This window comes from Prunus avium, chromosome 3 (genome assembly GCF_965620075.1).
Source record: "Prunus avium chromosome 3, drPruAviu1.hap1.1, whole genome shotgun sequence".
Classification (NCBI taxonomy): Eukaryota; Viridiplantae; Streptophyta; class Magnoliopsida; order Rosales; family Rosaceae; genus Prunus; species Prunus avium.
Window position 1 is genome coordinate 11,329,452 of NC_142286.1, and position 61,488 is coordinate 11,390,939.

Here is a 61,488-nt window from a genome sequence, read left to right on the forward strand (position 1 = left end):
ATGGAAAAGTGGGCCAAACTCTCCCCTTCCTAGCGAATGAGAGAAAAAAACTATATAGGAGACAACATGGTAGGCATCAAGCATGAGGCGTGGGGTACATTATAGTCTTCCAAGGACTTATCAATAATTCCACAATATTGTAACCGAAAAAAAAAAAAATCCACAATATAATTAATGTTAATTGATTAATTATAATATCGGGTGAGGCTGAGCTGCCTATGGGCTTACAAATCAAGGATCAGGCCCTGCCCTTTATAGAACGGGCTGAGCAAAGCCCGTCCACAGTATCATATCAGGCCAACTCATAGCCCAAAAAATATGACCGAATTTGGACTAGCCCATCGGGCTTAGGCCATTTTTATAGGCCAATTATTTTGGTAATAAATAGTTCATAATCGACAAAATTTGATTATCTTTACGTTTAATTCAATGTGGTTTAATGATTCGAGTATTCGTTATATATGTCCTAATCTAAGATAGTAGATAGATGAATATAATGTTGTAATTAAAATAATAATGTGATTAAATTATTAAAAAACAAGATGTTTAGTGTTTATGCGTATGTGGGTTAGGCAATGTGCTCGCACTCTTGCACACAAGTTCAAATCCCCATCTCCATAAATTAGAGTAATTTAGAATATTGCATGTGTTATGTTATGTTATACATCTTATGTTTAAACTAACAAAATTAAACATTTAAAATGTATCGGTTCATGTTAGGAATTGCCACACTAGTTTATAATACCAAATTCTAATTGACCCCTGAAAATATGCGAAAATATGTTATGTAAAGCAAATTCTTTTATCTTTTTCTGTTTTTATTTTTATTTTATTTTTACGGGAGGGCATTCCAAGTTCCAACCCTGACTATAAACCTCCGTCACCAGCCCAAGGGGTTCTTAGTAAAGTTCTCTGGAAAAGGTTAGAGGTGTTATTTTTGAAAAGGGAAGAAGCTCCGCGCTGTCAGTTTCGAAAGAGAACAGCGCTTTTAGTTGCAGGCAGGAGAGGTTTAGGGTTAGGGTTTTGGTGAAAATAGAAAGAAAGAAGTAGTTCGCAATGCAGCCCTACGGTATACAGTCGATGCTGAAGGAGGGGCACAAGCACCTCTCCGGCTTGGACGAAGCGGTGGTGAAGAACATCGATGCCTGCAAGCAACTCTCTACCATCACTCGAACTTCTCTGGGTCCCAATGGTATCGTTTCTTACTCTAAAACTCACAGTCTCAGTTGATCAGATTTGAAATCAGTTAATTTCTTAAAATTTGTTTGTATTCATTACTGCTCAGGTATGAATAAGATGGTAATCAATCATTTGGACAAGCTCTTTGTGACAAATGATGCTGCCACCATTGTCAATGAGCTTGAGGTTCAGCATCCTGCTGCCAAGCTGTTGGTTTTGGCAGGCAGGGCTCAACAAGAAGAAATTGGTGACGGTGCTAATCTGACCATTTCTTTTGCTGGGGAGCTCCTGCAAAACGCAGAGGAGCTTATAAGGATGGGCCTGCACCCAAGTGAGATCATTAGTGGATACAATAAAGCTATCACAAAGGTTATTCAATGGTTTGCTGATTGTTTACCCATTTGGGTTTATTGGAATTCTTCCGTTCTGATTTTATTTTTATTTTTGGGATATTTCAGACTATTGAAATCTTAAATGAACTGGTTGAGGAAGGTTCTGAGAAAATGGATGTTCGCAACAAAGAAGAAGTGGTTTCTAGAATGAAAGCTGCTGTTGCCAGCAAGCAATTCGGACAAGAAGATATCTTATCCTCACTCGTCGCAGATGTAATTATAACTTGCATACCCTTATTTGTTATTGCTTATTTTCTATTTCAGCTACCCAGCTATTTGGAAGCAAAGAAAAGGAAAAGAAAAGAAGAATAGCGTATCACTTTTGTAAGCAAATTCTAATAGTTGCTCTTTGATTGGACAATATAGGCATGCATACAAGTATGTCCCAAGAACCCAGCAAACTTTAATGTGGATAATGTACGTGTTGCAAAGATTGTGGGAGGGGGTTTGCATAATTGTACAGTAGTTCGAGGCATGGTGTTGAAAACTGATGCTGTGGGGAGTATAAAGCGAATGGGGAAGGCCAAGGTTAGCAGTCTTTTATGTATATGTGTTTTAACTTTTTCATAACATATGTATGTTATAGCATTAAATGATGTGCTCTGTTTGTTCATGGTCTTCGGCAGATTTAGTCTTTCTCTAATTACTTTTTGGTCAACTTTCTCTAATTACTTTGAGTCTTTTAGCACCATTTTGTGAGTGGTTCAGTATTCTTTACCTTTGGCTTTTGTTATAAAGACACAATTTACTGGTTCCTGTGGGTATTATTTTGAATCTAATATCAAGTTGCTTGTAAATGATGGATGGGAGTGCACTTTATTGAAACTTGCAGCATGGAATATAGGGTGTGAGGAAGAAGATATGCAATGATTATAACAGGAAAATGAGCATGATTATCATGCCTTTTTGTTACCTTTAAATGTCATCAAGGTGGTTTGTGATTGCCAGTGGCGGCAGTTGCCTATGTTGAATTGCTGTTTGCTTGTGTTAGATAGTATGATGTAAGAAAAGTCTATGGAAATGGTAGGTTTGTTGACTTGTTATGATGTAAAACTGATGATAATTAATCAAAGCAAATACCAGTTAGGATAGGATAGGTGTTGGTCTGCTGTGTACCATACAATGCCCTCTTCCCAAGTTGTCACATTTCGATTTCCCAAAGAAAAAAAAGGGTTGTCATACTTCAAACGTTTGGAATCAGAACAAATAATGGCATGAATATTGGATGGTTATGTACCACATAACAGTGATTCTTTTAGTTTCTTATAACTGTGATGATTACGGCTTCTATTTTCATGATCTTACCTTGAAAACACTAATTTTAGGCATTTAGTCTTCAATAATAAGCTATACTCAAAATGTGCAGCAGGCTTCTTGTCATGACATGCAGCTCTTCATATATTGAAGTTCCCTCTGTACCTTTGACTATTTAGATTTTTGCTTTTCTATATGCATGTGACTTGAGCATTACAAAGGCTGACATTGTTTATTTTTTGGGTCCTTTCTTTTGTTGATACCGATTTCCACAAATTTGAAGTACCTGTTCTTTATTTCTAGTAGCGGGAAAATTGTGTCAAAATAAGGCAAAACGGTAAAATGTACCAGTGAAAACTCAGTATATAATAGATTGGTGGACGTTCACTTATCATCACAAGCGTTTCAATAATTTTTCAAGCTTAGTACAGATTTATGGTTTCTTATTATGTAGTAATTTGGTAAAAAAAAATTTCGTATGTACTTAAAGTGGCCCTAAGAGGAATTATGGTGATATAACCAAGATTATTTTTTTTGGTTTCGTTTGTATTTGTTATTTAACTTATATATAGCAGATAAATTTCGTGATTTGTGCTTCATGGATTGTACATATATCTGTTAAAAGTGTTCTTAAAATGTTTCATTTCCCGATTTTTTGAATTATTAAACTAGATTGGGTTTTGTGAGTTAAAATTGTTAATAATATTTTGAATTGCTGATATGAAGAATATTGACTAACTTTATAGTGTTCTCGTGCTGTTTAACTTGCAATGTGCTTCTGTTTAACTTTGTACTTGGTCACTTCTGTTTTTAATTGTGTGATCCAGTTGCAATATTTTATTATAAGAACCCTTTAGCCGTGTTATGTGGTCTAAATATATTTTTGAAAGGTTCAGGTTTCTCAGCTTTAATATTCTGTTATACCTTTTCAGGTTGCTGTGTTTGTTAGTGGTGTTGATACCTCTGCAACGGAGACCAAAGGAACTGTCCTAATTCATTCTGCTGACCAGGTAATTGTTGAAGAGGAAGGTTCTCTCTGTGTTGAAGTTATTATAGAGAGAAGTCTTCTATGTTGTATATATAGCAGGAGACTAAAGCGTTCGCTTCCCTCTCCCTCCCTCTGTGTGTATGTGTGTGTGTTGTGGTTATATGCAACTGATTCCATAAGGTCAAATATTTTTTGGTTACACCATAAGATCATATTTAGTGGCAGTTTCTTGAAAGCTTATTCTGTGTGCAACTAGTTAAATTTTGCCTCATATGCAGAAGTTTCATACGGTTTAATTTATTTCTAATCTATTGGTTCTTGTTATTGCTTTTTAATTTCCCCTTTATCTTCTGTAAAAGGGCTGTACATGAAACATTAAAGATGTCTTCTAATGTGATTTACCATTTTCTGTGATAGTATGGCCATTTTGTATGGTTCTTTCGATATTAGATACGTATGTCTTGTGGACTCAAATTTTGATTTAAAACTCTGTAATTTTAACTTTTATTACTAAATTACTGGAATGTGCTGGTGTTTTACTATTCTTGTCTTCAGGTCCGTAGCACTTGAGCTAGTTGTGAATTGATTGCTGCTTAGTGTTACTTCTGTGTTGATACTTCGGCAAAAGATTGTTCTTGGTGTTTCGTGTTTGTTGGATAACTTGTAGTTTTGGAGCAAGGATCCTTTTTTAGTTCTAAAAGCAAGTGCAGAATAACATTTACTAAGCTCACAATGATTTCTTCAAGAGGGAATCCACTCTTCTTAGTATGGATTCCTAACCAAAGCTTTTAGCTTAACCATGATATCAGTGTACTTACAAATTCGGGTGACTAATTTTTTATGAAATCAATTAAAATCTCCTTGTTTGTGATTGAAATTGTAGTAAACTCTAGACCCATTGGAGATGAGGATTTTTAACAACTGGTAACCTAGTAAATGTTCTACATTCTGTATATAGTACTCATTCTTCAACATTTCATTGATAATTTGGTACTTGAAACATGCGTCCAAGGTGCATGTACCTATAAATATATCATATATACCCTTTACCTTATAGGTTTTTTTAATAGTTCTTTTCCCTGTTACAAGTACAACATGGTTTATTAGCATTCTAGGGTAAAGTGTTGGGTTTTAGGGCTTAGGATTTATAATTTAGCTTCGGGTTTTGGGCCTTGAAGCATGCGTTTTACTTTTTGCCGCATTGTTTGAACTTCACCTCTTGAACTGCGAGATCATCTTTAAGAATCAGACTTGTGTACCTATATAATGATATATCTGTATGTCAACATGTGTGAGTTTGGTTTTTCCTGTTAAACCAGTGTTACGTGGACATTGGTTCTTTCTCATAAACAAAAGATTGACATGGGTCCTAAAACTCTGATAAGCAGCGTAACCTAATGTATGACCGAGCCTGCTTAGTATGTAGGGAATGTTCAGCTTTATATCTTAGATCTGCAGATTACAACTCGGGAACTCTTCTGTTCATGCAGGCAATTGTAAAATCATTCTCCCCTACAGCTTCCTTTGCAATGTTTTTTTAATTATTATCTACATTATTTATTTTTCATTTCAGGAAATTGATTCTTGGTAACTAAGTTTGAATAAAATGGTGCTTGAATTCTCTGGTTTTTGCATAACTATTCTAACCAGTTTTGTTTTAAAATGTTTTGACCTTTTTTCTGGGTATCTGATATCTGTTATTATTAGTCTCGGTATATTAAAGTTGATCTTCCTTTCTTGTTTGGCTTGGATGTTGGAAATTATCTTTGCCTACCTGTTTAATTTATTTGCATAGTTAGGTTTAATGTGGTTGATCTGTTATTAGCTAATAAGTGGTTTCTTGGTCATCCCGTAGCTTGAAAATTATGCAAAAACTGAAGAAGCTAAAGTTGAGGAGCTCATCAAAGCAGTTGCAGATTCAGGTGCCAAAGTAATTGTCAGTGGAGCAGCAGTTGGAGAGATGGCACTGCATTTTTGTGAGCGTTACAAGTAAGTGTCAATGGCTTTTTTTTTGTTAAACTTTTTTCGACCTCTGTGTGTTCATGCTGTGTGTATGCAGTAATGTTGTAATTGTAGCATAAACTGGGACTTATGAGTTTAGGTAGGCACTTTCACTATGTACTACCCATTTAAAGGTATTTAGATCTCGTTTAGAGATCCTTGAACTCTTTTAGTGTTTTAACTTTTTAGTTCTTGATTCTAGGCTCATGGTGCTGAAAATCAGTTCAAAGTTTGAATTGAGACGATTTTGCCGCACAACTGGTGCTGTTGCCATGGTAATTTTACAAGAATTTGATATTTTATGTGTACCTTATCGAGTGCTTCTTAATACACTTTGTATTTGTGTAACAGTTGAAGCTTGGCCAGCCTAACCCAGATGATTTGGGATATGTTGACTCTGTCTCGGTGGAGGAAATTGCTGGTGTTAGGGTATGCTAAGAAATTTTTCCTCAGACTGTATTTTGTCCATAAATTTGCTTATTCATGCCTCATTTGTTTTTCTTATTTCTTGTTAACGTGTCCAATATGTAGGTCACTGTTGTGAAGAATGAAGAAGGTGGCAACTCTGTATCCACTGTGCTTCTACGAGGTAGTACTGACAGTATATTAGATGACCTTGAAAGAGCAGTTGATGATGGAGTGAACACTTACAAGGTAATTTATAAGGCACATTTATAATTTTGTATGTCTTTCTAGGCTGGGTTTGTTTTACCTCTGAAATTGTTGTTAGCATATGGTTCTCTGGAACTTTTAAAATAATTCTTGGATCAGGTGTCATTGATATCTTACTATCTTAATGCATTTCATTTTCAGGCAATGTGCAAGGATAGCCGTATTGTTCCTGGAGCTGCGGCAACTGAAATTGAGTTAGCTAGGAGACTGAAGGAATTCTCTTTTAAAGAAACAGGGTAAATTGTCTCTGCTTTTGAATTTATTCGTTTTAAGTGATTTACACAATATGTATGCAATATGCCTAACTTTGACCACTATTAGATATTTTGCTTGATTCTATGAAAACTTTAAGGTACAGTCACACAGAAATTATCAACAATAACAAAGATATATCCTCAAAGGAGGTAGAAATTGCTATGCAAGATTCTGTGGAGTATAAGGAATACATATCATATAAGGAATTTTATTGAAATTGTGGTATGGGGTAAATTGAAGTGTACAAGATGTATAAAAAATTGAAATGGTATCCGAATAAATTTCCTAGAAAATGCCTTAAAGAAGCAGCATGGGTATTAGAACCCAACTAGAGAGGGACACCTGTTTTACAGTTTTAAATGATCAAACTTAGGTAACACATGAGCAATTTCCTAGCACTAGAAAGAAGAACAAAAGAAAGAAACGGATATATCATGGATGTTCTTGTCCAAAAAAGGTGTGGTTGAGATAGGTAATTGTAACGTACTTTGATTTGAATCATTTAGTGTTCTTTGATATTGATCTGAATTATTGGATTTTATAATATGCATGTAATGTTGTACCTGAAAGCATAAAGTAGAATCTGGGGGCCTACACCAACTATCGGAACGTAAATTTTTAATTTTTTTTGTGTGTCCAGTCATAGGTCTCAATTGGGCATTAGTGAAATAACATACTAAAGAAAGAATGGTTTTGCAGATTGGATCAGTATGCTATAGCAAAATTTGCCGAAAGTTTTGAGATGGTGCCTAAAACTCTCGCTGAGAATGCTGGGCGTAATGCAATGGAGATCATATCCTCCCTCTATGCTGAGCATGCATCAGGAAATACCAGAGTTGGCATCGACTTGGAAGACGGTGTTTGCAGAGATGTGTCAGCTCTAAATGTTTGGGACCTCCACATAACTAAGTAAGCTTTTCTTTGTCTTGTAATGATTTATGTTTTTTTGTGTGTGGAAGTTTTCATTACATTGTATGTTGTTACAACCGTGATGCTTGATCTGATATTGGTAATGAGATTAAGTTTTGTACATTAAATTTCTAGAATTTTTTATTTCTTTTTTGGTAGAGGACTCTTTTAATTCCCATGCCCTTTCTGGAGGTTTTGCTAGCCAATGATTTCCTGCTGCTTCTATTAGTGGTTCATTTGATTGGTGCATGTATCCTTCTGTTGATGTTATATATCAAAGTGCAATTTAATTTAGCTTTGGGGGGGGGGGGGGTATTGTGGTGAAGTTGTAATATGGATAATAGGGCATAATTAGGCAGTTGTTTACATTTGTAATATTTAATCTAGTCCATGATTTGTATTTTTGTTTTTTGGCCCGAAGTCCTTGATTTGTTGTAATTCATGTTTTTGCCAAAATCCTTTACTTCATGGAACCCAGTTATTCAGTGTTTTTTTTTTCCTTCATTATTCTGTTCGTGTATATAGATGTAGCTATGTATCCATTTTGAAAGCTTTATTTACGTTTTGGTTTCAAGAAATGGTTGGTTTCTTGAGGATAATGCAGTGACGATTCTAACCTTTTTAAAATCCTCTATCAATTTAGTGGATGCATTCTCATTATGTGTTTTTGTATGAGTTACATCCATATGAAAGGGTTTGTGGTATTTTTCAATAAGTGAAGATTCAGTTAAGGAGGAATGACTCCTTACTTGTAAGCCAAGCAATGTTCATATCTCAAACTCATACACATCAGATGTTTTATTAATTGTAAATAGTTGTTTTTCATTCATCTATTTGAATTCAATGTTCTTATTGAAATCACTGTAATTTATAAGTAAACTTTGGGTTAAGAATTTGTTTTATATACGATATAGGCATCATATTCTATGCGGGGCTGTTTTTTTCTTTTTTTCGTTTTGGCCTGATCTTTCCTTGGGATGTTTGCTACAGGTTTTTTGCTCTCAAATATGCTGCAGATGCTGCCTGCACTGTTCTACGAGTAGATCAAGTAAGTAACTAATAACTTTTGGGTTTTTACCCAACTTTAATTTCGAACTGAATCATTCAGACCAGAGGGAAAACTGAAATACTAAGTGCATCTGGTTTTAAACTCGTCTTTGAGCTTTTGTTTGGATTAAAATAAGAAACCCATGAAACTCGTACCAATACTTCAAACAATGGAAGCAAATATGAATATTTTTTGAAGTTCCCTTTGGGAAATGCAGAATTGATTAAATATGGAGTCACTGCAGTAGGTATAATTCTTTATTAAGATTGATGTGGGCTTACCTCTATTTACAAAGAATTGAACAGTGAGGGATTTTGAAATTGTGAGACAAGGATTTATGACTTTCAAATGTATTGCTAATATATCTTCTGCTAGAAATACCCACTTCAGCACAACTGATTGGATATAAGTTGGGCCGCTTTTCAATGATTTCATTCTTGACAAAACAAGACTAAAAGAAAGACATAATAGCTGTGTTTGTATTTTTTTTTTTTTGGTCAGAACATGAAAGTTGGTTTGATGATTAGCATCAATTAAGTGTTAAAATTCATTTATCTAATTGCAAGAGTATGTGATGTTGATTATCATTTAAATCATAAATAATTGTGTTGACAAAACTCTGTGTTGCAGATTATAATGGCAAAACCAGCAGGTGGCCCTAGTAAGAGAGATCAGCCTGCAGGGATGGATGAGGACTAACTTTTTCTGTGTCATTTGTATTGCTGAGTTAGGAATCTTTTGTTGTCTACAGATGAAAAGCATGTTTTAGATTTCAATTCTGCAAGGATTGAATTTAGAAAATCACTACTTACAAAGCTTTGGTTGTCAGTTGAAGATCCGAATACAGAATTAAATTGTAACTTTAAGTTGTGTGGACTTGTTCGGGATGCGGAGTGAGAGTTAAATAGAGTGGAAATATTTTTAATGAACTCTTATTCCGTCTCTCTTCGATGGTAGTGTGCCGTCTTAAGAGAGGCCCTTGAGTTCTAGTAACTGACTGCCACTGGTCTTTGAGATTTTGTTGAAGGCTTTTTTATGTGCCTTTGCCAGACAGTAATCTATTTGAATCTTATGAAATTTTCATCTATGATGCAGCTTTTGTGCCTTGGATTCAATCTTGCCACAGCTTTTGTTCAATGATGCATCTCAAATGCTCGTTTCTTCTTTGTATTTGTTTGCTATTTGTCTTCGTTGCCTGCATATATGCATTCAACAACCGGAACATGAACAAGAATACAGTCGGTGGATATGCGGTTATACATACAAACACGTGCGCATTCTGTTACTGTAATCTCTAGAAATTTTTAATTGAAAAACTGATCTGAATCGAATCGACTAGTCTGGGCTACTACATATATTTTACTTTTATTTATTATTTTTTTGTTCTGATACATATATTTTACTTTAAGATCACATTTCCATGCGCCCTCTATCCATTGGCTAAGATATTTTTATTGTGTTTCTGCACATGTAGGGCCAAACCACATATAGGCCTGAAGTGGTTGTGGCCCCTAAAGTCACAGAAAGTCCTTTGAAGTTCTAAATAAAACCTGAAAAAGCTGTAAACCCACAAAATAAATATGGGGGCTCCTGTTTTTTTTGGTCAATGTAATTCTATTCGAATAAATTAAAAAGCATTACAAAAGTGTGGAAAGCCACAAGCCAAAGATAATCTAAACAAAACAAAAAACAAAACAAAAAACAAAAAAACAGATGCCCAAACATGAAACCACACAACAGACAAAGTGAAAGCCCAATTACAATCCCAAAGAACACAGGCCGCAACACCATCGCAAGTCCACAATCACTGAAAAGAAGTAACTGTTAACACATACCACAGATCCAAACAGGATGGGGGAACAAGGCACCCGCACAGAATGTGCTCTCATAATCCAAGGAACTAGTGTATTTAACACTCTAAACGCATCCCCACACCACATACTGATACTGGCACCCAAGGAGATTGACGAAAGCTACACCCGCAAAACCTGAGGAGCAAAAAGGGTGGTGATTGAGAACCAACAAAGAAAGGTAGTCGTAGGCCACATGAGAGAGAACTGTAGAGGAGACAAAAACCTCATATTCGAGACATAGCTCTGAGAAAATGCACCTATGGAGAGTGGGAGGAGCTGCTGACTCACAAGTAGAGAGACGAGGAAAGAGGAGAAGAAATGAAACACGAACAACTAGAAATCCTACCATTTTGTGGGGATTAGAGTGGATAAGTTTTTCTCCATGAGCTATGTTGCATAGGTACGGGTACGCCGATACAATATGATATGATTTGTCGATATGGCAAAACTCTGAAAACTAGGATACAATACGGCGATTAAAATAATATAAATTAATTCATTAATATTGCATCCATCTGTTATAATCATTCATCATGACTTCAAAACATAAAACTAAACACAAAATACAAGTCTCCATAAAAAATAAAAATAAAAAGCAACACAAAAACAAATTAAAACATTGAGAAGCCAGTTCCCAAATCTCTGACTCCATAAGATTTTATAATTTTCAAAATTACCCCTTAAAGTATCGGAAATGTATCGGGACCGTATCCTTAAAGTATCAGAAACGTATCGGAAGTTCTAACTTTCATAAAAGTCAACGATACTTCTATGTTCATATTGGATACGTATCGTACCCGTATCGGATACTAGCATACCCCTCTAGTTAAGAGTATCGGTGCAACATAGTCCATGAGTAATCCACCTTCTACCTTCAATTTGGTCAATGAAGTTTTTATTTCTTCCTTAAACATACTTTAATTATTATAAGTATCCAATCCAAGACTAGTCACCAAATGACACCTAGGGTTTAGCTTACTGGATTCAAAATTCTACTTCATTCTATCAAAATGCTGGTGAAAAAATTGGACGAAATTAAGTCATGATGATCCCTTAATTGCAATAATTAATAAACTACAAACATAAAATTGCGAAAATCAAAATTACAAATATCTTAATAATTGCGTGTTTGTCTGAAAGGCTTTCTTTTTCAGTCCGAAGTAAGAAAAATACCAAAGCAGGTGGCTTTCTGTCTGGTGAATTTGGCTCGACCCTGAAAATAACCCCAACCAACAAACTCTAAAGCCCTCCTCCCTCCTCCTCTCACTCAATACTCTAAACCCTAAACCCACCATCAATGGCCGACCCAAGCTCCGCCGCTGGCGACGGCGATTCCAAGGACAATTCAGTCGCCAAGACTGCCGGATTGGTGGTCTTCTCGGGCATCGCCATCAGCATTCTCAAAACGTTAAACCCTTTTAACAAAAAAGGAAATGAAGAAACTCCTCCACACAGTGAGTCAACTCAGCCCATTCAGCTGACTTCTTCGCAGCCTCAGCCTCAGCCTCAGCCTCTCCCTCCCCAACAACAACCCATTCTCAAGGAACCACACCCTCCTCTGCCCGTACGTCATTTCTCAATTTACTGTTTTTGATCCTGTTTTGTGTGAAATTTTCGATTTGACATTTTGTAGTTCACCATTTCTTTGTTGCCTTTGGGTTTTTGTTTTTGTGATATTCATTGCTTGCATAAATAGATTCTTGAATATTTATTGTTACTTGAGTGAGTGACCTTTCATTTGGGTTTTTTCAATTAGTGGTTAATGGTTATGCTTTGGAAAAACCCATTACTTATAATTGATTTTGTTTGACACATTGGTCATTGAAGGTGCCACTATTTGCTCATTGCTTGTGCACTTGATCATCAATTATAGTTTGGAGAAAGCCATGGCTCTAAACTCTGAAGTTTCTGGCTGTTTATTGAAAGCCCATTGATTTGATTTGTGGGTGTTATTGTAGAAAACCATTACGAGCATGGACCAAAATGTGCCAGACACACCGAAGTCGTCGCATAAGACAATAGAGATTGAGAAAGGAGATACACTTTGGGGGCTCTCTAGAGAATATGGGGTAAACTTTATCTTCTCTTTACTCTTTTGGTATTGCACATGATAATGCTCTAAGTTTACATTTCCCTTAGAGAAAATTTGCATGAGTAGAAGTAATTCTGGTGGTGTTCAATTGTGCAGCCGATAATTGAGAACCAAAAGATAGAAGGACCTACTTACTTTACCACTTTAAACATATGGAATATGTGTGGAAACACCCCTAAGTACTTGCACCCTCAGAAACTCTTTTCTGAACAATAATCGGAAAAACGGAGTTGAACGTTTACTTAGTTACCAAAACAACATAATGCTGGAATTTGATTAATCTCATTCTGAAATACTTGGGTGGAGCAACTTGAAATGTTTGGTAACCACAATGATATGGCTTATTATTATATTTGTTAGTGAAACAGAGGGTGAGAATTTATTTATGTTGGATGACTGCCAAAACCTTTGAAAGTAATAATATGTTGCACTTTCTAGTATGATATTTTATTTGGTAGTCATGTTTTGCTTTTGATTTGATATATGTTTTGTTTTTATGTACATCTTAGGTATCCATTGATGCGATCAAAGAGGCTAATGGTCTTACAGGGGATACAATCTATGCTGGCAAGAAGCTTATCATTCCATGAATACGCTCCGCCTGTGTTGTTTTCGCATAACTCGGTTTCCCTTGCAATTTCGAGTCTCTTCACCTAAAAGCAAAGAGCAGTCATAGCCTTGTAGTTTCGACATTTCTTGTTCTGATTATTGGTTTGGCTGTACTGGAGTGGTAAGCAGTTTTCAGGACGAGACGTTGTGTTGGATATCCAAATTTAACTAAACTGGTTTTTAACAAATTTTATAGGAGCAATGCAGTTGCCCTTGGAGTCTTCCGTGCCTCACTTGAAGGCAAAGAGGCTCTGAAATTTTGATTTCTTGTATGCGTAGGCAAACATTCAGGGAGCCAAATATTGATCGTTTCAAATGCCATCTGTTAATTCTGTTTTCCTTCCTCCGAGAAGATACAGTATACCATCTCTTAATCGCTTTACCTTGCATCAATAACTTTCAATTTAACAATTTTTTCAGCTTCAAAGATTTTGTTTTTAAGGCTCAATGCAGTGTGAAGTACCGAGCACTCGACATTCGAGACAAGTCAGGAACTAATCATATGCCGTAACTACAAAAGCTTAAAGGGTAATTCCAAAAACTTATAATTCAAAAAACAACAAATTAACAGAATTTGGTCCACCAAACATTAACTCAAGCTTTGACAAAACTTAAAATTGAAATATGCAGGTCATTGAGACTGATCAAACTAATTTCACAATCCTAAGGACCTAGGATGCTGAGAGCTGCTGGGACTTGTTAAGGATCACACCCTCATATTTGACCTGGAACCATTTCATGGCATCATCCTTGGTGACCCTGTGCTGGATCCCAACACGAGACTTGCATCTGCGACGACGGCCAACACGGTAACCTGGACGCTCCAAAACAACAAAGAAATCCATCCCATAAATACCAGTAGAAGGATCGTACCTGCAAAAGAATGATGATAAATACATAATTAATAAATTGGGATAGAGTAAGAATGAAATTCAACCAAACTAAGATAGTAACATCCAATTGGCCACATGAGACAGGAAAAGCGACAAAAAAGTAAAAATGTACTGAAAACAATAACAGTAAAAATGTAAAAATGTACTGGGCAATGATTCATATTTTAAAGGAATAAATAAAAGAATGAACAAATAACCAATGAAAGAGCTTACTTGATTCCCAAATCAATGTGCTCTTGGATACCAAATCCAAAACAACCAGTATCACTAAAGTTCCTTCTTAGCAACTCATATTCCTTCACCTTCAATCCACTCTCCAAAAGTTGCATGGCCTTGTCACCCCTGACAGTAACATAGCAGGCAATCTTCTCATTACGCCTGATACCGAAGGATCGAACAGTGTACCTTGCTATATATTGCAAAAGCGAAAATTACATTAGAATACAATATAAAACAGATGAAAGAAAGAATACAACAAATATAACCATATGCATAGATGGTCTAATGTATTTAAGACTCTAAATGGAGTTCATAACCTCAGCAATTACTTTAGCTAAAATCTTTTGCATTAGGGTAAGTTTACTGGAGTTGGTAACTGCAGCAATCACTTCAGCTATACCCAAGGACTTTAACATATCAAAGTAGAAGGCCTAAAAGCACAGAAGTCAGAAACCAACCACACTTGATTCAACTTTCTGCATCTAAGCAAGCAATGTATTGTTGCACAAACTAGCCTTTCACTAGTCTAACATGTTCAATTGTAAAACATCTTAAAAAAGAAAACACAATTAGGTATACTGATCAAACAATCACAGGCAGATGAGCATACACAAACAGTGTCCAACTATTTATAATACAATTAGAAGACCCTCCATCCTACTATTTATAATAAAATTAGAAGACTCTCCATCCTACTATTTATAATAAAATTAGAAGACTCTCCCATCCTACTATTTATAATAAAATTAGAAGACTCTCCATGTATTTCAAGAAAATTTCTCACTCCAAAACCTTAACAAGACAATGCAGTCAGCAGATTGAAACATAAACCCAAGATTTAGAATTTAAAATTACATGTTAGACCAAGCCATTTTTAAAAGATTTTTTTATTTGTGTTCCTTCTTCACCATCAATCAAAACAATGAGAAATCCAAAACCCGGAACTATAGCATCATTTTCTGCACCTAAATACTATTAGGTATAAATCTGTGTCATTTGCACTTGAGGGAAACAACCCCAATTAAAGCAAACTAGTATCCAGTAGTATCACAAAGGTTACAGGATGCAAAAATGAGTTACCAATAAAGAGACAACCAGGTGACAGGAAAATGCAATGTTACCTTTGGAGAAAACGGGTGTTTGCCCACTGAGTTGCTCCAACACCTTCAAATAAGAAACAAACAAATAAACCATCTATAACAGTAAATATGAAGTTCTATTTTCTTATAAGTGTTTGTACAGTAGCATGGTATTTGTGTGAGATGGGTGTTGAAGATAGCAATGGCTACCTTAGCGGCTCTGGTGAGTCGATCTCCACTCTCACCAACAGAGATGTTTAGGACCAGCTTCTGGACCTTGATCTCCCTCATGGGGTTCGCTAACTTCTTCTCTGAAGCCTGCATTTCACAGCAGCCAAAAACAAATCAGAACCAAAAAAAAAAAAAAAAAAGGCAAACCAATAACAAGATCACGATAACATTTAAATACAAAACAAACAGAGAAATCGACTAGCGAGCCAGAGCTAGAGCAAGAGAGAGACCATTTGGGATTTTGAGTTGCAGCCGCAGTAGGGGTCTGGTATGAGAGGGGCAGATAGAGAGAGAAAGAGAGGCAAGAACCCTAAATATGACGAGGGAATATGGAGCTAGGGTTTTGATGCGAGTGTATTTTCTTTTATTGTTCGACTGACAGACAAAATTGCCCCTTTTAACATCCGAAATTACGGTGTCGTTTCTGTGTTCTAGGGTTTCGGCAGCTTCGCCTGGTCCACCCCCTGGGGAAAGTTGTAATTTTGACTTGATCAATGGATTTGGGCCAGGCAAGTACATCCTAGTATTGTATGGGCCTTAAGGTTGTTTATTGGACTTCATTCGCATGGAGAAAAGCTAAGGGCTGACCAATGCGAATTTCTCTAATGCGGACAGCTTAGTTGCCCTTTGAGAAAAAAAGAAAAAAAGAAAAAAGAAATAATTACACTTTAGTCCCTGGAGGTTTAGTGTCAGTATCGAAATGGGCCCCAAAGTTTCAATTCAATCAATTTCATATCCGACATTTCAAAGTATTACCAATTTATACCCACCGTGACATTGACCGTCAAAGTCAGATGTTAAATGTTGACGTGGCAATCGTGGGACCCACCTCATAACCAAACAGCAGTTAGAAAGAGACCAATAGAGGACCCACCCACTACAACAAGATTCGTCGTAAAAACATTGAACACAATGCGTGCAACGTCTAAACTAACACCTCAGCTAAAATTTCATTGAAGCAAATCAACAAACAGTTAGAGAACAGTTTTACATTATGCATTTCCGCTTTGGGAACAAAAGCATGAGCCACATTCTCCAAGCTATCGTTCAGAACTTCAGTGATCGTAGCTGTGATCACCTCCGCCTGCTTCGTCGGCACACCTTTGGCCTCCAAACCCCTAACTAGAGCCAACGTGTCCACGAGAAACGCACGATCCATTCGGTTTGACCAGTCCCGAAATCTACCAGCTAAAGAGCCCATATCCATTGTTGCTCGTTGAAGAAGGCGAATAGAGGTTCCGTCGGAAGCTGGCGAAGAGAAACGCGGAATCGGCACCAGTTTGATGCACGCGTTGCAGAGCGCCATGTATTTGTTTTCGAATTATAGAGAGAAATGCTTTGTTTGGGTAAAGTATTGAAGTGAGAGGGGCGGCGAAAAAACGTGGTTGGATGGGTGGCGTAACCAAATCACCAAAACACACAACACACTCAACCATCAAAACAAAACAAAATGACAGTAACCAAATCCTTTTTGTTTTTTTTCTTTAAAATTTTTTTTTAAAAAAATCCACCATAAATAACCCATTTCCTCCAATATCTTTGCATCTATCCATGGTGGGTCTGCATCTCTCCATCCTAGCTCTTTTTGCATCTATCCACGTCTCCCATTTCCTCCAATACCCTCTAACATTAATGAGTTGGTTCGATACTAGCTGTGGGAGAGGTTGTGGGTTTTTTTGCCCTGTCAATGGTGGAGATTTGGGTTGAGCTTGTTTTTAGTGGGAATTATATGGTTATGGAGACGGAGAAAGAGTGTTGGAGATGGAGAGGATGGAAGCCAATGAAGTTGAGATTGAAAAGAAGGGGCTGGGGTCTGCAACTCTTAGGTTTTTTTTTAAAGTTTTTATTTTATTTTATTTTTTTATTTTATATAAAATTAATTTTTGATATTGGTTAGTGGGTGGGTCCCATATTGGTCTCTTTCTAACTATTGTTTGGTTATGAGGTGGGTCCCACGACTGTCATGTCAGCATTTAACGTCCGACTTTGACGGTCAATGTAACGGCGGGTGTAAATTGGTAATACTTTGAAATGTTGGGTATGAAATTGATTGAATTGAAACCTTGGAGGCCATTTCGATACTGACACTAAACCTCCAAGGACTAAAATGTAGTTAATCCTAAAAATAATTTTTAAATAATATTAAAATCATAAAAAATGAAAAAAAAAAATGGAAAAAAAGATCTCCTCCCTCTTCTCCCACCCAGCCAACCTTTCTCTCCCTCCCGACTCAACCCCACCTCTCAGCCACCCCTCTTCGTCGCCCACCCCCAAACCCAACTCTCTTTCTTTCTCCTTCTACACATTTCTTTGCCGAGGGATCCTCTATCTTAAAAGTGGACCTCCGTAAAATGCACGACCAACTCCTTAGGGCCACCACTTATGATTTTCTCAGTCTATCTGGTGATCTCACCCTTGATCACATAGACTTTGAGCTCGTCGATGCCGGTAAGTACTTAGTTTCTTTCATTTTTTATTTCAAGATTTCAAGATTAGGGTCTTAATTATTCCTTGGAAAATTCTTCTTTTCAATGTTTTTGGCTCAGTTCTTTTTCAAGTTTATGGGTTTTGTTTCAAATATGTTTAAATTTGATGAACTATCTGCCCTTTTGCATTCTAATAGCCACATTGGGCTATGTTCTTTTTAAAGTTTATGAATTATCTGCATCATTTGTCATTGGGCTTTGTTCTTTTTCAAGTTTATGTTCATTTTAACTTCGTCATTTGGTTCCAAAAATTAATCTTGTTTATGGGTTTGCATTATCTGAATTTGAAAATGACCCTATAGGTTGGGAGGTTTTATGTAGTTTGTCCTATATTGTATAGTACAACCCTAATTTCTACCCTTACCAGATAATCTTCATCAATTTCAAGAATTCTCTTCATCTTTCGACTGCAAGTAAGCCATTTTATTTTTCTCTCTAATTCTTCGCAACTGTAATTTGAAGTTCTGTATAATTTCTTTTTCAATATATTAGTTATCTTATTCGTTTATGTGATATAGTAGAAATTTGACGTACATGCATCATACTTGTATCTTCGAAATATTAATGGTGTTGTTTTATAGCTATGAATCGAAAAGATCTTGCGTGGAAGTATGCAAAAGAAATAGAGGGGGGAAAATACTTGAGATGCACATTTTGTGATCAAAGATGCAATGGAGAAATTTCTAGACTTAAGCATCATTTGGGTCAAACTCATCATGGTATGCAACCATATAAGAAAGTTCATGAGCATGTGAAAAAATAGTGTACCGCAACTTCGAAAAAATTTCAGCTTGAATAAAAGAAAGAAAAATGAAATGCTTAGAGAGATTGGGAATGGTCCACGAGGAGGGGCTCATAGTATGGAAACTTCATTAGATAAAGAATATGGAATCCTCGGTAGTAGGAGTGTTGCTGTTGATAAGGCTCTTAGAGCACAACCTAAATCAAAAGGACCAATGGATAGATTTGTCACTTTAGAAGCTCGACAAAGTACATTAAATCCAACATACAAACAAAAAGAAAGAAAGGAAGTTTGTCGAAATATTGGTCGTTTTTTCTTCTCTAGAGCACTCCCATTTAATATTGTAAATGATCCATTTAGGCTACCTATGGTGGAAGGGATTGCCGCATATGGTGGAGGATTTAAGCCTCCATCAATGCATGAGTTGAGGACTTGGATCCTTAAGAAATAAGTTGGATGCATCACGTAGGGAAATATTGTTAAACAACAACACTGAAGCTACATTCGCCTACATGAAAGCGAAAGCGTCAATGGATCTTGAATTTTTTTGTAAGTTCAGTGTAGATGAGGAGAATAGGCTTGCTAACTTATTTTGGAGAGACTCTACTTCACTTTTGGATTATGTTGCCTCTGGAAACATCCTCATATTCGACAGCACATACAAAACCAATATGTATGACAAGCCTCTAGTGTTATTTGTTGATTCAAACAACCACCGAGCGAGTGTTGGTTGTGCCCTATTGCTTGACGAGACCTTTGGAACATAAAAGTAGTTATTAGAGACAGTCGTATCCTCCATGAAAGGCAAGAAACCTACATCAATACTGACGGATGAGGATGAGGCGATGTGCACAAAGCAATTGAGTATGTGTTGCCTATGTGCAATCATAGGTTGTGCTCATGGCACGTGGCAAGGAATGCACAGAATAACTTAAAGGATGAAGAATTGGTACGACCATTTCAAGCATATCTTTGGGAACCAATTACAGTCAATGAGTTTGAAAAGAAATGAAAGTTTTTGAAGGACAGAGTTACTACACATAAACAAAAGGATGGCTGCAAATGATATATGCAAAACGAGATGCATGGGTGAAATCAGGCCTTAGACCCAAGTTTTTCGGTGGTATGTGTACTACTCAATGTGTGGAGTGTATAAACAAGTTTGTAAAAGATTACTTGAGGGAATGCATTAAGTTGTTTGAATGCATACCACCGAAAACAGTCAAAAAAAGTGCTTACAACAACACTGAAAAGTCTTAAGCAACATACTTCCCAAATTTACACACACATGTGCTTTTTATTGGTATGTAACGAGATCAATGTTTCGTCAGCACTCATTCATGAAAAAATAATTCATAATTTCGGAGGACGGTTGTATATTTTAGTGAAATACGGTGAACCGCGAAATAATTGGAGTTGTGTGTACCTTCGTGGGAAAGATGTTCGAATAGAGTGCAACTGTCAGAAATATGAAATCGAAGGCATCTCATGTTGCCATTTGTTTTATGTGATGAAGTGGGAGCATGTTATGAAAATTACCTCGTCACTCATAATGAAGTGATGGACAAAAACTGCATGAATGGACATTGGATATGCATTTATGTCAGAAAGTGGTAGCAAGGAGGTTATATAAACCACGAGATACGAAAGTTTAAGTTGTATTTCCAACAAAGTGTGTTTGTATACATCAAAGAGCACAGATGGGTATAGTATTATTCATAAATTTTTCTTATTAAAATAAATTAATGTTTAAAAGGTTTACGCCTTGCATCAACGCCTCGCATTTCAAAGCATTGATAAGAACATCTGTCTTGAAGCTTTGTTCCCCTAAAACCCACATTAGTGAATCTACACATAAAATGGTGATGCTAATAGTGTAACAATCTTCAAAGAAATCATTTTTTACAAAAACAGAGACTTTATTTTACCAAAATCAACAAATTAGAAACTGATGGCCAGTTGTGGACAAGAAGTCAGAATAAAAAAATTTCGAAATCATAATAAATAAAAGGAATTAATAATAAATCGATAATGTTTGCAATCCATGCATCTATGATTGGGTTAAACTAATTTTCATGTAATAAAGTCATTGCATAATATTTTCATTATCAATGCAATAAAAGAAAGTGTTTCCACAACATATACTATAAAGTTATTCAAATGCAATCAATTCTTCACAGTATTCAGAGCAGAATATGCACATTATTTATCAAGATACAAACAATCAGTAGACAGCTGGTATAATCTCCAAATATACTTTGAGTACTATAACAAAATTAATTTATGCCAACTTCAACACTAGCTGCAACCTCCACCATTAATTAACCAACCTAAGCTTCAGCATAAACTAATAAACCCACCAAACCCACCAAACCACTAACCCACATGTTCAATTTCCAAACCCAAACATTGAAATCAAAGAGTAGATGGGAAATTTTTAGAATTTTACCAGTTTTTCCGACGAATCAACTCGGGGCGGCGAGATAGGTGGCGTGGGAAATGGGTATGTGCTTCTTAAGCAAAACTAAACACATCACCTTTTGTTTTTGTTTTTTTTTTTTGGTCATAAAGATTAAATCAAGATACAGGTGCAGGGGCAACATCTTGGGGTTAGGCAGAGCTGGAGATGGCGAGAGATGAGCTCAGGGGATCTCGAGATGAAGTTTGCGGGTGAAGGTGGCGAGGCGTGGATGGGTCAGGGAAGGTAGGAGGGTTTCGGGTGGGGGAGAGTCTGATAAGTGGTTTGGTGAATGGGATGAGGAGGTGTTGGCTGTGGCTGTAGCTGTGCGTAGAGGTGTCAAACGAGACGGGCAGGCCCAGCACAGCATGAGTCCAGCCTGTTTAAATAAGGCACGGCACGGCACGAGCACAAATATTAGTGGGTCGTGCTTGGCACGGCACGAAAACTTAGGCTGAGCCGGGATCAAAAAATGAGGTTCAATGGACTGGGCCGGCCCGTGATCCAATATGCAGTAGCGAATCCAGGAAATTTCCTTCTAGGGGTCAACCTCTAAAGGTTAAAAAAAAATTATACAAAATATTCCCATAAAAATGAAACGATAATATTATAATTCATAATTAATAGAAAAACCCACAGTACAATTGTCCACGACGAGTTTTCATATTATGAAAACGTAGCATTATAGTTTCATTATCAATACAAGCAAACACATCTTTCTCAATATAAACAAGTAAGCTATCACTTAACCATTGATCTCCCATTCTGTTGCGAAGTGGACCTTTCACAATATTCATAGCAGAAAATGCTCTATCCACAGAAGCAGTTGCAATCGGTAAAATTAAGGCTAATGTGAGAAACAAATAAACATAATTATATGTTCTATGCAACCCTTTTTCCACCATTTTTCTTGCAAGGTTACTAATCCCTTTCAATTGAGAAAAATCGGTCATCGTACGCATATGATTAATATAAATATCAAGTTGATCTTCAAGTGCCAAGCGATCTCGAGGATTAAAATCTTGATGATAAAATTCAACAAAATGAAGTAGCTTTTGTTTGTCAAAAGCTATGAATGAATCATCCGGACTCAAACATGTCAAACAAAGAAGTAACTCAGTATTTACCTCACTAAAGCGATGATTTAATTCCGCAAGTTGCCACTCAATGATTTGAATAAAGATGTCCACACGATAATGATGGAGGTGTGTTATTCTAGGAGCTCTTCGATGTTATCTCCATTGAGCTACATATGCATCATCCATGTTTGGAACCAAGATATCATGTTTGACACAAAAGGAAGATACTTGATCAAGCAAGGCTTCAAATGCATTCTCTCTCATGTGTTGTAGTTGTTCCTTGCAAACTTTGACTAAAGTTATTGCATTCCCAATGTCTTGGTCTTTCCTTTGTAATGCTTGTGACAAGTCATTTGTGGCTCCCAATATAGATCTCATGAAAAATAAATGAAATACGAACTCAAAAGATTGTATTTCTCTCAATGACCTATTTGCTTTACCTAGATTATTAGTGGAGCCATCCTCAATAATCAATTTAAGCACTTTAACCAAAGATTTAAACATGGAGATGATACTAAGTAATGTACCATAATGTGAGTTCCAACGTGTATCACCAGGACGCTTGAGACAAGTTTCTTGATTTAAGCCTCGCCCTGTTGGAAAAGTATCTTTTTCAAAAGCTTCCGTAATATCCTTTTGTAGTTGATCTCTAAGCATGTCACGACACTTACACGATACTCCAACAATATTAACCAAGCTATTGCAATATGTGAAGAAAGTGGAAATATCAACATTTCCCTTTGTCACGGCCACAAGAGCTAATTGAAGTTGATGTGCAAAACAATGAATATAATAGGTGCAAGAATTTTCTCTCAAAATCTGTGTTTTAAGACCATTGAACTCACCCTTCATATTACTAGCTCCATCATATCCTTGTTCTCTTAGCATGGAAATGCTCAATTCCACTCTTGAAAACAATGTGTCAATAGCCTCCTTGAGTGAGTTTGATGTAGTGTCGCTAACATGTTGAATGCCCACAAACCTCTCAATTACATCCCCACTTTTGTAAACATAATGAAACACCACCGCCATCTGTCCTTTTACTAACACATCATGCGATTCATCAACTAATAAAGAGAAGAATGCACCATCCATATCCTTAATGATTTTCTTAATAGTTTCAGTGGCACAAGCATTCACAAGATCTTTTTAAATTGTTGGAGCTATTAACTTGAGATTTCCGGGAGCATTTTCTAACACAACGACTTTAACTTTCTCATCATGATCAGCAAGAAATTGTAAGAGCTCCAAATAATTCCCCTTGATGCTTGAAGTGTCACTCTCATTATGCCCACAAAAAGGAAGACCTTGCCTTAACAAAAATCTCATACAATCAAGAGAAGATGTCAAGCAAATACGATAATCAATACGAGCTTGCTCTAATTGCTTTATCAAAACTGTTCGGATGTGTTTCTTTTGATTCATAAGATCCACACAATATTGTCGAGATTGATTATGAACACTCCCAACAGCTCCAACATGTTGCCTAATTTTATCTTTCTTCTTCTGATTCCTAAAACCCATCTCTGTGAAGGCGTCGCTACACCCTTGACCAATTCTGAAATTGAATTTGAAGAGATAACAATAAAGGCAAAATTCAGTATCTTTACTAAAATTGTACTCCAACCAGTCAAACTCATCAAACCACTTGACATTAAATCGTCGATCATACCCTAAAAGATTAGTCTGTGGAAATGTGTGATCCTTAAGCTGACATGGACCCTTTTGTAGATATGCTCTTTGAACTTCGTCCCGAATGTTAAGATCATAATCCAACATTTGAAGTCGAAGTCCAGGGTCTACAATAAGATTAGCGAAGATATCTTGCAACTCACTTTCTTTCGAACTATCCACATCTCTTGAAATACCCACATCTCTCGAACTCGAACTACCTACATTATCCGAACTAGAAGTAGTTGATGCGAACTTTCTCTTAAAGTAGAGTTCCATAATTGTATTGGTAGAAATAACCAATCAAGCATCAACAATAAAAAAAAAACCCATAACTTATGCAAACTAACCAAAATAAAATCTCAACAACTAATCAAATTTACCAAAATATAATCTAACATAAAAGTAAATCCCTAATTTATTCAAACTAACTAACCAAAACCAAAACCCTTAATTTATTCAAACTAACTAACCAAAACCAAAGCCCCTAATTTATTCAAACTAACCAAGAGATATAATCTAACATAAAAGTAAAACCCTAATTTATTCAAACTAACTAACCAAAACCAAAACCCCTAATTTATTCAAACTAACCAAGATATAATCTAATATAAAAATAAAACCCTAATTTATTCAAACTAACCAAAACCAAAACCCCTAATTTATTCAAACTAACTAACCAAAACCAAATTCCCTAATTTATTCAAACTAACATAAAAGAATAGCGCTAATTTATTCAAACTAACAAACCAAAATAAAACCTCAACAACAAACAACAATAACTAATCAAGAAAAACACAAACATATAGCAATGTTACTAATTAATTAAAGCATAAAGAAATTAGGATAACTTACTTTCAAATTTGAGGGATAAATTGAAATCAAATTGAATTTGGGGGTCACTTATGTAATTTGTTGCTGCGCCGCCGCCACTTTGAAGCCTCCGCGGCCAGATTTGTGGGGGAAGGAAGTGAAGGTTGAGTTGGGGATTTAGGGTTGAGAAGTTGAGAGGTGAGAAATGAGTTAAACCTCATTTGGGGTGGGGGGAATTATCGGGTAAAAGCAGAGCAGCAAGCTGCGTTTTTTTTAAATAAAAAAAAAAACATGTGCCAAAATGACGTCGTTTTGGCCATGTTATAAAAAATAAAAATAAAATTAAAAAAAAAACTTAAGTAGAACGACGTCGTTTTGACGTCGATCGAACAAAAAAAAACAAGAAGGTGCGCGCTGCGCTTCTTCTCCAGCTGCACATAGGTTGCCCCTTTGGGGCATTTCGTCAAACACCTTGCAAGGGTCAAGTGTGGCTGCTCTAATGGAGGATTTCAAAGGTTGCAGGGGTCAATTGACCACCCTTGCACCTATGTGGATCCGCCCCTGCCAATATGGGTCAAGCTTAGCCCAAGCTCGCTTCAAGCACGGCCCGAGCCTAAGCCTACTTCAAGCATGGCCCGAGCCCGGTCCACTTAACATTATTTTTTCCTCAAGCTTTGACATCTAATGTCATTGTTTATATATATATATATATTTAATCATAAACATATATTTGATGTCTTTCATTTTAGGGAAATTACTTGGGTCCTTAATTAATTAAACATATCAACTACATATTAATTAAACAACTTTGGACTCGATATCTAATCAGTACATATGACATATATGCTTATCTTATAATCAAAGTGTAGGGGCTTTTTTGTTCCAGCAGTTACAGATGGGTTCGGGCTATTGTAAAGAGCAAATGAGTGGAGTTGCCCCTATGTCTGAGTTCAAGAATTAGGCCCCAAGAGTGCTTCGAAAGGTTCGTGGAGCCTTAGGAAGTATTTTGGTTTCTTTCACCAACAAAACAAACAGCTGCTTACAGATCAATATTTTGGCTTGGCTTGAGAAGCTTGTGGCATGCGAGCTGAGCATTCATGAGTTTAGCATTAGAGAGAGAAAGTTTGGATTTCCCGTGAGAAACAAAGGTTCAAAGCAAGGGGAGAGAGAGTTTTGGGAAGATTTGTTGAAGGAAGAGAGGAAAAGATGAGGGTGGAAAGTTCGGTGTTTTGAGTAAATTTCCAGCAGCTTGACGAAAGCTTCGTCACGCTCTTAGATGATTTGCCAGGAGAGAAAAAGGTAGAAGATGGGAGAATAGGGCTTGAAATCAAAGGTTCCAGCACTGAGTGAGGATGCTTGCTCGCTCTGGATGTGTTGAGACGATGGGTAGGGGATGCCCCCTTTTATAGGCACCGGAAGCCCCCAATTTTATCAAGTCTTCATCTCCATTTTTCTTCACTTTCTTCCATTCAATCCTCTTTGGTGAAATCTCCCCAACCCAAGCACATAGAAGGGGAGCTTTTTGGGGTTCCAAGACTTTCCTGCTTACATCTGGGTAAGGCACCTCTTGCTTTTCCTTCTTTTTTTCCCACCAGAGCTTGCAGAGGAAAGAATGGGTAAGGATGCTAGTCCAAAAGGTGATTTACTTTCATCAGCACATGGGTTTGCTTGGTTTTTACGATGGCTTGTCTTTGACTTGGTTTTGATTTGGTTGAGGTATTTTCAAGGGCGCTAGATATTTTCCACAATGTTGGATATTTTATAAGGTGCTGGGCTAGGCTATTTTCTAAGGTGTTGGGTCGTTGGTGTTTTATTTCCAACAGCCTGTAAGTTTGCCTTAGTTTCGTCAAGCTGCTAGAAGCAGCCTATCTGCGTGGATTTGCTTTGGTTTTGACAAGGTGTTGGACATTTTGACTGATGTGGGATATTCCCAAGTGTTACAGGCCATTGGATATTTTCCTAAGGTATTGGGTTTTCTCTCTCATGCGTAAATATGTTTGAGCTCAAGAAATGGGCTTGAGTTTTGGTGCTCCCAGACAGCCTAAAACTTCCACTCATTTGACCATCAATGGGCCTTGTGAATACTCATAACCATCCATACCACAACCCACTCAACTAGCCCCAAGCATTTGCATGGCTTGGGCCCACTTAAGCTTGTAACTGGCTTGGTGCAAAAATAAGGATTTTCCGCTTGGTGTTGCGTGTTATTTGACATGCTTGTGCTCAAGCTTTGCCGTATTGTAAAGGGATGTAGTCAGGCCAAAATGGTGCTTGAGGGGATAATAAGCATGGTAGAGCCAGTACATTTTACGGGCTTGTCAGAACCTTTCTACGTGGCGGGTTATGTATTTGCTTGGCGTGGCATGTGGACCATAACTCGTGCAAGCGCACATGACAAACTCTTTCGTACCCAAGTTGGGTTTCCTTCCTAGTTAGGTTTCGTACTGGGCTAGAAATATATTTGGGCCCAGCCTTGGATTTTTTGGACCTCAATACAAAGTAAGACGTTTCTTCACATATAAAATAATAAGTTGTTTAAAGCTGAAAAGTTGAAGTCGACTTTGTGGAGTTGGACACTTTTTGCCCTCCGCCCTTTCATATTGTTTGGATGTTTGATTGATTAATGTTTTCAAATAGTTCATCATTTCTTGTCTCTAATTACATTTTTAATGTTTAAAATTTGAATTATCTAGTGGGAAAAAAAATCAAATTAAATGGGTTGGTTCTTGGGCCCGAGTACAGTACGAGCACGAGCACGGGCACGGGCACGACACGAGCTTGGCCCGGCCCGTTTCAATGTGAACATGGGCTTTGGGCCGAGCAGGGATCAATGATTTTTCTAAATGGGCCAGCACGGTACGGCCTGATAAATTAAATGGGCCGACCCGGCTCGACACTAAAATGTTAAAAGTACAAGTTTAAATGGGATGGGTTGGCCTGGCTCGGCCAGTTTGACACCTCTAGCTGTGCGTACGATTGGGTTTTCAACAATTTTTAATTTTTCTATACTTCTTAATCCTATTTTTGGTTTTTAATCAATTAACTTTATATTAATTTTGTTTAAAAAAATTCTTTGTATTTCTATTCTTTTTCACAGTTGTTTTTATGGATCTCAGCTATTTTATCCTCTGAATTATGACCCTAAATCGAACTTGACCACTAGAGTGTCTAAATTTTTTTTTTTTTTTTAAAGTGTTAAAAAAGGATGCTACTTTTCCAAATCTCCATGATTTGGAGAATGAAGTCATTTAAGGGCATTTAAGTCTAACCTCAAATTTGAGAATTCTAACACTATGAAATGTTTAGCTACATCATATACCCTACATGTCTTTAGATGATTCAAAATGTGGTTATTTTTCAAAATTTCCCCTCGTAACTGGTATCTTGCCCATCATCGTATTAAAGATATATTGAAACTATAACTTATTGTAAGAAATAAAAATTAAAAGAGAAAAGTGCATAAATGCAATAAAAAGAAGAATATTGCTAATGAGATTTTAGTTTTTGTATAAGTCTTAAAGTAAATTTGATAATCTGATCCGAGCTGAATCTAATTCTTCTCATATATGAATTGATAAGTTAAATCCGATAATCTAAAAATATGATCCAAAATCAATAATTCGATTAATAAACTTATCATATATGAAATATGCCAAATTTGACCTAAATTCGATCCATTTCAGAGGTCTACCTCATAGCATATATTATAAACATTTTAATTTTAATCCCATCAACCCGGCCCATTTGAGTCCAACTCGGGTTGAGGTTTGAACTAGGGCTGGGCATCCAAACCAGAAACCCAATAAAATCAGCAAAACCGAATCGACGATTCGGGTTGGTTTGGATTTTTTCAATTTTTGTATGGTTCAGTCCCAATTTGTAATATTCAAAACTATCGGTTTAACCGAATCGGACTAGTACTGTAGCATTTGTACATGTGTTAAGCGTTTATTTGTTATTGGTGTAGATCATATAGACCGCATCACAAAGAATTCCTTCCCTCAGTCACTCTCTCGACTTAGCCCTAATTTCTCCCATAGAATGAAAACTCATCCATTTCCCCTAATGTTCTCCGCTTCTTCCCACATTGTTTCTTCCCTCGCTGGCGCATTTTCCCTCCTCGTCGCCTCTTCTATCGCCGTCACCATCTCTCATATCTCAGTTCTCTCTCAGCATCCCTTACTCTCACCATCTCATCTCATCGAATGAAACCATCTCTTAGCTCTCATCTCTCATTGAAAAGGAAGATATCTACACTGATGACTTATCTGAGGTAATTTTTTCAAACTCTCAGATATGTTTTCTGATTTTAGCATCATTTATATGTTAGATTGCTATCTATATGTTATCTAAGAATGTTACTTGGTTTTGGTTAATTGTTTTTTGCATCAATTATTTGGCTTTGATTTTTTTGGTTTTTTGGTTCAATTCTATTATATATAAGCATGTTATTTAAATGTTTTCTAATTTTGGTTTCAATTTTAAATTGCAGTCAGGTAATGTGTTGCACATTTGGAGAATGATCAATTTCTTTGATGTGCTTGCTTAAAGGTTAGTGTGATGCGCACTTATTGATTCAATTGCTTGCTTCTGCTGTTGTTGTGTTTAGTTGTTGAATCCTTGCTACTGCTGCTGATGTTGTGTTTAGTTGTTGAATCATTGCTACTACTGGCTGTGTTATGTGTTTAGTTATGCATTAGGTGGTGGGAGGTATATTAAGGCCAGTTTATGTTATAGCACTAAAAATGTTGGCTAGTCTAGAAGGTATTTCACAGACTCTTACCATTAACACACCTCTCACCCCAATTGAGACTCCTCATCCTGATGATGCACAAACATTAAAAGGGGAATCACCTAATGTCCCCCTCCCCTCACTTCCTCCTAAGAGATAACTTGTTAGGAAACCATCTAAGGTATGGAAGCAATTTACTAAGGAACCAGATCAAACGGGCAGTGATGTAGGGCCTAGGGCTTCTTGCACATCTACTTTAATGCAACATTTGAAGGTCCAATACAAGGGGGGTTCACCATTGAAAGATGATAACAAACAAAAAGTTCTTTGATTTGAGAACAAAGGAGGCCTAGTTGCACATGGATTTAGAAAGGAGAGAACTAGAATTGCTTTGCAAAGATGATAATAATTGATGTTGCCTTTTAAATTTGTTTAAGGGTTAGGGTTTAAGTACTTTATGAGAGAGGCACAACCTAGATTCGATCCACTGTCTCGTAGGACCATTGCTAGAGATGTATGGTCAATCTTTCAAGAGGAAAAGGCCAAACTAAAGAGTATCTTGAGTGTAAATTCACAAAGAGTGTCTCTTACTACCAACACTTGGACTTCTATTCAAAATGTGAATTATATGGCTCTCACTGCCCATTTCATTGATGATGGTTGGAATTTGCATAAAAGAATCCTAAATTTTTGTCAAATTTCAAACCATAAGGGTGAAGCCATTAGGAGACTAATAGAGAAGTGTTTGGCAGATTGGGGAATAGAAAAGGTGTTTAGTATCACAGTTGACAGTGCAAGTGCTAATGATGGTGCTGTTAGGTATATTAAGAGCCAATTAAATGATTGGAATACACTTTTGTGTGATGGGAAAATGTTACATATGAGGTGTTGTGCTCACATAACCAACTTGATTGTCTTTGATGGGGTGTTTGAATTGCATGACACAATTAAGAGTATTCGCAAAGCATGTAGGTATACAAGATCCTTACCATCCCGGTCAGAAACGTTTAGGCAATGTTTATTTTTGGCCAAGATTGGTAGCAAGAGTTTACTAACTTTGGAATGTAAAACAAGATGGAATTCCACATACTTGATATTAGACGCTGCCTTGAAGTTGCAAAAAGGTTTTGATAGGTTGGCATTGGAGGATGCTAACTGTGAAGCTTACTTTAATGACGTTGACAAGGATGAAATACCAAAACAAAACAAAAGAAGGTTTGGAGGGGAAGCAAGCTCGAAGACAAGGGTGAGACCTCCAACAGTGAAGGATTGGCATTATGCAAGGGACTTTGTTACTTTCTTGAAAAGATTTTACGATGCCACATTAAAGTTTAGTGCTTCTAAGATGGTCACTGCCAATGCACCCTTCCATGCGATGGCTAAAATTGTGAATGGGTTGAATGGAATGATGCAAAGCCGAGACCCTTTTATGAAAAGGGTAGCAACTTCAATGAAAAAGAAGTACGCCAAGTATTGGGGACAAATTAGGGGTATGAACAAGCTAATACTGGTTGTACTTGATCCAAGTTACAAAATTGACTATGTTCAGTTTAACCCTTTTTTTTGGAAATAGATGAATCCAAAGTTGATGAGATAATAGTTGAGGTAAAGAAGGTTTTAATGCATTTGTATGAGGAGTACAAGAAAGAGAACCCATCTATTTGCCACTCTTATGTGGAAGAAATCACGGAGAGTGGGCCGGATCAAAGTGTTGAGAGTGATCCAATGCTTGAGCAATTTATGAGATCAAGAAAAGATAAAGATGTGGTACAAATTGGGAACAAAGTTGATAAATACTTATTGGAGCCTGCTGAGAATCTAAAAAATTTAAAGTTTAATTTATTGGGCTGGTGGAAAGAACACTCTCCAAGGTTTCCAATCATGTCCAAGGTTGCAAAGGACATATTTGTTGTTTCCATTTTGAGTGTGCATTCAGAATCCGCCTTTAGTGCTAGAAAAAAGGTTGTGGATCCTTTTCGGGCTTGTTTGACTCCCAAAACAGTTGAAGCCCTTATATGCACAAATGATTGGTTGAGAAGTGAGGGTTTTGACTTCAACAAGGAGCCCACTGAAGATGAATTGGAGTTGTACCTAACTTAGGAGAAACTGGAAAAAGGTAAGGGTTTGGTATTGTTATTGTTTTTAGTTTTAATTTGTGTATTTTAACATTGTAAACATTAATTTATTTTATGTTTTATGTTCTTGCAGAAGTTGAATCATTTCAATTAAATGGACAACCTCTTAGTGACACTCTCATTCCCATGGATTGATTGAAGAAACAAGATGGCAGCTGCTGCTACACCAATCTTTTTTAATTTATGTTGCTTGGATGCTTTGTAATTTCTAATGTTGTTGCTTTGATTGTTGTTGAAACTTGTGATATACTAATATCTATCTTTCATGTTGTGTTGAATTTGTTAAATTGATGTTTGATGTTTGTCATTTGTGCGATGATGGATTGTAATGTGTTAAATTCATGTGTGATGTTTGTCATTTATGATATTTGAGGATTAATGTGTAATGATGGATATTGAATATATGATGATGATGAAGCTGCTGTACAGTTTTTAACATATGATTTTGGGCTAAAAAATGCTTTGAATATGTACATCTTTATATGCTTTGAATTCATGTACATGTTTATGTGCTTTGAATTGGGCTCATAAATGTATTTTGTGTGAAATTTGGGCAATTTCTAAGAAAGCCCAAAAACCTAAACTAAACCAAACCAAACCAATAAGTTTGGTTAACCAGAGTTACTGGTTTAGACCAGCTATGGTTTGGTTCCGATTTCCATATATAATAGCCACACTGACACCTACGGTTCGGTGTCCGGGTTGGGCCCAAAATCGAACCAACCCAGACCGAGCCCAACACTAGTTTGAACCATGCCTATTCATACTCCTACCAATATGCGCCTCTAATCTCTACTAATGTTTTCCTACCTCTGCTAATCCCACACACTAAATTCAACTTGTCTAGAAAACCTTAGATTCAATTTCTCAAGATCAAGAATCAACTTCAATCATCCATGTGGCCGCTAATTATCTCTGAGGCCAAAATCCTCCACTTCTAGGTCAATAAATGCATGTCCTTCAAGAGCTCTCAAAGAACCAACTTCAATGTGATGGTCATTGTACCCTATGAGACCGTGAGTGTTAACATACCCTACCTTTGCATTGAATTTATTTTTTTGGTTGGGCATCATCACTTGAAGCCCAAAAATAAAACTCAACTCTCTTACACTAATCCATCAATGAATTCAAAGCAAAACAACAAAAAGATAGTGGATGATGGCATTAGAGGCGTGGATATGAGACGGGGAGGGATGAGGAGGTTGACATCGTGATGAAGATAAAAGAGGGTGAGACCATGATGAGGGAGACAAGGAAGGCTAAGAGAGATGAGGATACTACAATTTTGGTGTTAAATTCGTAAGAAAAATGATTTATATTATCAATATATGTGACAACATCATATAATCAATCCGGTTTGGTTTTTAAGTGGTAAAAATTGAGAAACGAACAACTTTAAGCCAAAACTAATTTTCCTGGTTTTTTTTCCATATCGATTTGGTTCGGTTCATTAGTTCAAATGCCCACCCTTAGTAAAGTGCTAAGCCCATGTGAACCTCATTTAAACCGATAAATCGAGCTGAATCAAGTTGAAAAAAAAACCCAAAAAGAAAAATTATGTTGACCAAAAAAGTCAACCGAGGCGCAAAAATTGAACATGATAGTTTGGATCAGTTCCCATCTAGGTTCTTGCCTTGGAAAAATTAGTCTAAATTGAATCAGACGGGTTATGTTAAGTTTACTAATTCATTTATATCCAAATTTATTAGTAAGCCAAATTAATATTCAAATCACATTAGTAACCCCAAGTAATATGAAGATACTTAATTCCAATTAATACACAACTGGCTTAGTCCCAATTTATACCTCACTAAATAACAACTCTAGCACTACTTCTTTTTCTTTTTGGTGAATCATACTCATTCTTCTTGTTATGCCTCATTCTTTCTCTCCTTTTCATATTTTCTCTTTTTCCTATTTCTCCCTTCTTTCTACTTCTCTCTTCTTCCTATTTCTCTCTTCTACACATCTTCCTCTTTTCTCTTCTTCCAAACCGCAAACCGGCCAAACCAAACTGAAACCGTATAAGTTTGATTTGGTTCGGTTACTCAAGCACTTTGTATGAAATCAAATTGAATCAGATTGTGTGCAAGTTTCGATTTTAGTTCCAATTCGAGAGGACAAATTGTCGGTCCAGTTCAATTCCTCTAGACACTTTATATGAAAATTGAACTGAACCAGACCGTATACGTAAGTTTTGATTTTAGTTCCAATTCGAGGAATAAACCGGATCGTGCCCACCCCTACTTATATGTGTCACACCTCTTTCTTTTCTTTCTTACCTCTCTCTCTCTCCTCTTATCTCCTACTTCTTTTTCTTTCTTTTCTATCTCATTCTTCAGATAATTCCCCATAATTTTTTGGCCTGATATCTCTCCATTCTTTTTTTTTCCTTTAGATATATAATGTTTCTATGCCATCTCTCTCTCTCTCTCTCTCTCTCTCTCTCTCTCTCCAATCATTTTTCTTTTTTAAGATTTACGTCAAGTTCTATATCTAGTTTTCCTTTTCATCTCTCTTTGTGCATATTTTCATATCTCCCTATCTTAATTTGGTTCACGTATCATCACGCTTTTATTTAGCCTTTTTCAGATCTAATCTTACTATAGTGTGCAAGAGATGTGTTTGAACTTTCTGTGATTTTTTTAATATGTATTTTGGTTTGAGTTGTAGAGATCTATTACGTACAAACCTTATAATGATGAAGAAGTAGAGTACATCAGAGTAGATAAGTGTTGCTGCAAGAAATAGTGTTGTTGCATTAGGTTTAGACTATCGTTCGTATTCCAACAAAAAAAATTATCAAGGTTTGTGTGCCATTTAGAAAGTTGGCATGGATCTCTATGTCATGAACCTTTGAACAAACTCTATTTAATTAGTAAAAGCGAAGTATTGATTGAGAATATAAGATACATTTATCGTACAGAATACATAGCAGAGAAAATTTGCACAACAATTTAGATCAATTTTAATAAAAAGTAATGAAGTCCCATGTACCAACTTCTAATTGATAAAGCCTTAAACTAGGTTCCACTCTCAACATCTGAAAGTATCCTTTTCTTTTCTTTTGAGTACAAGCGATAGTCTAAACTACGAGGGAAGGGAGTTTCTCACATACACACAACTAAGATTCCATGAGGGTTCGAACCTGAGACCTTTGGTTTGCCATGGGATTCCTTTTCTTTATTTCCAATATTGCAGGTAAATATGGATCATTAGTTGTGTTGACTATCCATAGGTTGAAGTCAATACGATTAACAATACATCAGTGTGATTTTGTGATGAACGAAATCAATGGTAGGAAAAATATTTGGTGTCACATGCGTACCAGGTGATCAAACTAGTAGAAGAAGAAAAAAAAAAGAAAAAAAAGACCAGACCTTGCTCTACAGATGTTTAGAACAAAAAAAAAAAGGAAAAAAGGGAAAGAAAAATATTTACGACAAATTATCATGTTCAATAACTTGTGCACCTCTCCAATCCTCACCAGGCTTGACAACCACAGGTACCAGCATTGAAGCAGGGCCAGTGCATATAAAATACTCCTCCCCATGTTTCTCATAGAAAGAACCAGGGCTGGATAAGTAGATATCCTCAAATCCCATGCGTATCACCCTATAGAAGAGCTCACGCCCCTGAAATTCACAAACCAATAAGTTGGAAAAAACACAAATTCATTATGTGTATATAAATATGTACAAGAAATAATGTCATTGGTAATTTTCCTCGTCGGACAGTGAATCTGAACTATTGATTAGGTGAGGTCGTGATTCCAAGTCACGCAATCCCATAAAAAACTGGCAACTAATTACAATTTTTGATTTTATATCTGGCAAGACTCAATTATTCATTCCTTATGTTTTGCTGAATTTTTTTATTTATTTAACGACACATCAAACTCTTGTTCATGAGATTTGAATAGACGGATCATCACCGGATATATTTTTGTTGATTAGGAGTTAGATTAAGAATATTTAGCAAAGAATGGTTACCTGATCCAGTGTTTCATATTTGGAAGGTGGGGTGTTATAAATTGGCTTCAGTCTCTCTTTAGGAGGGGCAGCATAAACCCTGCTGAGCTTGTTTTTCAAAATGGTGAAAGGCACATCTTGGTGAGTCCAAGAACCTGGCTTTTCTTCAGGCTGAGAACCAAAATCGAACCACCCTGGAGTGTCAGCTTTCATTGCTTCAGCAGGAGACAAAATCTCAAAAGGAGAAGACAGTGGAGGGAGTGCAGTGTAAGCACAGCCCTTGAGACCTTGGATCGCCGCCCCGCTTCGTCTTTTGAACTTGAAATGGCTGAGTATGGCATTGGTCAGAGTCACCGGCTTCCGGCCTTTGTTTCTCACAATAACAGCCGTTGCCATGCTTACCGGATATAAACTGACGACATAGGTTATGTCAAGTGTTCCACTAGCGCTGCTTAATTCAATCTGCAACAAATCTAAGTGCCAAATCAATGGAAAACCAAGGAAACAAAAACTATGTCCTCAAATTTCATCATTTCAATATATTCTAGGCTCTCTAGTTTTGTATCTGTGCATTGTTTTGGTAATTTCATGATCAAAATCTTATGTATTTCTAAAAACTAAGGTTTTGGTCATTTAAACTTTTGATGTCTCTGTATTTTTGTTTGTTTCAAATGGAACCAAAAGAAAGAAAGAACGAAAAAAAAAAATACCTGGAGAGCATCGATGGAATCGGAATCAACATCTTTTACTGTCCATTCAGAAGTGGAAACAAGTGAGCCTTTGGAGCCTGCTTCTGATACATCATTCAAGACCAAACCAATTCCTCCCTTGGCTTTGGTAGAATTAGCATCAGTTCCATTTCCTGGAATTGTGTAAAGAACTTCTTGGAAGCCGTCGTCCTTCCAGTACACCTTTGGCTTGTATGAAGTCACATGAGCATTGGGTATTTGAAGCCTTAATGAACTGCCATTTCTGACTGTGAGTTCAACAATGGGGATGTTATCAGACTCCAAGAACTTGATGCCTTTTCTCCCAAATTTTTCAGTAAGGTTCTCCGGCACAGAAACCGTCGGTGCAGAAACAGACTGTGAAGAAGAAGAAGCTCTTATCATCTTTGAATTGGGAACAGAGAAGGAAAGAAGAGAAGCCATGAGATAGAGAGAATGAAGAAGCTTTTGACAGCTTCCACACACATTAGTCGCTAGTCTGCTAGGCTCATCCTTATTTGCCCAACTGTTTTGTCTGGATATTTACTTTGGACTTATGCGACCACTTTTTCTCCTGCGCCCATCTGTTCAAAGTTCACAAAAATTTCTTTGCCGACTTTAAGCCCGCCAAATATCTGGATTTACTTGGTAAGTATGTAACTTTTGCAGTAGAGCACTTATCCTTTGTACCCTTTCATACCAATGACAAGAATTACCACTTATATCCTTCGTATCCATGACGAGAATTCGACTCTCACCCTCCCTGGCATAAGACCTCCCTTCAAACCCCAAAATTTTTTAGGATTAATGAGGGTAAATATTACAGAATAAGGTAGGAATTACAAGCATACATCTTCACATAAAACCCTCCATACCTCATATGTCAACGGCCATTTGGTCTAATAACAGAGTCTCCACTTTGTTGAAAGTAATCCTGAATTCAAATCTCACGGACACAACAATTGTTATCCATCCTTATATTAGCATGAATTGATGTTGACCTTTCAAATGATAGTTGGAGTTGCACATCGATTCGTATTCAAAAGGGAAGTAATTCTCTCCGTCAATGAATCTTCGTTCAAAAGAAGGCAGCTATCAAATATTGGTTACAAAAATGCAAGTACCATCCACGGTAAATTAATTAGTGAAAACATGCCAAGCATTAACCTTAACCATAATTGAGCACAAACCACATATTACAAAACCATGATGAGTTCTGGCATGCTTGAAAAGAGAAGGACCAAATACAACAGAAAAGAAAATACATTCAAGCTTCTCACTAAACATGGCTCAAGCACCCGATCATCGTTTCAATCCAAACCTACCCAACAAGGGCATACCATGTGTCCATTGTAACAGAAAAGTAGCATTTACAAAGCATGAACTGCAATAAGTTTCTTTTTCTCCTAAACAAAATTGTTACTAAAATGGAACAAAAGATCCCTAACACAAGCAAAGACAGTCAATTGTCATACACACAAAATTAGTCCTCATCCATCCCTGCAGGCTGATCTCTCTTACTAGGGCCACCTGCTGGTTTTGCCATTATAATCTGCAAGATAGTCAAAGCATTGTCAACAACCCTTTTTTTTCATGAAAGTATTAAACATTAAATAGGCTGCAATCAGATAGATTCATCATTTCTCACACATTTTTAGCTAGCCAGAAAACCCCCAGCTTATAGATTTTCTATTTACTATCAAGCCTTCTGCACTGAAGCCATATTCATTATAAAAGTTCAACATTTCCCAAAAGTAACTTTCAATTTTATTTTATTTTTCCAAGTTAGAAACTAACATTTGCTACCGTTCTTAAAAACAAAATAAAAGACAAAAAGACTTCACAAAAAGCATAAAATTAAATAAATAAATAAAAAGAATAGTCAACTAATTCATAAAGCCTCGACCTTTTTTTTAAACTGTATGTAGTTTAGCATTTTTTCTGCTTTGGCCTCAAAGAGCAATTAGGGATTTAAAGATGTAGTTCATACCAAATTTGAGTACTTCAAAATTAGGAAAACCATTGACAAATATGTAGTTACTAGTTACCTGATCCACCCGTAGAACAGTGCAGGCAGCATCTGCAGCATACTTGAGAGCGAAGAACCTGCAACAAACAGCCCAAGAAAGAAGATTGATACCTATATCTCATATGAAACAACTTCCTGGCCAACTTAAACACATTGATTTCAATAAATTAATGAAACAGAACTATCTACAGTTCATAAATATCCAAAATGTTTGAAGTCGAGATGTTTCCAAGTTACTATTTATCAGTTACCCAAACGAATCCTCACTTATTCCTGAATGCTATAATTCATAAAAATCCTAAATGGAAACCATCCATATTATTTGTAAAACAAATAAAAAATAAAAAGGTTGGCATTGTCACTTGGTTATCCTCTAGAAACCAACCATTTACTGAAAAGGAAAGATAAGAAACCTTTCGTAGTGGATATGTGGCTTAACTATTTACACACATGGAATATAATAAAGAAAATAACTGAATGACTGGGTCCCATGGTGAATAAAGGCTTTCAGCACAAAGATGTAGTTGTTTGACCACCAAATCATGAACTAAATTTTATGCATCATATGCAGATAACCTCCTAGCCCAATTAGCCAGCCAATGGACTCCAAAACGCACCACAAACCTCAAAACACCCAGTGCCAGTAAGTCACAGTTTGATACAGAAAATCAACAGAAAGGATACCAATAAGATGAACCATTAATGTACGCAACAAGAACTATTTGGCTATCAAAACCACCAAAAATGGGATTACTAAAAGCTTCCTCTACAAACAAATTCTAGATCCAAAATTAATGTAAAAAAAAGTTCAGAACCAAAAACAGCTGTAACAACATTCAATGTATTGAGAACTTTCACATAAACGCATGAACTGTTACAAAGACAAAGAGCAGCTTACTTAGTTATGTGGAGGTCCCAAATATTAAGAGTTGACACATCTTTGCAACGGCCTTCCACCAAGTCGAGGCCAACTTTGGTATTTCCTGATGCATGTTCAGCATATAGAGAAGATATGATCTCCATTGCATTAAGCCCAGCATTTTCAGCTAGCGTTTGAGGCACCATCTCGAAGCTTTCAGCAAATTTTGCTATTGCGTACTGATCCAATCTGCAAAACCATTGTTTCTTTAGTAGGTTATTGCACTACTGCCCAATCAGAAATCTGTGACTGGGAAAAAGATTACAAAATCAAGTTCCAATAGTTGGTCTAGACATCAATATTCTATTTTATGTTTCAGGGGCAACATCTTGAGAAAATCATAGTTCACGCCATTTACCCTGTTTCTGTAAAAGAGAATTCCTTTACTCTCTTAGCTAACTCAATTTCAGTAGCTGCCGCTCCAGGAACAATGCGGCTATCCTTGCACATTGCCTGAAAATGAAATGCATTACGACAGTAAGATAATAATTCCAACGGTTTGGACATCTGATTAAACAATTTATTCAAAAGTTCCAGAGAACCATATGCTAACAATGATTGCAGAGGTAAAACAAAACCAGCCTAACAAGAACATACAACATTCTGAATGTTCCTTGTAAATTACCTTGTAAGTGTTCACTCCGTCATCAACTGCTCTTTCCAGGTCATCTAATATACTGTCAGTACTCCCTCGTAGAAGTACAGTAGATACAGAATTACCACCTTCTTCATTCTTCACAACAGTGACCTACATGACAAATCATTGGACATGTTAAAACGAAATAAGGGAAAACAAATGGGGCAAGAATAAGCAGATTTATTGAGAAAATACTATGTAAATCACTGTTTTATATCTGCTTATTATCCTTGAATGAAAGTTAATACTTGATTTTAATTCTTTTATATAGTTTATAGATTTTTCAATAAAACTAATGTGTCTCTAAAGGCTTATGCCACGTTCTGCAAGACATGAAATGACTCTCGCCAACACCTTGCCTCTGAAAACACTGATGTCCATGGAAAGATTTTTAACATACCCTAACACCAGCAATTTCCTCAACCGAGACAGAGTCAACATATCCCAGATCATCTGGGTTAGGCTGGCAAAGCTTCAACTGTTGCAAACATAAAAAGTATATTAGGAAGCATTCAATACATTTCTCATAAAATTTCAAATTCTATTAAAATTACCATAGCAACAGCACCCGTTGTACGGCAAAATCGTCTCAATTCAAATTTTGAACTGATTTTCAGCACCATAAGCCTGGAATCAATAACCCAAAAAGTAAAACACTAAAATATCTCATGATCTCTAAGAGACCCAAATAACTTCAAGGGCGTATTGCACATTTAAGTGTGTATCTAAAGTCAAGTGCAACATTAGTAGATATGCATATATGTATGACAAGACAATAGAAAATGGATACTTACTTGTAACGCTCACAGAAATGCAGTGCCATCTCTCCAACTGCTGCTCCACTCACAATTACTTTCGCACCTGAATCAGCAACTGCTTTGATGAGCTCCTCAACTTTAGCTTCTTCAGTCTTTGCATAATTTTCTAGCTAGAAGATGCCAATAAAAGGCTTATTAGAAGCCATGTGAGACATAAAACCTAACTCTGCAAACAAATTATGGAAACAGAAAGGCAAAGGCATTTTCTATATCCAAGACAAGCAAGTTAGGAAGATCAAAATTAATATGCACACAACTTTAATATGCAAAGACTACAGTAACAGGCATCAGATATGATACTACCAACCCAAGAGAAAGAACAGATCAAAACAGTTAAAAATAAAACATAGTAGGATCATTACCAAAAAAACCTGAGAGTTTAAAAACCCATCCAATACGAACAGTTAACACTTCTCAAAGATAACTGCAATCCAGAAGGAATCTTCTTTTTTAAAAAGTACCTGATCAGCAGTATGAATTAGGACAGTTCCTTTGGTCTCAGTTGCAGAGGTATCAACACCACCAGCAAACACAGCAACCTGAAAAGGTGTAAACAAATATACAAAGCTTAGAAACCCAAACCCATGAACCATACATTTACACCACATAAAAAGCTTGAAAGCTTTTATCATAAAGAAAACAGCAACTGGATCGCATAACGAAAGCAAGTATGACCAAGTATAAAGAATTATAAACTACTAGAAAAACATACTGTTAAGCAGAAACCAAAAGATACAAAGTTTGTCAATATTTTCTAAATCAGTAGCTCAAAACACAAACACAACATTAACAATAATTTTGGCTAACCAAACCCAACCTATTTTTATAATTCAACAATCTACAAAAGAAACATTTAACATACTTTTAAAAAATCAAAGTACAACTCAATGCTAAAGAATCATGAATACTCACAAAAATTACTAAAAGGACAACTCAAAGCAATCAGTGAATGAGTAAATCTGTCAGAATTAATAATTGACCATGATCAAACACAACACTTCATTACATATAAGTTAAGCAAAAATCAATATACCTATAAACAAATTTTTCAAAACAGAAGTGTGCTAACCTTGGCCTTCTCCATTCGCTTTATACTCCCCACAGCATCAGTTTTCAAAACCATACCTCGAACTACTGTACAGTTATGCAAACCCCCACCCACAATCTTTGCAACACGTACATTATCCACATTAAAGTTTGCTGGGTTCTTGGGGCATACTTGTATGCATGCCTATATTGTCCAATAAAAAATCTACCATCAGAACTTGCTTAGTAACACATTATTGTTCTTTCTTTTCCTTTTCTTTTTCCTTTCTCCTAAATAGCTGAGCAGCTGACATAGAAATTAAGCAATAACAAATAAGGGTATGCACGTTATACTTACATCGGCAACAAGTGAGGATAAGATATCTTCTTGTCCAAACTGCTTGCTGGCAACAGCTGCCTTCATTCTAGAAACCACTTCTTCTTTGTTACGGACATCCATATTCTCAGAACCTGGCTCTACCAGTTTATCTAGAATTTCGATCGTCTGAAATATTCCAACAAGCGAGTAAATAATCAGAACGGAAGAATTCTAATAACCCAAATGGGTAACCAATCAGAAAATCATTGGCAAACCTTTTTGATGGCTTTATTGTACCCACTGATGATCTCACTTGGGTGCAGGCCCATCCTTATAAGCTCCTCTGCGTTTTGCAGGAGCTCCCCAGCAAAAGAAATGGTCAGATTAGCACCATCACCAATCTCCTCTTGCTGAGCCCTGCCTGCCAAAACCAAAAGCTTGGCAGCAGGATGCTGAACCTCAAGCTCATTGACAATGGTGGCAGCATCATTTGTCACAAAGAGCTTGTCCAAATGATTGATAACCATCTTATTCATACCTGAGCAGTAGTGAGTACAAAAACAAATTTTAAGAAACGAACTGAGTTCAAATCTGATAAACAGAGACTGTGAGTTTTAGAGTAAGAAAGCGATACCATTGGGACCCAGAGAAGTTCGAGTGATAGCAGAGAGTTGCTTGCAGGCATCGATGTTCTTCACCACCGCTTCGTCCAAACCGGAGAGGTGCTTGTGCCCCTCCTTTAGCATTGATTGTATTCCGTAAGGCTGCATTTCAAACCCCTTCTTCTTCTTCTTCTTCTTCTTCTTTTCACTGAAACTTAAACCTAGAAATGGCTACCTAAACCTTGCTCCCTCCAACTGAAGCCTTTTTACTTTCAGCCGGTCTCTTCTCGGTGCTTCTTCGCTTTTTTCCTTTCAGCACTTTCTTTTTTCTTTTCTTAGGGTTTTTTTTTCTTTTTTTACATTACATTACATTCTTTTTTCTTTTTTTTGTCATTGCGAGAAAAGAAAGAGTTTTTATTAAAAATAGCTAAAATTTACCCTCCATTTTCAAAAATGTCAGTTTTTATAAAACATTTCAAATATAGCCAAAAACTCACCTAAATAGACACAAATGCCCTTAAAAATTAAAACCCACATAAACTTAAAAAGTTCCAATATATTTTGAGTCCTAGTTATTGATATAGACTTGGTATCTGACTAAAGATCGAGACTTTGAAGAAAATTGATGCGTGAACTTGTAGATGCCCAACAAAACCTGTTAAAAAAACATCTACGGGTATATGTTTACCAAAACACACCTAAACTGATGAATATTTCAATTTCTTGTTCCTACCAAGCCAAAGAAACGAAGAAACAATTGAAAGAAAGAAGCAACCGCACGAAGAAGCACAAAATATGCATAAAGAAAAAGAAGATCACTCACCAATAGTTCTACTAAGGTGCATGTGATTCCAAACTTTGTGCAGTAGGGTTTTGCATTTTAGGTTTATTTGGGTTTTAATTTTTAATGGCATTTGTGTCTATTTAGGTGAGTTTTGGGGTATATTTGAAAGATTTTATAAAAACTGACATTTTTGGAAGTGGGGGGGTAAATTTTGGCTATTTTTTATAAAAACTCGAAAAGAAACCCTGGGGTTTCAATCCTGGGTGTCAAGAAGGGGGAAGGGGGAGGGACACAACCACTGTGGTAACCCCACTCGATTTTAACACGAGCTGACCCGCTTGCAAATTGGCTTTTATTGTAATGATTATGATAATAGGATCAACTACGTAAAACCCCCTAAATTATGGGGTTGTTACAAATTCATACATGAAGTTTGAAGACCCCACAAATAAGTATCCAAACTTACGAAAACCACACAAATAAGACCCTTTGTTATAAAATCTGTTAAAAGTTGATGTGGTAGATGTGGGTTCTAATTTTTTGCTAATATAGACTAAAAAACTTAATTAAAAAGGGAGCATTTTTTCTCACCACTTTAACTCAATGTGTATCCTCACCATCCTTCTTAAAACTTGACACTTGTCCATCCTTATAATCATAGTTAATTTTTTGTTTTTAAAACTTTTTAAGTATTTAAAAATATATATAAAAAAGTATAATAATAATTAAATAACATTAAACTCTCACTCCTTCTCTCTCCCTCCTTCTCGACCCACCCCACGAGCCACCCCCCTTAGCAACCCTAGCCACCATTCCCTCTTGCAGCAGCCCTAGCCACCTCCTCCAACTAGAACCACCACCCACACCAACAAGACCCATGAAAGGCACCTTCAAGCATATGATGTTTCTTCAACTCTTATGTCCAATCAGCCACTCAAAATACGAACCAATGCCTTCCACCAAAACCCTCTAGCTCTCCTTTCCCGACCACCCCCACCAAATCAAACCAGACAAATTCCATAACCAACATTTAGAATCCACATTTCCAACCCAAAATCAAACACATCCAAGACTAGAAATGTGGGAACACGTATTTCTACAACCAGTAGATGAGCGACATGTGGAAAAAGAATATTCTTTAGGTCAACTGATTACCCTAATTAAATCCTATTTAATTAGGGAAATTATCTTTGATGTAAGATGAGAATATCTCCCTAAATCACGGATGAGATTTCCATCAAATCTCTTTTATTAATTCCAATCTCCTATTTCTAGATAAGAATAATCCTAACCAAATAAGAATTATTCATCGAACCCTAGTACACAAGGGGCCTATAAATACATAGATTATTTTTCAAATTGTATAGTTGAGTTAGTGCACTGCTAGTCTGCTGAATGATATTTATCTTTGTTTACCATGTTTTTCTTATTCATTGTTATATTTGTATTTGTTATAGAGGATTGACTCAAATGAATTTGACAACAGTCATTCAAGTTCTGAAAGTGATTCATCATCTCATTCAAGTTTTGAAAGTGATTCATCATCTGATTTGGATGATTCACTTGGAGAGTTGCTTTTAATTACAAAACTAAATGAATATTACTCGTGTTTACATAAAGAGCCATGTATGACTTCACAACTCTCAGGTCACCAATTTGTGATAGAGTTGTTGAATGGACATCCATGTAGGTTATTTGATTTTGATATAATGGATAAGAACACATTTACGAACTTGTGTTCTACATTGAGGGGCTTGGATTTCTTACAAGATGATAGATCAATTTATGTCGAGGAGTTAGTGTGCGTGTTTTGCATACTATTGGGTATACAACTCGTAATAGGATGATTGTTGAGAAATTTCAACATTCTAAAGAAACCGTGTCTAAACAATTTAACAGAGTTCTCAAAGCAATATGTCGACTTGATACTTAGATAATTCAACCTCCAAATATGGATGTGACCCCTCCTGAAATCATGGGGAATCCTAATTACCACCCGTGGTTTAAGGTAAATGTGATTCACTTAACTACTTTTTTTTTTCTTGTTATATAGTTAAGTATTTGACATGTCATGGTTTAATTGTCACTTGGTAGGATTGTAGGCTTGTTGATTCTCGAACCGCCATAAAGTGGTGGATCAAGCCTTCGTTGCCCATTTTTCTGAGTTAGCGAGAACTAGACCCAAAGCATCCCGAGGGAAAAGCAAGTCCCAGGGAAGTACTCTGTTCTTCTTCCAGCGGCTGTGTGTTTGGTGCTGATGTTTCCGGTAGCTTTACGAAGAGTTGAAGATGACTTGCTGATGTTTCCTGCAACTTGACGAAGAGTTGAAGATGACTTGCTGATGTTGAACTGAGATTATGTGAGCTTGGCATGAGAGCTTGGAGTGTGGAAGCTAAAGAGTCACAAGTTTAGCAAATGAGAATGCTTGTGCTTGAGTTTGGGTGTTGAGAACTTATTGTTTGAAGCTATGGCTGTGATGGGTATTGGGATGTTTATAACAGTCAAATAAATGAGGTTTCAAAGAGCATGGCTAAGGAAAGAAAAGCTTAAGACTTTGAAGGCTATGGTGTTTGTGACTATGATTCTAGAGAGATTTATGAGTTCTATAGGTGGGAGGATGGAAGAAAAAGCTTGAGGCTTGAAGGCTATGGTGTTTACAGCTTGGAAGGGTATGAGGAGGAAGGAAGAGCTTGGAGTTATGCTTGGTGAGGCAATATAGGAAAGATGGAGGATTTCAAGGGTGAGATGTTGTACTTTCTAATCGACACAAATTAATGTGCAAACAACCAATTAAAAATACCCGCAAGTGCACGAATCTATTAAGGTATAGATTATGTAAGTACGGGGTCGATCCCACGAAGAACTTGTCGGCTTCCTATAAGTTCTAATTTGAGTACGTAAAGAACACTAATTTTACACAACACACAAACACAGTACAAATTGGAAACTAAAAATAAATAAAGGAAGGTAAAAGAAAAGAAACAAAACAAGAAACCAAAGAAAAACAGAAACAGCACTTTCTATCACCCTTTTATCACCTATTTATCACCTGTGAACAGTGCATGAACAGTGAAAATGAACAGTCGACCGGTTGTTTTTGGACAGATTCATGTGCGACCGGTCGTTTTTTGGCAGATTCGTTTCTCTGTTTTTCCAGTTTCGACCTCTGTCCAGTGTTTTGCATATAACTTTCCAAATGCTTATCCAAATTTCACGTTCTTTATACGGTTGGATTCAACACAGAAAAACGAAGAATACAATGCGGACCAAAAGTCCAAAACAGTTACGAAAATAAATAGAAATCAATAAAGAAAACACACAACGTTTCAAACACACACACACAACACACTTGGGGGGGGGGGGGGTGGGTTTGGTTTGGTTCAAGTGACCTAATTCTAATGCATGAAAGTAAATGAACTTTGAATTTAAATGAGAATGGCAGAGATGAATTATCAAAAGTGAAAGTACCAAGTAACAAGCACTAGGGTTTCGTAATCCACCCTAAACAATTCTACCAATGTTCATGAATACTCAAGTGATGAACTCTAAACGTGTTGATGAAGATGTTCGCAATCAAGACCATGGGTCGTGGCTCAAGACGCATTGATTCTCTCTAATATGCGTAAAGTGCATGGTTCGTGCTACAATACTTGTGCCCTCCCCATAACCGAACCTATGTATGGTTCCTACTTCGATTCAATTACAAGGAAAACCCATTAAGTTCAAAGAGAATATGAACATCACAAGAATCCTAATAGCATGGTGTTTACATTAGGTATTCAAGAAACCAATTCACATGGATGATTCTTACTTCATCCATTTGTTGCTTAGGAAAATATGAAGATACACACAATCCCAACAACCTCAAGAAGCATGCTTTTAAAGGTGATCAATCAAAGAAGAACATACATCAAGGATAGATTATTTTAGTGAATTGAAATTCATCAACAAAATCTAGAAATTCATACACTCAAGCATCAAAACAATAGAGTAATCATGTTTAAGGCTTCAACCTAAGCCCTAGCTATGGAGTTTAGTTGCTCATACTTATTTCAAATACAAACTCAAAACAAAATTAGAAAGAAGTTACAGATTTTGTGAACATGGGAGCTCAAGGTCTTCAATGGTGGAAATCTCTTCCACTTCTTGCTTTGTTGCCCTTGTCTTCCTCCTTGAGCTCCCTAGCTCCAAGCTTCATCTCCAGCTCCAAAATCTCTGCAAAATTCAATAATGAATCTCATTGCAATGGCTGATGCTCTTTGCTCTCCTCTCTCCTCCTTTCCAGCTTTTACTTTTAATATAAAACTACCACCTTTGTTAAAGCCTTAGCCTTTGTCCCCTTTCCATGATGGGTTCTTTTGTTATTGTCTTCACCAAGATGCTCTTTGTTTCAGAAAATATCTCTCAACCAAAGTAATTTCTTGTTACCAAGTGTTATGGTAACAAGAAGAATCAAGATAACATTATGGAGGTAAAAAAACTGGCCTACTTCGGATTTCCAGAGCTGCTGTAACATATAGGATCAGTTGGATAGGCTAAACTTGTCCAATGGAGCTCAAATTTGGATATGTTGTAGTTAACATCCATTGGAACAAGTTTCATGAAGATCTTCACATCATCCGAGCACTGGAGCATGCTAATCCAAGGCCAAAAAGTTGACCTACGAAAATGAACAAAATCAGAATTTATAACCAATAATGCACTTTTAGCTCATTTTCATTCTAACCAAGGTAAAACCTATGAAAACACAAAATGGAAGTAAAAAGCTATAAAATGTCAAGAACTAACTCAAAATAATGGGTGAATAACATGATAAATCATGTGTAAAAATGAACCGAACATGAGAAAGTAGGAAACATGGTTGGGATGGCCGCTGGAATGCTTGCAGCAGCCGAAGGGAGGAAAGAAAGTGGTTTGATGGTTGTTGGGGTGCTTGAGCAACCAAGAGATGCTGGTCAATGACTGCTGGGATGCTTGCAGCAACTAAAGGATGGAGGTTGATGGTTGGGATGGTTGCTGGAATGCTTGCAGCAGCCGAAGAGAGGAAGGAAGATGAGTTCTCATGGTTACTGAGAGACTTGCAGCAACCAAGAGAGGTTGATTTTGCCTAGCAAATGCCTCCCAATTTATAGAGGGTGAGGGTTTTCCTTTATTTCCAATAGGTAAAGGGAGGTGCTGGAACCAGCCTATTTCCAATGGTTAAAAGGAAGCACTGGGGCATGCTATTTTTAGCAGGTGAAGCTAGGTACTATAGACTGATTATTTCCTATGGGTAAAAGGAAGCGTTGGAAATGGCTTGTTTCCAGCGGGTAATAGGAAATGTTGGAAAAGGCTTGTTTCCAACAGGTAAAGCTAGGCATTTGGAAAATGACTATTTCCTATGGGTAAAAGGAAGTGCTTGAAAAATATCTCAATTGCTCACCCACATTGGAGAACTCTAAGTAATGGGTTTGGACTTTAGTGCTCCCAAGTAGCTAGCTGTTGCGTAGATACAGCTGCACCAAAATGGATTCAGTTGCATCCTCAACTTGTGATACTCGCAAGTGCACGAGCCGTTCGGTAGTATAGCATATGTAAGTGCGAGGTCGATCCCACGAGGATTGGTGATTGAATGATCCAATTCATTTTCCCTACACAAAACAGAAACAAAAAAAGAAAGGAAATAAATAAAACAAGAAAGAAAGAAAATAACTAACTCAAGTAGATAAGTTCCCAAGTTCAATTAGATTAACGGATTGATTCTAGCTAAAGTATGATTAAGCCATGGTGTTTGGTCATAACCTTGTGTTCCTAATTCCCTAATTTGATCATTTGTTGTCTAACCTAAAATTAAGCATTAGGAACCCATTAAGCATAGAAGAACAATTTAAACAACCAAGCATGTATCTAATCCCTATTGTCGAATGTCCATACATACTCTTCCTATTCATAGTTCAATTCGAATTAAAGCATGGTGTATACTCTTAATTCAAACCAAGATAGCTAACATGCAAGCCTAAATGGTGATCAATCATTCAAACTAGCATATTAACTTATAAGCATAATGAATAAGAACATGAACTATAATTGAAACTTGGAAACTAATCAAACTTGAAACTAAAGAAAAGAATTTACATAATGAAAAGTTAAGTGGAACTAAGAAAACTTAAGAAGAATTTCAGCACAAATATTTCATTACAACAATTGAAAACTAGAAAATGAAACTAAGAGAATTTGAGGGAGAGAAGGGAAGGGAGCTCTAGAGAAGTGTTTGAGAGCTCCCCCCCTTGGGGTGTGTTTACAAGCTTGGGAAACCTCACTATATATAGGCCTAAGGAAGCTGAAAATCTGAATTAAGTATGGCTAATGCATACAACACTTGCATTATAAAATCTGAAATGGTTGATGCACTTCACTAATAAATCCCACCAGCAGCCCTAGCTCATCTTCATGTCACCATGACCAAGCTTCCAACCAGAAATAATAGCTCATCCTGAGGTCAGCATGACCAGCAACTTCAAGGGCTTACGAATTGGGCTTCCCTTAAGCAAATTAAGACTTTAAGCACTCAAACTTGAAGTTCAGAATGTCTTCTTTCCAGCCATATGTTATTTGGGCCAATCCAAGGTCGGAGGAGGAAGTTAAGGCCAAAACAAATTGCTAACTCATTTTGCGCGCTGATAAAATCCATCCTGAGCATGGCTCTGTGTTTGCTAGGTAACAGACTCCACAATTATCCAATGGGGCTGAATTTCGGATATGTTATAGTATACACCCATTGGAACAACTTTCATGAAGAATGTGGCCTCATCCGAGCTATGTAGGTTGCTGAAACAAAGCTTGCAATATGACCTAAGAAACTGGGCTGGCAGGGGACTGTAGCCAAAATTGAGTTTGTCTTTAAGCTCTTCATCCATTCATCCAAATTAGGCCCTAACATGCATGGATTGCATCATTTACTATCCAAAGCCATCATTATTACCTAAAGCTCAATGAACTGAAAGATAAACACAAAAAGGATTAAAAGCACAAGTTTAACTCAAAAACATAACCAAATCATAAGCTAGAAGGGTACAAAATGATATACAATTATGAACCGATCAAATACCCCCAAACCTAGATTTTGCTAGTCCTCGAGCAAAACAACACAAAACAAAGTTAAAAACAAAACAAGAAGTTAACTAGACCACTTTCGTAGGTAACTCGATTGCATTGAGCGAATGCAAGAAGCCTTTAAACCTCTAGGCATCCCTAGTAGGAGGAGTTGTGTCTCCTGAGGGTTTAACAGTTACGATACCCACAAACGTTTTTCTAACTCTACAAAACAAAATGGTTAGAAAACTTATTAGATTTGTTAGTTCTTAAGCAAAACCAAAACCAAAAACAAACATAAAAATAAAAACAAAACACAAAACACAAAAAAACAAAAAAACAAAAAAACAAAAAAAAGTCAAAATAAAAACTCAAAACAATCTTTCCGAACATTTTGTGAAGAGAAATGACTCATGCACATGACTTAAACGTTTTGACAATAAAAGCTCAATTTTAGACATTATTCACAAAGCGGCAAAGTTCAAAACATAATATGCTCAAAGTGTAGTAGTGTGATAGCCAAATGCAACAAATTCCCCAATCTTAGTTTCCACACAATTTCAAAAATCATACCAAGCACAAATGCAACTTCAAATCTCACCAAAGTTGTCCTCTCACAAATGAATCACTCAGAAGAGGGCTACAATGCAACACTCAGTTATAGACATGGGATTAGAGTTAAATCATAAGGTACTTAACTCAAAAATAGGAAGATGAAGAACTTGCATTAATATGATCTCAAGAAGGAGGCCAAACACTTAAAAGTAGAAAAATGAATGCAATTCAACCACATGACATTTAAGATCAATTTAGGTCTTTAGCATAGGTTGTAATGGGGCCAAGGGTGTAAGGTGAGTAAGAAATGAAGGGTATGGATAAAACAAAGTCCAAGAAACTCAAAATATAAGAGCATAAAACAATTGTTTACAAGACTTCGAATCATCACGATTAGATTTTTTCTTTTACACGATCAAAACTCCTTATACCTTCATTTACAATGATTTAAACTCCTTTCCAAACACCAATGAAACCCAAAAACAAAATTTCATTCAACTACCATTTAATCATAACTTTTTTCTTTTCTTTTCTTTCACCAATTGTGTGATTTTTTTTTTTTTTTTCTTCTATGTAATATCCCTTCCCAAACTTAGCATGAAAAACACATCCGAATTAGAGCTCATGAGTTCCTTAGAAAGGTAAATATTTATTTTTCGGGCTAAGGCGAGGAAATATAATTGGTAAAATGAAAGAAAAGGTTTACATGTAGGCTCAAAATGGTTAACAATGGAAAATCATGCTTAAGCATGCATAAGGTTAGCTTGAAAGGCACAAACGATCCAAAGAAGGCCTTAATATCATTTCTTTAAATGTCATGAAATCAAATTGCATAAGAATGAATGACTTTTAAGTGTTCAACCAAATCAATGAATAATGAGATCAAACAACAACTTTGATGACAAGAAAATAAGAGTATGTGTATAACACTCATGAAATGAAGCACAAGGCTCAAAAGCTCACATTATATGGTTATATAAGTCTAATTTATGCTTGATACAATTCTTTGGGTCATGCAAATCCTTTAATTGGAAAATTATGAAACAAATGGCAAGTGCAAAGAAGGTTTCGAACATATCATGCTAGAACGATGCCAAATTAATCAATGAATTATTATTTTTTTTTAAAATAAAAATTTACAAGGAAAAAAAAATAATAATAAATAAAATTCAATTTTCATTTAAGTCATGCAAACATTTATCACAATCTCATCAAATGTGTTCGGAAAGTGAATAAAATCAAAATCAAAATCAAAATCAAAATTAAAGCAAGACTTAACAAAATAAAATAAAAATAAAAACAAGCAAATAAAAAAAAATTTTAAATTAAATTAAGGAAAAACCAATTTTACATGCTAAACTCCAATACCCCCAAACCTAGAAATGAACATTGTCCTCAATGTTTAAAAATTAGGAACAAGCAATGTCATAACAAGAAATGAAAGGTACTAAAGTAAATATATAAAAAAAACACAAATAAAATAAAATAATTACAAAAATAAAAATTACAAAACAAACAAACAAATAAACAAAAAAGAAAAAAAATGAAACAGTAAAACACTCGAAACAGAAAGCCCTAAACAGACAAAACAGTAAGCCCTAAACAGACAGTCTTACGCAAACCAAAACCCAAACAATTGAAAGCCCAACCCAAAAGAAAGTTAACCCACCTTGAAACCTAACAACGGTGAAAACCTAACCCACAATGAAATCTGAAGCCCACACGTTTGTTATTATTATTATTTATTTTTTTTTTAAATAAAATGAAACTTGAATTGGGAGCGCAAAGGCGGGATTTCTGAAAAGAAAGTGTTTGGTCCCTGATGCCTTGGTTCCTGGGAAGTCACGGGTGAAAGGGGTGAGGGACGTGTCGCCGCGCAGAAGCAGCTGTCACATCCCCCAAGCCAGAATTATTGGCTTCTTGGGTGAAGCGGGACGACTTTTTCACTAGAAGGTGGTGAAAGGTGAAAATGCAATTAAGGGGGGTTGGGAAACGGGTGCGGCGACATATAGAGATAAGCCGTAAGGGCCGCACAGAACTCAGAACCGCAGCGGCTAGGGTTTAGCAGACTAAGTTTATAAAAGGTAAAAAGAAAGGGTAAAAAAACACAAACTCAGAAACACACAAAAGAGAAAAGAAAGAAAGAAGAAAAGAGAGTGAGAAATCAAATGGCCTCTAACTACCCATTTTCGTTGGATCTCAACCTAGCTCCACCGACTCAGACACGAGGCCAAGCAGCGGCACCAGTATGGATGCCCTACTTTGCTTCCGCACGGGGGCCTGTGACAGTAACTGACTCAATACTCCTGGACAACGATGTTGCCATTGGAGTGGGCAGAAATCTGGTGACTCCTAAAGATATACGTGTTCTGGGGACAAGGGATGACAACCGGGTCGTGAGCGATGCCCTGGCACTGAGCGTGCAGAGTACGGCAACAGTCGCAAGTTTGGGTCATCGCCTACTTGCGAAGTCCCATGAGGTAGAGGTGCTGAAAGGTCAGTTGGCGGCGGAGCGAAGTATGGTTGAGGAGTGTCAGACTGCTATAAAAAGCTTGAAAAGGGAGAGGTCAAGGATAGTGGAGGTGAATCGACACCAGCTAGAAGTATTGCGGGACGAGAATAAAAACCTATCAAAAATGGTAGAGTTGTACTCTCGCGACATGCGAAAACAGCTGGAAGACCTAGACCGACCGGGTAAACGCAAGCAAGCAGATCGTGAGAGTAGTTACGCTCAAGCTAAGATTGCGATCTTTGGGAGCTCAAGTGGTGAGCCCCAAGAGGCTGTGCATGAAGCCCAGGAAGAGGACAGCCAGAGGGCCAAACTCAAAGCTCCAATGGTCGAGACATCGAGCACTGTGAAGAAATGACTTCTACTGCATTATTGATGTTTTTATTTTATTTTATTTTATTTTTTTGGTTGTTTTTGTCTTTATTTTGTTTTGGAAATAAAAGAGTAAATTTGCAGAAGGAAAAAGAAAACGGAAAAGAAAGCACACTTTCCAAACTTAAATCAAACGAAGACGACAAATGGAAATGGAAGCACAGTTCCCTAACTAAAATAAAATAAAGATGATAGCCGAAAGGGAAAGGCAAAAACACAAAGCTCAAGAAAATGAAAGTAACGGGCAAAACAATAAAACACCAGAAAACACGGAAAAAAGAAAAGTAAAGTGAAAGTAAAGGTGCTCCCCCTTGAAGCGATTAGGTCGAGCATGCCCGGGAAATCCGAAATGGTGTTGGCACCTTCATCAGCATATGTCTATTTAAAGCACGCCTCTACAAGCGGATGATACCCAGGATTTCTTCCTGCAAACTCAAGGAAAAACATCAAAAAATCCAGAAACAAAAAAAATGGCATCCTCATGCACTCACCTTGATGATCTCGACCTTGAGCTGTCCCTTGCACCTCCGAATGCCCAGATAAGGGCTCCTCCAAACCGTGTCTTCCCAAACTCCACATATCATCATGGTACGGCCTCAAACTTTGCTGAGGCAATACCGAACTTTTCTGAGGCACTGCCGAACAGAGCAGTGCTGCTAGGAGGCATGATTAGCAGCAAGCTCACTCCGACAGATCATCTGCATGTGGTACAGAAGTCTGACAAGGCAGCGGTAGAGGAGTCCCACAATTTAACTTTGCTCCACGCGGTCTCCGCTACCAATTTGGGCATGCGCCTACTAGCGAGGACAAGGGAGTGTGCCGTGATGAGCGAGGAAATAGCTTCCTTGAAGGCTATGGTGGCGGACTTGCAGAAGCGGCTCTACTGTGCCAATCAGCACGTGGAAGCACTGCAGAGAAAAAATGAGGACCATGTGGAGCTGCTGCAGATTCTACAAGTGCGAGAAAATAGAGGCAAGCCATGATGATGATGGAGATGAAGAAGATGAAGAAGATGATGAAGTTTTTTTTTTGTTTTTTTTGTTTTTGTTTTTAATGCAGCGTTTGAAATAAAATTGTTTTTTAACACTCAGAAATAAACTAACTAACCATACCACGTAAATAAATAAATAAACTAACATAACAACACAAAAACAGAAACAAAACAAAAACAAAGACTCAACAGAAAAGAAAACAAAGAAAATAAAAAAACCTTAATTTAAAAACACACGAATATACAAGCAACTCACGGATGACCAGTTAAGGGCCTCAGAAAACACAGCCAGGGGATCCGGGAAGGTTGGAGGGGTCACAATGGTCCCGCTTAAAACCCAAACTTCTTAGACACCGAAGGTGTCGCCTAAAGAACTCCTAGACACTGTATTAACGGAAGTGCTCACTGGAGTTACCATAAGTCAGCTCATATGAAAAATATATATATATTTTTTTTAAAAATATATTCTCGTAAGAAAAAGAAACAAAAACAAATTAAGATAACATGAAACAACAAACCATAAACGAAAATGAACTAAGTACTCTAAACAAACTCAAACAAACGATATAAATTATTGTACTAAAAGAAACAAACCAAGAAACCAAAGAAAAAAAAACAAACAGCACTTTCTATCACCTATTTATCACCATTTGGACAGATTCGTTTCTATGTTTTTCAGCTTCGACCTCTGTTCAGTTTTTAGCCTATAACTTTCCAACCGTAAGTCCAAATTTTACGTTCTTTATATGGTTGGATTCAGCATAGAAAAACAAAGAACTCAGCGCGGACCAAAAGGCAAAAACAACTACGGAAATAAACAGAATTCAAAGAAGAGAAAGGATTGAAATGCTTCCCCTTGAAGCGATTAGGTCGAGCGTGATGCACTTGGAGGTCGCGACTTCTCCTACTGCTCCACACTTCCTATCTTTATGATTGAGGTTGCCATCTCTCTCCATTTTTATTAAGCTATCATAAATTGCTAAAACAAACACACAAACTTGAAATGGAATTAAAAGGATTAGGAAATAAAAACTAAAATGAAAAGGAAAATCAACACACATCCAATTCCATGCTTCAAAGCAACAAGCACCAATGGGTTGTGTAAGCTGGGACTTAAACCCAGTTCTCTTGCTTGTTGGGCAATTGTCCTTTTCTGTTGGACTACAAACACAACTTGTCCATTAACGTCATTAACTTTAAAACTTGAAATTGTCTAGAAAAACATGAAAATGAAAAATAAAAATAAAACAAGTAGGGAAAAGAAATAGAACCAAACTATGTTGCCAATCCCCGGCAACGGCGCCAAAAACTTGTTGCGTAGATACAGCTGCACCAAAATGGATTCAGTTGCATCCTCAACTTGTGATACTCGCAAGTGCACGAGCCGTTCGGTAGTATAGCATATGTAAGTGCGAGGTCGATCCCACGAGGATTGGTGATTGAATGATCCAATTCATTTTCCCTACACAAAACAGAAACAAAAAAAGAAAGGAAATAAATAAAACAAGAAAGAAAGAAAATAACTAACTCAAGTAGATAAGTTCCCAAGTTCAATTAGATTAACGGATTGATTCTAGCTAAAGTATGATTAAGCCATGGTGTTTGGTCATAACCTTGTGTTCCTAATTCCCTAATTTGATCATTTGTTGTCTAACCTAAAATTAAGCATTAGGAACCCATTAAGCATAGAAGAACAATTTAAACAACCAAGCATGTATCTAATCCCTGTTGTCGAATGTCCATACATACTCTTCCTATTCATAGTTCAATTCGAATTAAAGCATGGTGTATACTCTTAATTCAAACCAAGATAGCTAACATGCAAGCCTAAATGGTGATCAATCATTCAAACTAGCATATTAACTTATAAGCATAATGAATAAGAACATGAACCATAATTGAAACTTGGAAACTAATCAAACTTGAAACTAAAGAAAAGAATTTACATAATGAAAAGTTAAGTGGAACTAAGAAAACTTAAGAAGAATTTCAGCACAAATATTTCATTACAACAATTGAAAACTAGAAAATGAAACTAAGAGAATTTGAGGGAGAGAAGGGAAGGGAGCTCTAGAGAAGTGTTTGAGAGCTCCCCCCCTTGGGGTGTGTTTACAAGCTTGGGAAACCTCACTATATATAGGCCTAAGGAAGCTGAAAATCTGAATTAAGTATGGCTAATGCATACAACACTTGCATTATAAAATCTGAAATGGTTGATGCACTTCACTAATAAATCCCACCAGCAGCCCTAGCTTATCTTCATGTCACCATGACCAAGCTTCCAACCAGAAATAATAGCTCATCCTGAGGTCAGCATGACCAGCAACTTCAAGGGCTTACAAATTGGGCTTCCCTTAAGCAAATTAAGACTTTAAGCACTCAAACTTGAAGTTCAGAATGTCTTCTTTCCAGCCATATGTTATTTGGGCCAATCCAAGGTCGGAGGAGGAAGTTAAGGCCAAAACAAATTGCTAACTCATTTTGCGTGCTGATAAAATCCATCCTGAGCATGGCTCTGTGTTTGCTAGGTAACAGACTCCACAATTATCCAATGGGGCTAAATTTCGGATATGTTATAGTATACACCCATTGGAACAACTTTCATGAAGAATGTGGCCTCATCCGAGCTATGTAGGTTGCTGAAACAAAGCTTGCAATATGACCTAAGAAACTGGGCTGGCAGGGGACTGTAGCCAAAATTGAGTTTGTCTTTAAGCTCTTCATCCATTTATCCAAATTAGGCCCTAACATGCATGGATTGCATCATTTACTATCCAACGCCATCATTATTACCTAAAGCTCAATGAACTGAAAGATAAACACAAAAAGGATTAAAAGCACAAGTTTAACTCAAAAACATAACCAAATCATAAGCTAGAAGGGTACAAAATGATATACAATTATGAACCGATCACTAGCCCAAAGTCTCCATTATCCAAAAGCTTCCGTGGGCCTTGTGGACATCCGTAACCTTCCACACCAGAATCCCTCGTGCAAGCCCCGTAAACCACATGACTTGGGTTCATGTGAGCTTGATAGGTGATTGACATATGAAAAATGTATTATTGGCTTCGCATGGCATGGATACTATTATTTATTTAATGAATTAATTCCTAAAATACGGATTGGATTAACGTAAGACCAACATTATATGTTATATTGGGCTTTAAATATCTTTGAGCTTCTCGTGACTTTTTTGGGCCTCAATAGGAAGGAACAACTAATGACTCAAAAGTGTTGATGGATGCAATAAGTAAAGAAGAGGACAACTTCCCATTGCTTAAAGAATGTATGAAATTATTTAAACATATCGACTTACAATATATCAATCCTGATCTCTTGGACCACAGGAGTCCAAGAGATTGTGGTCACCCACCGTTGGATATTAATCCAATGGTTAAAAAAAATTTCTTAAAAGGAGTGCAAGAGTGAGTGAACCGTTGAATTTACATCCAACGGTGAGTGACCACAAATCTCTTAGACCCCTGTAGTCCAAGAGATCGGAACTGTACAATATATATATATATATATATATATATATATATATATATATATATATATATTATAATATATTTAAATGGAGTAAAATACTTATATTAATTGTTCTTAATAGGAAAATATTATCTTGTTGATTCGGGTTATGCAAATATGCGTGGGTTTCTCACACCATATCGTGGAGAGTGTTATCACTTGCGTGATTATAGAGGGAAATGCAGACATCCAAGGGGAGTAATGAAATTATTCAACTATAGGCATTCATTACTACGTAATGTTATTGAAAGATGCTTCAGAGTGCTTAAGGCTCGCTAACCTATTCTGAAGTTAGTGCCAAATTATCCAATCAGGAAACAAAGATGTATTCTTGTTGGTTGTTGTACCGTGCATAACTTCATTAGAATGCAATCAAGAAATGACATCATATTTCATCAATGTCAAGCCAATGATCTTCAAGTGGTAGATGAATAAAGCTCTAAAGTGGATCAAGAACACATCCATTTGCATGAGGACAATGCTAATGAAATGAGTGATGCTAGTGATCACATAGCCGGAGCAATGTGGATGGATTATATTCAGAATCATTAGTCTTATAATTTATTTAGTCTAGAATGTTTTAATTTAATATGTATTATTTAAGACTTGAAGACCAATTAAGCTTGTCGATCATATATGTATGGTATTTAAACATGGATGTTAAATAGTATGTTTAATATAATTTTGATAATGTTTATCAAAATATCTTAATTATAAAAAATGAAGAAAAAAAATTGTATTCAAGAATTCAACCAAACAAGTTTTCAAATTTTAAAGATTCAAAAACAGTTTTCAAGTTACATACCAAACAACTTTTTGAATCTTAAAATATGGATTCGAGAACTCCTTATTTTTAAGAAAAATAATAGTTTTTGAGTTCCCTACTTGAATAGGATACTAAACAGGCCCTAAGATTTTCCTTCGTTTCAATTTTGACACTAGCTCCCGTATTTCTAACCCAACCCTCTTTTTGATAGCTCTCATGCCTCTATTCCATCTATTCAACACAAGATGCCAAGCATATCTTAAATATATATAAATTTGATTATCTCTAATTCGTGACTAAATCAATTTAGGGTTTAAAGGTTGTGGTTATGAATTAGTGACCTCCCAACATGTATATGAATCATATGTTTTACATATATTGAATATTTATTTGTCATAATTGAATGTTCAAAAGGCTTACGCCTTGAGAGACATAAAATGCCTATTTTCAACGCCTTGCCTTTCGAAAAATTGGTATCTATGCATGCCAAAAATACTTCTTCTAAATCAGAACATGTAATTCATCTGCCAAAATATCTTTCCTTAAGTATGATTTTATCACTGTCTTCTTCATGTTCTATTTTAGACTCCTCCCCAAAGCAGAGCCATGTAATCAAACAGAAGTCCTAATGAGTAAACTGAGCAATGTCGCACCATATCAAGAAACTCAATTCATCCAAGTCTTTCACACCAAGCCTGGCGACTCGATGCAAGGCCATCTCTTTGTTTGCTAAACTGAATTTTATCAATATTTGCCAGATGACCAAAGCATAAGTTTTTGAATTGCTCTAACTATTCTTTGGTCAATTTCGATGGAATTGCAGTTAGGCATGAATTTGCATGTGAGCAGTTATTCACCCGTGCAACATATGCCTTATGATTCTAGTCAGACTACCTCCACATTGGATCCCATTTCCTGAAAGAATTCTTACACAAATACAACTTCATTATTTATTTAACACATCATTCATTCAGCTAACTACACTTAATTTGAACATAATACTTTTGTACAAGTATTAATAAATTCAAATGCACAACACATAAGTTATTATACACACAGAGAAATTAAAATTTAATTTAAGCTTAACCCCACTCGATAGTAATATCACAAAATTTTCACAATCCATTTTCAAGACTTTTCTGTACTTCAAATTTTATTTTCTACCAATTCATTCACAATTTATTCCTTGTCAATACAAAGTGTGCAATTACTAACTCATTATTGACATGATGTTCATTTCAATCATATGGGTTATATTTCACTTTTTTTACTTTTGTTATCATCATTATACTACAAAACGCCAAATCCTACCCCACTAATAGCAAATTTATTACAAAAACCCTAATTTTATCAAAACTGAAATTACACTTAATTACTTACATATTACCAAATGCTTATTGAAAATGCAACTTAGGGTTTTCTTAAATGTAACAATCGAACATTCGCACGTACCACTTCCGAAATAGACGATTCGCTTTCACCACTTCGTTGTAACCTTTGCTCTTGCAATACGGCTTCGTCTTTTTCACTCAAACTATTTAACTGATTTTACTAGTAATGTATGGAGTTGCCTTTCGACCTTCGTGAATTCGCACAACTAGTCGGATTCCAAAACACAGCTTTCGAATTGGTGGTTTCTTGGCGCTTTTCAACGATTCTGTGTTCAAATTTTGGTGGGTTCCTTTTTCATATTTAGGGGTTTCAAATTTGGATTTTTTTTTACCTGTTCTTGTGTGCAACCTTTTTAAACCCACGTTTTAATCTCAGTTCAAATGGCCACAATTGTTGTCGGCAACTAAGCTATCCTTTTTTTTTTTGCTTCAATGAAGTTTTAGCTGTGGTGTTAGTTTAGAAGTTGCACGCATTGTGTTCGATGTTTTTACAGCGAATCTTTTTGTAGTGGGTGAGGCCCATATTGGTCTCTTTCTAACTTCTGTTTGGTTATGAGGTAGGTCCCACAATTGCCACGTCAACATTTAACGTCTGACTTTGACGGTCAATGTAACGGCGGGTGTAAATTGGTAATACTTTGAAATGTCGGGTATGAAATTGATTGAATAAGTGTAGTTAATCCTTATTTTTAACATGTAC

General features: G+C 36.5%; 8 protein-coding genes across 9 annotated transcripts; 3 read left to right on the forward strand and 5 right to left on the reverse strand.

The window, feature by feature from the left end:
- Positions 1-848: 848 nt before the first annotated feature.
- On the forward strand, positions 849-9,813 carry LOC110769741 (T-complex protein 1 subunit theta). The gene is made up of 13 exons (XM_021973767.2): positions 849-1,192; positions 1,286-1,548; positions 1,638-1,784; positions 1,938-2,099; positions 3,758-3,835; positions 5,669-5,802; positions 6,017-6,089; positions 6,166-6,243; positions 6,346-6,468; positions 6,628-6,722; positions 7,441-7,650; positions 8,641-8,698; positions 9,329-9,813. The coding sequence occupies exons 1-13, from the start codon at positions 1,057-1,059 to the stop codon at positions 9,395-9,397; spliced, it is 1,626 nt and encodes a 541-aa protein (XP_021829459.1). The 5' UTR covers positions 849-1,056; the 3' UTR covers positions 9,398-9,813.
- A 1,881-nt stretch (positions 9,814-11,694) lies between these two features.
- LOC110769730 (uncharacterized) lies at positions 11,695-13,568 on the forward strand. Its single transcript, XM_088250970.1, has 3 exons — positions 11,695-12,115; positions 12,510-12,620; positions 13,153-13,568. The coding sequence occupies exons 1-3, from the start codon at positions 11,849-11,851 to the stop codon at positions 13,231-13,233; spliced, it is 459 nt and encodes a 152-aa protein (XP_088107096.1). The 5' UTR covers positions 11,695-11,848; the 3' UTR covers positions 13,234-13,568.
- Positions 13,569-13,773: 205 nt separating this feature from the next.
- Positions 13,774-16,057, reverse strand: LOC110769734 (large ribosomal subunit protein uL5). 2 transcript variants are annotated; one of them, XM_021973763.2, is made up of 5 exons: positions 15,905-16,057; positions 15,654-15,761; positions 15,486-15,528; positions 14,359-14,554; positions 13,774-14,125 (listed from the first exon to the last, which is right to left on the reverse strand). In XM_021973763.2, the coding sequence occupies exons 1-5, from the start codon at positions 15,905-15,907 to the stop codon at positions 13,924-13,926; spliced, it is 552 nt and encodes a 183-aa protein (XP_021829455.2). In that variant the 5' UTR covers positions 15,908-16,057; the 3' UTR covers positions 13,774-13,923. The 2 variants fall into 2 exon arrangements, with proteins under 2 accessions (XP_021829455.2, XP_088107095.1); XM_088250969.1 differs by lacking the exon at positions 15,905-16,057 and having other exon boundaries at positions 15,654-15,767.
- Positions 16,058-22,592: 6,535 nt separating this feature from the next.
- Positions 22,593-23,471, reverse strand: LOC110769733 (uncharacterized). The gene has a single exon (XM_021973762.2). The coding sequence runs from the start codon at positions 23,469-23,471 to the stop codon at positions 22,593-22,595; it is 879 nt and encodes a 292-aa protein (XP_021829454.2).
- A 117-nt stretch (positions 23,472-23,588) lies between these two features.
- Positions 23,589-24,389, reverse strand: LOC110769732 (uncharacterized). Its single transcript, XM_021973760.2, has one exon. The coding sequence runs from the start codon at positions 24,387-24,389 to the stop codon at positions 23,589-23,591; it is 801 nt and encodes a 266-aa protein (XP_021829452.2).
- A 4,526-nt stretch (positions 24,390-28,915) lies between these two features.
- On the forward strand, positions 28,916-32,176 carry LOC110769743 (zinc finger BED domain-containing protein RICESLEEPER 2-like). The gene is made up of 3 exons (XM_021973768.2): positions 28,916-29,196; positions 29,416-31,771; positions 31,864-32,176. Exon 2 carries the CDS (start codon positions 30,113-30,115, stop codon positions 31,226-31,228), a length of 1,116 nt encoding a protein of 371 aa, XP_021829460.2. The 5' UTR covers positions 28,916-29,196; positions 29,416-30,112; the 3' UTR covers positions 31,229-31,771; positions 31,864-32,176.
- A 2,562-nt stretch (positions 32,177-34,738) lies between these two features.
- PNSB2 (NDH-dependent cyclic electron flow 1) lies at positions 34,739-36,987 on the reverse strand. The gene is made up of 3 exons (XM_021973756.2): positions 36,472-36,987; positions 35,783-36,223; positions 34,739-35,425 (listed from the first exon to the last, which is right to left on the reverse strand). The coding sequence occupies exons 1-3, from the start codon at positions 36,910-36,912 to the stop codon at positions 35,228-35,230; spliced, it is 1,080 nt and encodes a 359-aa protein (XP_021829448.2). The 5' UTR covers positions 36,913-36,987; the 3' UTR covers positions 34,739-35,227.
- Positions 36,988-37,713: 726 nt separating this feature from the next.
- On the reverse strand, positions 37,714-43,155 carry LOC110747230 (T-complex protein 1 subunit theta-like). The gene is made up of 13 exons (XM_088250866.1): positions 42,851-43,155; positions 42,492-42,754; positions 42,256-42,402; positions 41,941-42,102; positions 41,333-41,410; positions 40,848-40,981; positions 40,608-40,680; positions 40,454-40,531; positions 40,042-40,164; positions 39,775-39,869; positions 39,396-39,605; positions 38,517-38,574; positions 37,714-38,020 (listed from the first exon to the last, which is right to left on the reverse strand). Exons 1-13 carry the CDS (start codon positions 42,984-42,986, stop codon positions 37,952-37,954), a joined length of 1,626 nt encoding a protein of 541 aa, XP_088106992.1. The 5' UTR covers positions 42,987-43,155; the 3' UTR covers positions 37,714-37,951.
- Positions 43,156-61,488: the final 18,333 nt, after the last annotated feature.

Excerpts from the sequence above, each read along its gene's own strand:
- LOC110769741 (XM_021973767.2), top strand. The coding sequence starts at position 1,057 with ATGCAGCCCTACGGTATACAGTCGATGCTGAAGGAGGGGCACAAGCAC. Across the intron at positions 1,193-1,285 it reads AACTTCTCTGGGTCCCAATG|GTATGAATAAGATGGTAATC; the intron begins GTATCGTTTCTT and ends ATTACTGCTCAG. Across the intron at positions 3,836-5,668 it reads TAATTCATTCTGCTGACCAG|CTTGAAAATTATGCAAAAAC; the intron begins GTAATTGTTGAA and ends GTCATCCCGTAG.
- LOC110769730 (XM_088250970.1), top strand. The coding sequence starts at position 11,849 with ATGGCCGACCCAAGCTCCGCCGCTGGCGACGGCGATTCCAAGGACAAT. Across the intron at positions 12,116-12,509 it reads AACCACACCCTCCTCTGCCC|AAAACCATTACGAGCATGGA; the intron begins GTACGTCATTTC and ends GTGTTATTGTAG. Across the intron at positions 12,621-13,152 it reads GGCTCTCTAGAGAATATGGG|GTATCCATTGATGCGATCAA; the intron begins GTAAACTTTATC and ends TGTACATCTTAG.
- LOC110769734 (XM_088250969.1), bottom strand. The coding sequence starts at position 15,767 with ATGCAGGCTTCAGAGAAGAAGTTAGCGAACCCCATGAGGGAGATCAAG. Across the intron at positions 15,529-15,653 it reads GACTCACCAGAGCCGCTAAG|GTGTTGGAGCAACTCAGTGG; the intron begins GTAGCCATTGCT and ends TCTTATTTGAAG. Across the intron at positions 14,126-14,358 it reads CACATTGATTTGGGAATCAA|GTACGATCCTTCTACTGGTA; the intron begins GTAAGCTCTTTC and ends ATTCTTTTGCAG.
- LOC110769733 (XM_021973762.2), bottom strand. The coding sequence starts at position 23,471 with ATGGCGGTGGTGTTTCATTATGTTTACAAAAGTGGGGATGTAATTGAG.
- LOC110769732 (XM_021973760.2), bottom strand. The coding sequence starts at position 24,389 with ATGGAACTCTACTTTAAGAGAAAGTTCGCATCAACTACTTCTAGTTCG.
- LOC110769743 (XM_021973768.2), top strand. The coding sequence starts at position 30,113 with ATGAGAGAGGCACAACCTAGATTCGATCCACTGTCTCGTAGGACCATT.
- PNSB2 (XM_021973756.2), bottom strand. The coding sequence starts at position 36,912 with ATGGCTTCTCTTCTTTCCTTCTCTGTTCCCAATTCAAAGATGATAAGA. Across the intron at positions 36,224-36,471 it reads ATTCCATCGATGCTCTCCAG|ATTGAATTAAGCAGCGCTAG; the intron begins GTATTTTTTTTT and ends GATTTGTTGCAG. Across the intron at positions 35,426-35,782 it reads AATATGAAACACTGGATCAG|GGGCGTGAGCTCTTCTATAG; the intron begins GTAACCATTCTT and ends TGTGAATTTCAG.
- LOC110747230 (XM_088250866.1), bottom strand. The coding sequence starts at position 42,986 with ATGCAGCCTTACGGAATACAATCAATGCTAAAGGAGGGGCACAAGCAC. Across the intron at positions 40,982-41,332 it reads TAATTCATACTGCTGATCAG|CTAGAAAATTATGCAAAGAC; the intron begins GTACTTTTTAAA and ends GGCATCTTCTAG. Across the intron at positions 40,532-40,607 it reads CAACGGGTGCTGTTGCTATG|TTGAAGCTTTGCCAGCCTAA; the intron begins GTAATTTTAATA and ends TGTTTGCAACAG.